Source organism: Pinus tabuliformis, chromosome 1_2 (genome assembly GCF_031772625.1).
Source record: "Pinus tabuliformis cultivar Carrire ecotype Pingquan chromosome 1_2, CPIR1, whole genome shotgun sequence".
NCBI classification, from domain to species: domain Eukaryota; kingdom Viridiplantae; phylum Streptophyta; class Pinopsida; order Pinales; family Pinaceae; genus Pinus; species Pinus tabuliformis.
This window is the reverse complement of record NC_142298.1, coordinates 265,748,216-265,820,304: the sequence shown is the minus strand read 5'-3', so window position 1 is coordinate 265,820,304 and position 72,089 is coordinate 265,748,216.

Sequence of the window (72,089 nt, the reverse complement as noted above, 5' to 3'; positions counted from 1 at the left end):
CCAAGGTATGGGCACAGCCATCCAGAGAGGATCGATAAATAGACTCAGACATGGTCGCAACCATCCAGTGAATGAGTCATGTAATGATCATAATAAACCACAAATCACAACCTGGATCCCAATAAACAAAATCCAGGGTCTTGCACTCCATCCCAACCCGAACAGAGTACAAGTTCAAGCATGTCAATACATGAGTTGAAGTCGAACATGCATGAACATCGTCTGATTACCAGTCAATAGTGAAAACTGTTAACAAACGCAAGAGGCACCACCAATAATGACAATGGCCCTCAAGGTACTATAGGTACAATCTATGGCGTGCGAATCAATGAGCTGGCGTCGAACACCCGTAGAATCATTCGATCGGAGGCCAATGATGAAAACCTCTCGTCGAACACGAAGAACCTGCCATTGAGGCATGCAGGCTCCAAGGCACCGGAAAGGAGTCTCTAGATCAGCTTCCTAGATAATGAGCTGAAGTCGACAGGAAGTGACCTTGATCAAAGGTGGGCCATAATGTTTCCCACATCATTGACACGAGACAGAGGAAGAATGTTGTGGCGAATCAAAATTATGCGAGGTATCAGAGGGAGGTTGTAATTCTGCAGAGGTCAACTTCTCTTGAACATATCGGCGGCACGACAGTGGACGTGGCAGTATTTGACATCAAATGAGCAGAGGTCATGGTGACAAGGCAATGAGCAGATGAGAGGTCAAATAGGATCACCCAAACCCACGGAGGCAAGTGTAAAAACAGATGAGATGTCCCCACTCAGACACGAATGCAGACAAGTGCCATGTTCAAGAGCGACATACTGCCGACGCGACAATAATTATGGGTCCATTTTCCCCATCATTTCTGGCGAGTACCCCGATTATTTTTTGATGACAAGCTTGATGGGGATAGCATATTCTTGGAAGGCGTCATTATGACAGAATCCGATGTCATCAGGTTTTAACGAGTCTGACAAAGGAAGAACTCGGCGTCTTTTCATGTTTAGAGAGTCTGAAAAGACAGCAGAAAAGAAAACTCTAGGGGGGGGTCCTTTTTTCGTAAAGTTGTTTCTCCCGAGCCCCAAAAAGTATAAAAAAATGCTCGAAAGAACCGCCCGACCATTTCGATCGAGGAGTACTTTTCATATGTAGTGACACCGACCTGAAAAAGTAAAAAAGCGATCGATATCACGTCGTTTCGTAACCATCAACGAACCTGAAACGACAAGGGTCCGACGAGCTTTTCATTTTTTACACGGTCGGAAAAGGGTTTAAAGATGACCGCCTCTTATTTATGTTTAACGAGTCAAGAGGGGTAACTCGGCGATCTTTTCATGTTTAGCGAGTCAGAAAAGAGCTGAAAGATGACTCCATAGTGACTTTTTCGTGTATTTACCGAGTCCGAAAATGTATAAAATACAACTCGTCTCGCCATCGAAGTTGCCAAAAGGACCTGTTGTAGCACCAGAAGCAAGTGTAAAATCCATTTTCGACCAAAAGTATATTAAAATATTCAAAAACAACTTTTTAAACCTAATTACAAGTCAAAAAGTCTATAAATATGGTGAAAATGTAAAAAATAGAATTACTTTTACTTTTTACCTCTTGCATAGTAGGAGTGGTCCATTTGGGGAGCAAACTTCGGACGATGATTTCAACCAATCTGTGCAACCATTCGAGATTCCACCAGTTCCAGGTAAAAGGCGCTTCCCTTAGCTCCATTTTCATACTCTTTTTATGCATTTTGTCCCTTGATTGAGCCTCTGCAAGGAGGAATTTAAAATTTATGGTTGCGCCCCATTGGCGCGGGTATCCGGCACGGGTCCGCGCCAATGGGGTGATTTTCCCAAAGGTGCCGCGCCATTGGCGCGATTGTTTTAAAAACAGTCGCGCCAACCGTGCGACCTAACCTTTTGCTTGAATTTTCTCATTATTTTCGAAATGTGTCCGGTTTATAAGTTTACCAGTGTTTTAATAATGATTAATTCATCCTTGTGGGTGCAAGAAACAAGAAAAAATGGTGGTGGAATGGAAAGAACGGGAGCATGATGCCGTGGACGCCTTGGCCATCGAGGATGAGGGATGTATGAATGCTTTGAGAGACTGTGGTCTCAAGAAGTTCTTCCTCACATCTTATCTGCAAGCTCAGCCTGAGTTATTGTAGTTTATAGTCGATGCTTGGGATGCGGATGACCAAGTATTTCTCTTACGGGACCAAACCTTAGAGTTGGACGTGTCTGATGTGTATTTCATTACCGAGCTGTCACGGAGAGGGGCGAACCCTATTTTGACTGGAAGCAGACCTTCCGGAGAGAAGATAGGTGAAGTGAAAGCCCGGGTGTGTCCAGAGGCACAATTTGGGAGAAACAGTGCCAAGGTGGATATCGCCACCATCCAGGACTTGGTTCTTAAGGTGATATTGTTCACCATCACGCGTGCAACTAGGGTACAGGCGCCCCATGAGGCGAGCAAGAATCATCTGTTACTAGTGACAGAATGCCTCAGCCCCACCATCTTTGACTGGGCTACAGCGGTGACTACCAACATCAAAAGACAACTTACAAAGTGTAAGCGTGGAGGAGTGAAACAGTTCGGGTATGGCTCAATTGTGGTGTCGTTCTTCTTGGAACGATTACCCCTCTTTCAGATTCAGGGAGCTGTAGTGGCTGATCCATTGCCACGAGAGCCTAGGATGACCCGCTGGGCAGCATTGATGCCTAGAGGAGGAGGGGGCCAGCAGATGTCTTGGCGGCCTGAGTTCTTCATATGGCTCCGTCGTCAGCTGATCGTAGTAGAGGATTGGCCATACGTGGGGACCAACTTCATGGGGGATCCAGACCTCCCACTGCCAGAGGGAGAGGAATGGGACGAGGAGTTGGGTATGATCTCTTCATTTTTTGATGTTTTATGTATTTTCATTTTTTTTGTTAATACATGCATGTTCTGATGATAGTCGTATGTATATGCAGATGTAGGCCCAGAGCGACCAGCTGGCTTGTCTCCTATAGCGCGGAGGGGCCAACCCGTAGCTGACCCTTAGGTAGGAGGTGCCGTGGGGGAAGAGCTGGTGCAGAATCTCGAGGGACTCACCCAAGGGATTCCAGGCTATGCTAGATTGGCGGACGTGCCTTTTGCATACCAGAGGCACACAGTGGGGGTGCCGACTCGCATCCATCGTCTGTTGAGACGATTGGTGCGCACGGTGACGTGTTATCATGAGCACCACCGTGACTAGACTTCTAGGCTTCTTTCATGCATATTTTTTGAGGGACATGTCGTCCCAAGATGTATCGAGATGAACATGTATTATTTTTTGGACTATGTAACGCACGCGGTGCAAACATTATGACACACACATATATATATATATATATATATATATATATATATATATATATATATATATATATATATATATATATACATCTGCCTATGGTTTACTTATTTTGCTTTTATGTGCTTACTTGTATGATGTTTTGATTATAAATTACGCAAATGTCTATCTAATACATGATTAGCCAATGCATCAGATAATGTGTTTAATCGTCGTGGAATATGCTGATATGTGATAAAGTCAAAATTCCTTTCTAACAATTTAACGCGTAAGTACAACCTTAAAATGTGACGGTCTCTGATGGAGTATCGCCCATTGAGCTGATGGACGACAAGTTGAGAGTCTAGGTTAACAACCAATGTACGAATACCAAGATTAATCGCCTCGGCTAATAATTCAATAACAACACTATATTCAGCAACATTGTTTGTAGTATAGCCCAAACACACACCTTGAAGATCTATCAACTCACCGTGAGGATCGTAGATCACCCACGCTGCAGAGGACAAATTGCGAGTGCTGCGGCAGGCACCATCAGCGAAACCAACATAAGGTGCACTTGACATCTGCACAAGAAGCGAAAACACAATAAGGGGCAATCACGCCTTCACACCAAGCCAAAAACATGAAAACAAACACACACACACACACGCACATGTACAAATCGAAGTGCATGAATCATGCGTAGTACTTTTTCAAGTACAGCCCGTTGCGGGGCTTATCAAGAGGATTACCTTCGTAGTCAACTAGCTCATATGCCCCTTTTTACAATATAAGGGCCTAGCCACATGGGCTCGAGTTTGCCTGCCCCCAGCTTGTCATTTGCTTGGTCGTATAGCAGGACTAGATCTCCCTCAACAAAGGAACGAGGATGGATGGTGTTGTCGAAGTGAGTTTTAACTCTCTTCTTTTGAGCTTCGATGGCTAGAGAGGCTAGGCGACGGGTCTCGTCCAACCGTTCTAGATAAAGAAGCCGTTCCTCTACCGGAGTGGTGTTGGGAAGCAACTCGACGGCTATTTTCAACGAAGGAATTTCACATTCGATAGGAAGGGTAGCCTCCAGTCCGTAAACTAGTTGAAATGGAGTGAAACTGGTGGCATCCTTCATAGAGGTCCGGTAGGCCCACAAGGCGGGAAACAACATCAGATGCCAATTAGACTTATGCATGTCAATAGTACGTTGAAGCATCGTGACCAAAATCTTGTTAACGGATTCAACTTGTCCGTTGGACTGAGGATAGTATGGGGTCAAACTATCATGCCGTAAGCCTAGTTGGGTTGTCAGTTCAGTCATCATGTGATTACGAAAATGCTTTCCGTGATCCGTGACGATTGCTTGTGGAACTCCGAACCGCGTAATAATATGATTGAACAAAAACTGTGCCTTCAGTTAATGTGGGCATCGCCTCGGCCCATTTTGTAAAGTAATCGACGGTAACGATAATAAACCCATGCCCCCCGGCCGAGCGAGGCTTACAGGTTGTATAATCAATGGCCCATTTTGCAAAAGGGCCAACGGTCACTATAGGGTGCAAGCGGAGCAGGTGGCGCACGCATCTTTCGTTGGTATATCTGGCACGCATGACACGATCGGACGGCAAGAATGCAATCCTTAAAAATGGAGGGCCAGAAATAACCAGCGTGAAGGATTTTTTGAGCTGTGGCATAGCCGGACATGTGACCACCACAGGCGCCAGAGTGGCAGTCATTCAGGACTCTCTCAGCTTCCTCGAGAGTGAGACATCGGCGGAGGACGGAGTCAACGCCGAGACGGTACAAGGTGTCCCCAATGATACGATAGGGTTGAGATTGATGACGAATCTGCCGCCGAGCGCCTTTAGACACAGCGGGGTGAAAAGAGGACGTCTGCAAATAGACAATAATATCCCCGTACCAGGGATCGAGGGTGCTGATCAGAAAAATAGTTTCGTCCGGGATATGATCCTCTGAAAGAGGAGGTGCAGAAGGAGATGGAAAAGAACAAAGTAACTCAGCAAAGACCAGGGACTTCTTAGACTTGGCAGCAGTAAATTCCAAGTCAAACTCTTGGAGGATGATGATCCACTTTGAGTATTTTCCCCCCAACAGCTGACGTGACAAAATGTACGTCATCAGATTGCAGTCAGAAATCACGGTCATGGTGCGCAACAAGATATAATGCCGGAAGCGTTGGAAGGCACAAACGGCGGCCAATGCCAACTTCTCGACGTAAGCATAGCGAGTTTCCGTATCCAGGAGGTTGCGGCTGAGGTAATATATAACGTGCTCATTGCCATCATCACCGTCTTGCACGAGAACCATGCCAATAGTGGTATCGGCGGCGGCCAGATACAGAGTATAGTCACGGTGATAGTTCGGAGGTCTCAATAATGGAGCAGAAACAAGGAGACCCTTGAGACGCTCGAAAGACTCTTGAGCGATAGCATCCCAATGAAATGGTGTGTCTCACTTCAATAACCGTGTAAAACCTTTAGCCACTTCGACATAATTCGGAACGGATCGTCTTAGGAAATTTGCTTTGCCCTGCAAGCTCTGCAACTGTTGCAAAGAAGCAGGGGGAGGAAGATTCAAAATAGCCTCGACTTTGAGGGGATCCAGACGAATGCCCTCTCGGGAGACGATAAACCCGAGTAGTCGGCATGATTCAACACAGAAGACACATTTATGAGGATTGAGCCTGATACGGTAGTGTCGACAGCGGAGAAATATTTCACGAAGATGAGAAGGATGGTCCTGACGTTTGACTGAGATCATCCAGATACGGCTGTACAATGTGACAAATGTCATGAAAGGCATAGGACATTGCACGTTGGAAGGTAGCATCGGCATTCTTCAAACCAAAAGGGAGCTTCTTGTAGGCAAAAGTGCCCCAAGGACAGATAAAGGCCGTCTTATGCTGATCAGCGGGTGCGATATTGATTTGGTTATATCCAGAAAAACCGTCCATAAACGAATAAATTTCACTTCTTGCACACTCATCAATGAGCTGATCGATGAAGGGTGTCGGGAAGTTATCCTTAGGACAGGCACGGTTGATATCACGGTAATCACAACAAACTCAAATGGTGGCAGATCCATCGCAACCCTCTTCTTCATTCGGCTCTCAAGTATTTATGGCTGGGACGATTCCCATCCACGTCACTACTCGAGCAAAAGAATATCCGTCTCATGCCGGGAAAGAGCCTGAGGTCCCCTTCGGCGCTCCTCCGTCCAGTTCTGGTCCACTCCACATCGAGAGACCTAGCGCTGAGACGACTATCCGACCCCCTCCAAAAGGTGTACTCCGGAAGTCTTCTTACAACCCCAATTCTCGTGCTGCCCAGCACTACAGCATCATTGAGGACTTAGCTCAGGCCCTGTCTGCTATGTCCACTCTAGAAGTGCTCCAGAGCTTCCCCTCCCATAGGAAGTCCCTGCTATCGGCCATCGGTGGCATAGACCCAACTGACTCAGATCTAATTTCTTTTGACCTCGAGGGCCATACGCCGAGACTGCCTCACCAAGTCGCTTTCCTCATACAAGTCATTATCAATACCAAAACGATTCATCGTACAGTCATTGATGAAGGTGCCTCAACTTGCATCATGCCTGTCGCCTGCTGGAAAGCCATTGGTTCTCCAACACTGAGCCAGTCTCCTACAACATTGGAAGCCTTTGACGGAAGAGAGTCTCGTCCTTATGGTATCCTCCAGCGGTTGCCCATCTCTTTGGAAGGGAAGACTGTAGAAGTGGAGGTCGAAGTTGTCGACACTAATCTTACCTACAACCTCCTCCTCGGACGTAGCTGGACATACGCCATGCAAGCCGTGGTTTCCTCTCTTTTTCGTGTCATTTGTTTCCCCCACCAAGGGAAGATTGTCACTGTTGACCAGCTCTCCTTCTTCGCCTCGTCTTCCGAAGGTAACGTACCTTTCGTGGAGCATACCTCTAAATCATGTGAGAGCGTGGGAGCCAGACTCTTTAAAGATCCCGCCCTAATGGGTGTCTTTCCCCTCCCACCTCCTAATCTCACTCCTATTAACATGATTTCCATGCGCTCTGATCCGTGGGTCCTTCCTCCCGTCGATTAGATAGAATCTTGGGGCGATATGATGCCGTTGAGTCCTGCCGAGCTCAACTACGTCGAAATCGTTGCTGCATCGTCTCATTGCTGCATCGGCTCATTGCCTTGTTTTACACTTGCCTCCGTGGGTTTGGGTGATCCTATTTGACCTCTCATCTGCTCATTGCCTTGTCACCATGACCTCTGCTCATTTGATGTCAAATACTTCCACGTCCACTGTCGTGCCGCCGATATGTTCAAGAGAAGTTGACCTCTACAGAATTACAACCTCCCTCTGATACCTCACATAATTTTGATTCGCCACAACATTCTTCCTCTGTCTCGTGTCAATGATGTGGGAAACATTATGGCCCACCTTTGATCAAGGTCACTTCCTGTCGACTTCAGCTCATTATCCAGGAAGCTGATCTAGAGACTCCTTTCCGGTGCCTTGGAGCCTGCATGCCTCAATGGCAGGTTCTTTGTGCTCGATGAGAGGTTTTCATCATTGGCCCCCAATCGAATGATTCTACGGGTGTTCGACACCAGCTCATTGATTCGCACGCCGTAGATTGTACCTATAGTACCTTGAGGGCCATTTTCATTATTGGTGGTGCCTCTCGCGTCTGTTAACAGTTTTCACTATTGACTGGTAATCAGACGATGTTCATGCATGTTCAACTTCAACTCATGTATTCACATGCTTGAACTTATGCTCTGTTCGGGTCGGGATGGAGCGCATGACCCTGGATTTTGTTTATTGGGATCCAGGTTGCGATTTGTGGTTTATTATGATCATTACATGACTCATTCATTGGATGGCTGCGACCATGCCTGAGTCTATTTATCGATCCTCTCTGGATGGCTGCGCCCATACCTTGGATCTAATTTGTTATGTACTCTGCTACGGATGGCTGTGCCCATACCACATGTATCATGTACTTGAGATATTAGTTGTACTTCTTTACGCAGGTTCTCCGGCGGCCGTGTTTTCAGTCATGCATGTTCTTGTAAAGCATTTCACCCCTCTCTCTCCCTCGGGCCTCATGCTTTAGGGGGCATCTGTTACACAACAATTTGTCACCGTTTGTCACCGTCCCTGTTACCCCTTACCCGCACACTGGAAGACTCATTCCGGGACCTGTGAGAAGTGACATGACCTGAAACCACTTGCATCATATTCCTCTAAGTATGAGCTTCATATGCCCTGAAGACATCTCCTGCAAAATACCCATGAAAACAACTCTTTTTGCATTAGCGCGGGTCCACAGTTCACTGCCCGCGCCAATGGGGGAAATCCTCTAAAGAGGGCGCGCTATTGGCGCTCTGTCTCAGAGTCGCACTCACGTCAACCGAATTGAGTAAAGTTTTCAACGAACAAGCTTCCGAAGGTTCTCCTTAACCCATTCACCAACTGAACCTATGTTGAGCTAGAACGGTTTGGCTTCGAATCTCCATAGAAGGGAAGTGGTTTGCCACCTTTCATGGAAGTTTCCAAGTGATAAAGCCAATCCCATGAATAATGTGGTTGATCCTATCTCTTTCCTCTCTATCTATAAAAGCTTGTCTCTATGCCTTGAGTAAGCTAGTCAGTAGTTCCAGCATAGAGATAGAGAATACCAGGAGTTCAAGAGTTTGAAGTTGCAAGAGCCTTCTTTGCACCCATAAGGCCAAATCTAAGTGAGGAGATTCTTGTCACCCAAAGAGAGAGAGGCTTGTTTCCTATCCCAACAATCTTTGCAAGACTTGTGTAGCTGACTACCCAACCAAAGGAGGATTTGACGTCAGAACAATGGTTGTATTCTTTTTTGTTATTTATTAATAATAGATGACTATCATTATGGTTCCACTCTCATTGTTTTATGATTGATGTTGAGTTATATCTTTTCCGACTGATATATAATTGCATCTACTATATTTTATGCTTGTATTCGTGTTGTTCTTTGCATGTGCAGGTGTCCAATCACGGAGATTGTGGGGATCGTGACCGGCCAAGGCAAAGGAACGAGAGCGACGTCTCTTCTACGAACATTAGCGTTGGAATCCAAGTAGGTTCTCGCCATCCACTTCTTATTTGCAATTAGGAACTTGCGTGATAGCATTGTGTGATTGTTGCTAGACCCGGTCTAGGCTAGTAGGGATCGTCTCTGTCTACAGAGAGGATTTACCTCCACAACACATGGATTTCGCACATGGTTTTGAGCATGATGGTTTTTTACCCATGGTATTTTTTAGATCCGGTCAAGGGAACTATGGTTATTTCCTAATCCAGGGTTAATGGATTGGGGTTTATAGATGCTTCGGTATGTATATATATGTTTTGTAACATTGAAAGTAATATAATAAAAAATCAATATGGTAGTCTCAGTTTTGGGATCCAGGGGAAAATCTATGTGTATATCTGTTTTATGTTTTATGCTCTCACTATTGTTTATTTTCTATTTTTAAGAATTCATTTGCAGGTAATTTCTGTACAGAGTTAAAACCTACACAATCATTTTAGCAACCCGTGCCATAGTTGGCCTATCACTTGGTTTTTGATTTAATCAACTATAGGTGTTGTAGTGTTTTCATCTCAAATATGTATGAAAGGAACCCACTTGAGATTGTGGATGACAAACAATCTCAAAAATGCAAATGGCTGCTAAACATTGTAGATCTAAAGCAACCGATAGAAATAAAACTTGGCAAAGTCCTGATCTATGCCACAATCATAGTTAAACATAAAAAAGAAATAGTAATAACTCCAATCATCCAATGGAAACCGGATATAGAAAGAATAATTCTATTATAACACCCGTGAAGGGAACAAATAAATGTTATCAGTGCCCCTCTATGGGACGGGTTCTTGGCTATCCTCAAATGTCTTCAGTTTGTGTAGAGTCTCTCTCCTCTATAATGTGTAAACCCAACAAAAATATGGTGTTCGACAATGAAAATAATAAGAGTTACAACAATGAGTGAAATAATGAAAATAGTCAAAAGTGAATAATAAATGGAAAACCCTTCTATTTATAACAAGATATTAAGTTATCCTCAAATAATGAACAATATTAAAATATTATTAACCCCATTCTTGAAATAACCACTTGGAATATTTTATTATATTTGGTTAGGAGGGAAAAAATATTTAAACTTGTATTTAGATATAGTAAATAAATGAATGATTTATTTATCATCTCAAGGAATTGGTTAAGGAATAATAAATAAATAAGGATTTATTTAGCTATTCGTAAGGGATTTAATCAAATTTGACAAAGAATAATAATTAATTAGTGATTAATTAATTATTCCTAGAGAAAAATAAGATAATTAATGATTTATCTGTTTATTTTTCATGATTTTTTCAAATATGACAAGGAATAATAATTGAACAATGGTTTAGTTAATTTATTCTTAGAAGAAAATAAAAAAATGGTGATTTATTTAATTATTCTTCATGGGTTTAACTATAAATTACTTAACAAAGGTGGTTTATTAAGTAATTTTTCACACTCAAAGCAATTTTACTATGGTAAAATTGGCTTTACATGATATACTTCGATCAATCTAGTAAATTATGCTAGACGATCAATTTTTTGGTGATCATAGATTACCCCCCAATGTACGAGTGTTAGGAGCAAAACGTATGACCAAAGTACGTTGTAAAGACACAATCACTAGACAACACATGGGAGTCATAGAGATAAAAGAGACCAATAAAGTTGAAGCGAAAGAGGATAGGGATAAAGGGGGCGAGACCAATGCAAGTATCCTTTTATTTTGTGGTACCGGACCTCAATGAGGCAGGGGAGGCATACCCATACTTATTGAGATAACTTAGTACAAAAATAATGGTGCGCCCATAGACATAAAACTGAGCAATGAAGTACATGCTGAATGGTACATGACATGCTGGCATAACAGAGCCAGAAAATAATACAATGTATCCCATATACATAATGCACTTGGAATAGAATGAGCCAAGAGTGAATACAATAATATTTGAGTACATGAGATATAATGGCCCTTCCCTAAAAAAATATGTGGGAGGAAGGGTAGAACAACTAGAGAAGCTCTGCTGAACAGGGAAGGGCTCTACAAAACTGAATGGATCATCTGAAGGAGACGTGCATGCTATGAACACTGTGATCGGTAGGAACCGAACGCATCAACTTTGCGGAACTGCATCTGAGGCTGTAGCATAATAACATGGGGGGGGGTGCTACCTGAAGGGCCACCCCCTCATGAGGTCTGAAACATCTCACACACACCCAGGAATCACTGGTACAATCTGCTGCATCACTGGACCATCAAGTGTATGAATCACGAACATGAAATAACCAAGTCAAAGGGCAATAATGAGTCCCTCTACTTGATCCGAGGCTTCAAGCAAGAATGGAAGCTGGAACCAAGATACACTGCCCTCTAGGCCATTATTTTGGAATAAATGAGTTGATGTCGACAGAATAGGGCTCGCGATAGGTGAGGCAATGAAGATCCTCAACTAAGGCATAAGGGAAAATAGTAATGTGACTGAGCATAAAGTGCATGGTTGACCTAACAGTGACTGACTCAACTCCTGAGGGGATGGGGACAGTATGACTGGAGGCCAAAATGAGCAACACAAGATGAACGATATGCAAATGTGGATGGAATACGGTGAAATGATATAATGGGATGTGAAACAGACTCCATGAATGCAAGGGTGACTCATCACAGATGCTCTGAACAAGGGTGACTCGACGATGCTGCCACACAGACTAGGCCTGGTGGGGACCATCAAAACATGAGTAAATGATGGTTACTCGTGACAAAAATTGACATATGGTATGACAAGTATTAAGGGGAGGTGGAACTCAAAGTACAATTGTCGCTTTATGAAGAAATTCGATTTTGAGAGGCGATGAAGTGACCCTTATTGGAAAAAGACTTGCTAGTGAAGTGTCAAATCATCAAAAACCGAGGAAGACCGATTATAGAGCTCGATGAGAATTTTCCAACGGTGTTGACAGTTCATAAAACTGAAATATGGTTTTGTCGCGAAGGGGGACAAAAAAATTATGGATTTTTCTATGAAAGGACGTTTTCCCTTCAATTTGGATTCATTTTCTAAGTGAGTTGTGGTGAATTTGGAGAGGAGGAGAAGGTCCTAAATATTGTGGAGATCATAGTGGACAAATAGACCATTGGAATTGGGATCTACAAATTTCAAGCAAGTGGCCTTACTTATCTAAAGATGGCCTTAATTCTTCTTGGAATGATGGTTCTTGGTGAAGAATTAAGGGAAGAGGAAAACGAGAATGAACTACTAGAGGAGGTCTAGAATCATTCTCACCCACTAAGTCAATCATGGGGACTATGTGGTATCGAGTAGAATATTTGAAGATATGGTATCAAACGTCTACGATATGCGATGTGCATATGGCTCACCAGAACGACCGGTAGGACAAACTATCCAAGGAATGGGAGGATAATCGACCATACCTAGATTCAATGGGATTTAGGCCGAGACTTAATTGAGAAGATGGCCGGGGGAAAAACATCATGCCCCCAAGCATGGGATATTGATATGGTATTCAAAGGTGGGAATGATGCCCTCTAGCAGGAGGAGTTTGTGGAGTGCCATTGTGTTTCAAGTGCTCCAAAAAGGGATCCAAGCATCTCGACCCAACGTGGCACGAGATCCTCCAAAGGATGATAATGAGATGTAGGAGCCTATGTGCCCCCCAGTATGCTATGGGCATACTAGATGTATTTAGAGTGGTGGACTCCAAACACTTATATGATACATATTATGATTATGTATTTTTATATGACGATTATGGTTCACCATGTGTTATGTTTTATGGTTGTTTTCTTAAATTCCAATCTATAATATTATTTGCAATTGTACCTACATAATTGTTTTCGGCTCTAGGAACATGACTAAATGTAATGGTTTCAAATTCATGTACCAACAACTTAACTCGTAGATATTTTCTAAATAGGACTTTGATATGCACATGATACACACCATTCAATTGCATGACAAGTAGTAAGGAATCTAAATGAACATGAAGATGAAGGATGCGATGAGCAAGGGGATCGACTAACAAACGTATCACTGTATCATATTCGGCCTGATTATTGGTGGCAGATCTAATGCACACTCCATTTGAAAGGACTAACGTATGCAAGGGGGTAAAAATGACCCAGGCTACCGAGGCTAGATTATAGGAGAAGCGACTCATACCGTCGGTATGACCGATATACAGTGTGGATGATGGATCCATCTGAAAGGTGAAAAATACAATAGATGAGATGAGGCAATCTACTTAACTTCATGGAAAAAATAAAGACACGCAAATCAAAGGGATATGAAATGAGCAAAATGTCTTGAGGTAGAGTGCACTAGGATAATTAGAAAGGAAATGGCCTTTAGAATCCTCCAAAAATATGCCCCCTTGCCTAGGTGCAAGGTTAATCAGGGGTAGACATAGCTTCCATGATGTCCTCATCAGGCTGGGAGATGGGTGGATGGGAGGAATACTGACTACATGATGCGACAGTGTTACCTGGTGCATCGACTTGAGAAATAAGGTTCACATACGCATCTTCTTAAATGGTAGATGACGAATTGGTAGACGAAGGATCTACGGACGTTGAGACCTGGGATTCTTTCGAAAGAGGTTCAATAGAAGCGCATGAAGAAACCTCAGAAAGGTTTTCCTACGAGAAAATCAAGGATGACGACACGTAAAGGATATGGCCAACGATGTCTATCATCTTGACATCCGGGGGGGGGCGATCACAATGGTGGGACCAAAGTCCCCCTGTTTTGGTTGATTAGGGGTACTACAATCCACAAGTAGAGGAGTAGGGGTTCTACTACGAGTGGCCTTGTATTCGCGAAGTGCTTTAAGGCAATCACGAAATTCATCGAGATAAGGGCAACAATGGGAATAGTGACCATGATGTTCACACAAGGCACAAGGGTGATTTGTGTGTAACATTTTGAGTTTCTTGGGCAGACCTGACAAGTTAACATGGACTTCAGGGATATTTGACTTAGGGAACGTTTCATGAACCAAAGGTTTGAGTTGAGGAAGCTCGAGACAATTATTGTTGGCGTACCCAACAACTTTACATAAAGGGCACAAAGGTGACGACTTTGGGGCCTTAAGGGCTGGAGGAGCTTGGGGAGCCTTGTCCTTAGGTTCTTTCCTCTTAGCTTTGCCCCCTTGTCTAGATGCTTTCGCAACAGGAGTGGGTTCCTGTTGAGGTTGTGATGGAACTGAAGCAGCGGTAGGGGCCATAGGGACCGATTGAATCGGGGGTCAAAGCATGATAAGGTCTTAGCTGACCATGCATAATGATTGCAGGGGGATCTATGTACCATACTGGGATCCCCAAATTCATGTTAGGAAGGACCAACGAAGCCATGATAGGGACAGAAAATACTCCCAGAGGGGGGAATAAGAAAGATATCTGGCTTGCAGGGTAATGTCCCGGTGGAATAGCTCCTGGATGGTTGAGACCTAGAGGAACAGTTCCTGGTGGAAACATAGGAGAGGCACCCACAAACGGAGGAGGTCCTGGGCAAGTGGATCCAGAGGGCTCAGCTAGGATGGCAACAACAGGTGCTGAGGAGCTGGCTATTGATTGGATGTACCAGACTACTTAAGGGCAGCTTGTGATGCTTGTAACATGCAAACACTCATAGAGTTAGGCTCTGAGATGGGAGGGGGAGGACCAGGGAAAGAACCCAACAATGAGGAATCTTTATAGACTCCGGGTGAAACACCGATGATGGGAGGTGAAGACTTCTTATCTGGCATTGTCGAGTTAATGGACTCAAGGGAGGCTCGTAGTAAGTCAATTGATATATGGTAACGATCTTCCCTTTATGGGGGAAGCACATCTTGTAGAAAACCACATATGTGATGACTGACATGGCATATGTGTAACTACGACCTAAGAGAATGTTGTAATCTAAAGGGGCATAAATGACTTCAATGTCGACATGGACAGTCTTGTCCGCAAGGGTCACTTGACAATTGCGGTACATGCCAAGAGGCTAGGAGGAGAGTCTGTCCCAAGCACGCAAAGTGATGGTGGAGGGGGACAAATCAGGTGGCTTAAGATGTTTTCAAACAGTAGTGGACATCACATAGGTGGATGCACCTTCATCAACAATGCATCGCGAGATGATGGAATTACGGACTCTAAGTGGTATCTGGAAAGCAACAGATGAAGGAAATGGGGGATGTTCTGATGTATCAACAGGGAAGACAATAAAACGATCGTCAAAGGGATCTACTACGCCCATGGCAATTAGTATAGCTTTCTTTTGAGATGGGCATGACTGAAGTACTTCTAGTGTTGACATGGCGGCAGGTGATTGTGCTAAGTCATCTACTATAGTGTATGTATGGGCAGCTCGGTTAGAAGCCACATTACGGCATAATGGTCCCTTAGGGATCTTAGGAATGGCCTTAACTTTAGGTTGAGGGATATGTAGCAGACCATTTGGTGTCATAAGAGGCTCAACAGATGCTTTGGTTTTGGACTCAGTGGTAGATGAAGTCGATGCCTTGTCATATTGAAGCGATGTAGTTTGTAGGTTGATATTGGAGGGGTTAACCTCATCAAAATTCATCATAAGGATTTGGTAATCACTAGGACCAGAAGGTTGGGGGGATGGGCTGCTTGACCTGATTGAGCTTGAGCAGCAACAAATCCTTGTTGAGGGAAAGGACTTGTAAGCACTACCGGTTGAGATGGCGCAAGATACTGAGGTGATTGTTAACCTCTAGAAGCTACTTGAGCTTCACACATTTGGCGCATCGCGGGTAAGAGAGGACACTCATGTGTATAATGTTCATGTACACCACAATATGCACAAGGCTTGTTCGTACGAATAACCTTGTTCTGCTTGGGTTGGCTGGCCTGTTGCTGCTTTTTAGTGTTAGGCTGGTTCCCCTGGGGTTCACTAGGTTGATTACCTTTATTACCCTGGTTACCCTTGTTACCCTTCCCCTTATTCTTTTTCTTCGAATTTTGGGGATTGGTTGCACTCTGTTGTGCAAACACTTGACCCTGAGGGGGCGGTGGCTGCTGGGGCTGAGGATGCATGGGAGGTTGCAGTGCTAATGCTTGAGGGGTTGGAGCCAATGTTGCATTAATCGTTATCGGGATAATATCAGCACGAGGAAAAAATCGGAAAAAATTGTAATTATTGGGAAATAATCAGAAATAATAGGGAAAAAATCATTTGGTACAAAAATATTCTTTTTTTTTTTTCATTTTTTTTAATATCTAAACCATCTACAACGTAAAATAAATACATTGACACATAAATATGATAAAAGAACTAATATATAAGATGTTTAATATCATTTCTAGTGCTAAAATCACACACAACATTGAATCATGTCCTGAATAGTAAGTCTTGACTCCTGAGTCCCAACTCAACCTCAAAATATCAAAAAAGAAAAGAATAATGTATCTCATCATGTCATAATGTCATATACAATAAAATTAAGAAAATAACTAAAGTCTAATCCTACTAATTTCCTCTGCCCCTCTTGCGAGAAAATGCCACAGCGTTCCCTTTCCCTCTAGATGTAGATGCTGGTGCAGGTGGAGTTGGTAGTGGAGTCTGCTATGCTCTAGAAGCTGAATAACTAGAAGTAGGAGCTATAGGAGGTAGACCACATCCTCTACTGGTGGCAAGGGTAGCCTGGGTAGGTGGTGTCACCTGGAAACATTACAATCTCCCAATCCTGAAATCCTGAAAAACTGATAAGTCTGCTGCATTTTGAATGAAATCTAGAATTCTACTTTCTCCATATGAAATCCAATGAGGCTGGAACCACTCTCAAACATCCTAAGTCATTTCATGGTAATGTTAAAAATTTAAGTTAAAGGATGAAAATGAAGATTAAGGAGAATGTCACTTTTACTTTAAGAATTTAAGAATTTAACATTACCATGAATAGCGTATCAATACTAGGGCCTAGACTTGATCATTACGCTGCCCCACTCAAAATTTATTTGTTTCTTTAAAAAAAAATTGCATTTCGAACATTTAGCATCCCTTATAAAACCTCGCTGCCCCGACTGTGCAAATGATTTCATAAAAAAACCAAAAAAAAATTATAAAACCTCGCTGCCGGAGACCCCCATGATAATTTCGATTGTTATCGCAATAAATTTGAATTTAAATTATCGCAATAATTTCAAATTATCACGATAATTGCATAAAAATCGTGCAAAAAAAAAATTACCCGTGATAAATTGGTATAAAAATCGTGATAAAACGATAAAATCGCGATTTTCACAACATTGGTTGGAGCGCTCGATTGTGCATAAGGAGGAGCAACAGTTTGGTAGACAGGTTGGGGCTTGAAAACATATTGCTAGCAGGAGGGGCATGAGTGTTAGAGGAACTAGAGCCCCCCTGCGGATAGCCATAACTTTACTGAGTATATGGCAAAGGGTGTGAAAGGGTTCCAACGATACCGTCGACAATGGTAGATGCCCCCGGTGCATTGGCACTTCTAGGACGAGGGAGGCCTGGAATGATGGTATAGACATAACCAGATTGCGCATAAATCAGGTCATATCTTAGAGTGGTTTGGAAAGCTTCTTCCTCTGTTTGAGGAAAATGGGATGTGACATCTTTTCCAATGGGTGCTAAAAGGCTCCTAAGAAACCAATCTAGATAGACATGGTCTTCGAAGGGCAGGGCACGACATGTGCTCCTCCTTCGATGCCACTCTTGAACATGGTCGGAAAGGCGAGTGGCGAAGGACTAACAACATGAGGTCAATAGCTCTGTACTAGTGAAGATCCGAAGAGGTAACTGGAAATATGAGAGGAACACTTTAGAAAGTGTCATGAAGATGGAATGAGATGTTGCAGGCTAGTATACATACCATTTTGTAGCGTCTCTAGTGAGTGTTCGTTGGAATAGCCGAACAAAAATGGAGTCATCGGTAATGGAGTTGGACGAACATCACATGTGGAAGGATCAAACATGTTTGGTAGGATCCTCTCCAACATTACCCTCAAACTTCGGGATGTCTGAGGGAAGCTTAATCGACATAGAAGGCCAACCAGCATCGTTGTGTATAGTGTCGTTTATTAACTAGCTAAAATCCAGTAGACTTAACCCAACCATAAGAGGGAGGATGGGGGTTGCCAGAATGGTTCCTGAGACTGTTCCACTTGATGTGACCACCGGGGCCAACACCAGGTTGGGTTCCTGCACCAGCTGTGGGTCTAGATATGGTGACGATATGCAGTGAAGGAGGCTCAGAATTAGATGAGGAATCAAAAGAACCAAGAGAAGAGTCGGTATGGGGACTCAGAGGGCTATGAACTCGAACCCGATGGGTAGGGGTTTTATGCCCGGGCGGAAACTGGGGGTGAAGGCCTAATAGTCTTCGTGACAAATGCCTTGGTGGCACAATGGTGGAAAGGCACACATGCCATGAAAATGGTGAAGGGATATCAACAATATGCCTTTGTCTCGATGAGGAGAGATAAATTTATTATGTTAAGTCTTGGATTGGTGGGGTAAACCAAGCGCCCATCGCTTAAGGTGTGCTTGTGTGTGTGACTATATTTATTGATTAAGACCAAATATTTCTTGTAAAAAAAATAAAAAAGATTGCTGAAAATAAACTGAAATTAACAACAGAAAATGAACAACAAAATAATTAACTAAATCCCACCCAAACTAGGTTGCAAACACTGTGCTGGTTGGTGGCTAAATCGACGGAAAATACACTAAAATGGTCAAGAGATCTAAATGTTGGTGTGACTGGGATCAAGTGACACTAAGTTGCTGGAAAGTGGTGCAGCAACAACAAAAAACCAGAGAGGAAGATCGTTGCAAAAAGATAGGGAGATGGGTGAAACACCTAGGGCAACCGATGGGACCCTAAGGCCAATGACCAAACAAGTTGTAATGTGAAACTATGGATGGTGACAACCTATCTTTATAGATATGAAACAAAAGGGTACAAATATGGAAAATATGGTTGAAAGCACTGCAGAAACTCAGACTACTCACTCAGCTAAACTCCTCCTATAAAGGTGGAAGCGTACTAGAAGCCCTAGGGTGGGCTAAATTCCATTTCGACGAGTAAATTAGAGTATATCAAGGCCTAAGTAGGATGAGACAGAGGTTAGACAACCCAATAGACAACTATCTGCACAACTCAGAAACAGATCTGAGAAAAACCCGGAAACCTAAAAATCGCAGGTACTAACCTGTTTTTTAGGTGGGATCACAATTTTTGTGCTGATAAGTGTGCTCTGGTCTCTAGATCGTACTTTTTGGGCCTAAAAGTGCGATTTTTGCTCCATGGATCCCGGTCGGCAAATATTGGAAAAAACTACCGCCTTTGTCGCGGCTGGTTCCTGTGACTTGCAGAAAAGACTAGAATGCTTACGGAAGTCAGAAATCTAACAGATCTAGGGTTAAAAAGCTAGGAAACATTAAGAGACTTGAAAAAATAAGAAGAAACCCTAAGCTGAAAACCAAAGGTCACCTAGGTTTCTGGATCTGAAGTATAAAACTAGTGGAGTCGCTAATTTTGTGACTGGAAACAATCAGAAAATCCCTAGTGGATTCGCCAATTTTGTTGTAGTGTTTTCTTCTCAAAGATGTACGAAAAGAACCAACTTAAGATTGTGGATGACAAACAATCTCAACAATATAAATGGCTGATAAACATTGCAAATATGCAGCAACTGATAGAAACAAAACCTGCCAAAGTCCCGATCTATGTTACAATCATAGTTAAACAACAAAAAGAAATAGTAATAACTCCAACAATCCAATGGAAACCAGATATAAACAAAATAGTTTTATTATAACACCTGTGAAGGGAACAAATAAATGTTACCAATCCCCCTCTATGGGATGGGTTTTTGGTTATCCTCAAACGTCTTCAACTTGTGTAGAGTCTCTCTCCTCTATAATGTGTAAACCCAACAAAAATATGGTGTGCGACAATGAAAATAATCAGAGTTACAACAAAGAGTGCAACAATGAAAATAATCAAAAGCGAATAACGAATGGAAAACCCTTCTATTTATAACAAAATATTGAGTTATCCTCAAATGATGAGCAATAATAAAATATTATTAACCCCATTCTTGGAATAATCTCTTGAAATAGTTTATTATATTTGGTTAGGAGGGAAAAAGTATTTAAACTTTTATTTAGAAATAATAAATACATGAATGATTTATTTATCATCTCAAGGAATTGGTTAAGGAATAATAAATAAATAAGGATTTATTTAGTTATTCCTAAGGGATCTAGTCAAATTTGACAAAGAATAATGATTAATTAAATATTCTTAGAGAAAAATAAGATAATTAATGATTTATCTGTTTATTTTTCATGATTGGGTCAAATATGACAAGGAATAATAATTGAACAATGGTTTAATTAATTATTTCTAGAAGAAAATCAAATGAGTAGTGATTTATTTAATTATTCTATGTGGGTTTAACTATAAATTACTTAACAAAAGTGGTTTATTAAGTATTTTCTCAGAGTGAAAGCAATTTTACTATGGTAAAATTGGCTTTACATGGTGTGCTTGGATCCATCTAGTAAATTAGGCTAGATGACCAATTTTTCGGTGATAACAATAAACAACAATAAAGGCTTATTTCATCTCTTATCTTGTTGATACATCCACCAAATCAAGATCAAATGCATGTTACTCACAACCATCTTCCACAAGTGCTCTGACATTTGTTTGTTTCTTTACACTGGGTGTCTTGTTTCGGTCTGGTCAAAGTCTAATGTTATAATACCCATGTTCTAATGAGACATGAATGATGTCCTTTGGGAAATTTAACTAAACTTCACTTGTGACCAATGAAAGAGAATGCATACATTGTAATAACTTGTGACATTGACCGTTCACCTGCAAGAACATCAACATCAACTTTCATCAGTTCCTTGGAAAGCATGATAATGATAGAAATTGCAAGCATCGATAAACTTTATAAAAATCCAAAAGACCTCTAAGTGAGCTTGTAAATGCTAGACTCTTTCTTAAAAAGGGGCTCATTATAGTCTACGTGTTTTAAAGACATGAGATCAAAAGATAGACAATAATTTTCCTTAGCGCATACAAACCAGCTCAATGATCGAAATGCCATGTATTTAAGAGGTGAACTTCTAACATGAAAATGCAAACATTATGTCTTCAAAACGCCATGAAATACATGCGAGAATTCACACTTAAAAATGTAAATCAGGGAGTGAGTATGGAGGTGAAATATGGTTAGTGATGAGGAGTATGCCTATAATTTTCATAACATAACATTGAGGGTGTGAAGCTCGAGGGTGCATCATTAAAACAATGACATCACAAACCCTAATGCATTCCAAGGACAAGAACCAAGTTGAATAAAGGAAAATATATGTGATGAGTAATCTTAGAATTCAATGGCAGTTGGATCCTTGAACAACTAGAAGGGGGTGACCCAAAATTGGTGGTGGGAAAATTTTTGGGTGTTGTTGTAGTGGGCACAACATAATGGTACATAGATAGTGGATGCTCGACACATATGACTGGAGATCAAAACGAATTTTTTAGCATAAACGAAAAGAGTGAAAATGTTGCATTTGGGGATAACTCTTCTGTCAAGATACTTGGAAAAGGTGTGGAAAGTCTTGGAAAAAACATATGAAGGCACAAAATGTTTTTCTAGTTAATAATTTGAAGCACAATCTTCTTAGTGTTGGTAAGATGTGTAATCAAGGGTACTGTTATCACCCTACAATCTTTGTCTCTAAGCTTTGGTAAGTTGCCTTGTTTCTAATCATAGTCTTATAAGTTTTGAGTCAGCTCATCACAATTAGTGTCATTCTCATTTACAAACCCTTTTTTTAGTCATGGTGTTAAAGGGTCTCTAGGTCATTTCATGCTTTAAGAGTTAGGTCATAAGGTTAGAAGTCTTTTAAGATCATATCTCTTTTCCAAATAATGTTTGACAGCCTCATTCCATGTTTTAGAAGTCTTACCAGGTGTTTATAAGTCATATCTCACATCATTTTGGAGAAATTTTGAAAGTAGCTACGAAATCACTGAACTAGGAGTTTTCGCAGCGCGCTACGAAACCCCTGTAGCAGCCTGTTTTAGCAGAAAAATTGTGTTTACTAGTTAACTTCCAGAAGCTTTCCTGAGCATATGAGAACTTAATTTTTCAAACTGAAAGAGGCTTTTCTTTCTAACATGCTGAAATACAAAAACCTCTTTCAGTTTCTTCAAATTCGTTCTGAGGTGGGAGGAATTTATGGTTAAACTTGCGCTACGAAACTGCTGAAAGTCAAGCTTTGTCTCCTGGTTTTAGCAGTCTTTTTCAAAATCAGTTTTTGGTTACAGGAAGACGTATTTTAGAATTCTGAGGGAGGTTTCTCTTCATAAACTCTCCACATACAATAACCTATCTCACTTTATTCATAAGTGTTTTCAGTTGGGAGATACTAAGCTTTCATTGAGACCCTACTTTCAGAAAACGGATTTTTCCTGTTTGCCACGTGTTTTTCAAGGATAGTTTCTGGACAGCTGGAGAAATGTTTTAAAAAACCAGGAGAGGTTTTTGTTACGGACAACATGGGATACAAAAACCTCCTTCAGTTTCATAAAATGTGTCATGGATGAAGAGATAAAGGCTCTGTCCCACGTGCCAATTTTCAAGGATCTAAACCTAAAAACAGGGAAACATGTTCCCTAATTTCTAGGGTTTGTCATCAGCAGTTGGGTGACCACGTGGGAGGCTTCATCAAATTCGACTTCTTGAGGTTGCAAGTTGTCAGATAATGCTTTAAATGCTTAGATAAGGTTGTTGAATCATGATAAGGAGTTACACTCCTAGTTGTATTAGGTCTCTAGGACTGCTAGTTATGTGTCATTTTCATTTAATAATTAGTTTTATGTATCAATAGGTGTCATAGTAGGATGAATTCGAATTCCCCTCATGCTGGAGGAGGAATCTCAGTTATGTAAAGAGCTCTATATATAGAAGAAGATCTATTGTACAAAGGGTTGGAAATTTTATGAAAAAGCTGGTATTTGGCCTATGTAAGACTCATTTTCAGTAATATACATGCTGAACTTTACTTCTCAGGATTCATGAAGGATTTTTTATGTTCAGAATATGTGATGTTGTCCTTTTCTTAATTCTTACAGTGGTATGGATGTATAATCACTCAGAATTCACTGAATGTGCTCTGACTTCCTGTATACATTTATAAACTGTGTGGTCCCATATGAGTTTATGTTCTGAATGTTTAAATGATGAATGCCTTGACTTCCATGTAAGGTTGAGTTCATTGTTATATTGAGGTGTTGTTGACTCCATAAGCCCAATGGATAGTTTTGTTTAATGCGTTTCCACCATTCATATTTTTCACAGTTGTTCTACAAGAGTTAGCCATCTTATCTTTAATCAAAATCATTAACCCATCAAGAGAGAGCCCTCTCAGGTTGAGGAGGCTAAGCCTCAGCCTAAAGTCGGTTTGAAATAGTTACTTGAAGTCTTCCTGGTCTGCAGCCTTCCAGGGCCTGATTTTGAGATAACAAAAGGAAAGAATGGTCATAATAACAATGCAGTACAATGTGGAGATAACATCACACATTAGAGATGATGAGTCGAACAAGAGAAAAGTTGTTGAAATCTCTCCAGACTTGGTTGAAATAGTGAGGATTCTGAGAGTTGGGCTTGAGAATATCAAGGTTTATAATGAAAGGATAATGAGAGCCCAAGAATGCAGTGATGTTGCAAATCCTATCAGATATCTAGAGGCAATTGCAACATAGACCAATTTCTAGCCATATGCGTAGAAACTAGTCACAAAGGGTAATAAGTCCATCAGAAATTCAGAAACATGGGCCAATTACCAACAATATAGGGAGAAGTGTTGAATTTTCTATAGTAGAAATTGATCTTCTAATATGATAATTACTTCTTGATGATTCATCAATCAATTTATCTTATTCCACATATATCATTGAGCAATTATACATATAAAATCTCAACAATAATGCAATGATAACAATAGGATCATAAAGAGACAACCATTCAAACTAGAGACAACAGATTTACTTTGGGAAAATTACAACAAACTTTTCTTAGGAGAAATCGTTCTTCAGCAATAATTACAATTCCAAAAAAAATATTATAGGAATTTATGCCAAAATCAGGTCAAAGATACCAGTCAAACCTCGTCAAAATATTAGCTAGTTAATGCTATTCAAACCCTCAAAATAATCACTTTTGGTCAATTTTCATCCTAATCAAATAGTCTCCTGTAGTAAACTTCGGGTCTATTTTTGACCCCTGTGGTAAATTCAGACCTGTGGTTGACTTCCTGTAATCAAATTTGTGGTCAACCTTATGGTCAAATATAGTTAGCATTCCTTCTTCTTGTGTTCAAACAATCTAAATTTTTTGGTCAAACCGTAGTTTGATTCTCAGTCAAAATGAGGCAAATCAAATTTGGTTGAATTAGTAGGTCAATGTTGATCAAATGCAGCTTTAATATTCGATCTAACTTCAAAGTTCCTTTCTCTGCACGTGTGGATTAGAACAAAAGATGTTGATTTGATGCCTGAATTGGTCAAAATGGAGGAGGTTAACTTGTATTTATACTAGACAAAGGGGGTGGAGTTTGACCAAGGGTCACACCCATTAACTTGTGGGGCCAACTTGACTTTTGGGGCTTACACAAAGCCCAAAATAATAATTTTAATTTTTCATTTTGTGTAGTTTTCTTTGGCCAACTTATGAGGCCTTTTAGCATGTGGGAATACCTCTCGATGCTACAAAAAATCAACACTCCCTCACTAATTTTTTGCAACATATTTCCCTTGCTAAAATATTTCCTTCCTTAATAAAGGTTCAAGAGCCTGTCATGTTGATGCATGTCTATAAAATAACTCCATCCTAGAGTGGGCAGTGTAACTCCTCATATATCTAGGGTTGGCCAAGATACTTTATGTCTCCTTAGGAAAATGTATCAATCTCCTTTGTTCATGACCTAGATTAAGCATCCAAATTTTTCTATCTTCTTGGAAGAGAAATTACCTTTGTACCATTCACCTTTTTGGTCAAAGTCCTTTATGACCTAGCCAAGTCCTTTTAGCAGCCAAATCCTTTTGGCTTTATAGGTGAATTATGTCTATCTCCTTTGGTCGAAATAGCCAAGTCCTTCTGGATTCTAAGGAGAAGACCTATCCAATCCTATAATCTCCTTGGGACATTCACCTATGGTTGACCTAGCCAACTCCTTCTGGATTTAGAGGTGAATGAAACCTATAATTTCCTCAGTAAATGCCTTGGGCCATTCACCTTTCTTGTTGAAGTTTGTTATGACCTAGTCAAGTCCTTTTGGTAGCCAATTCCTTCTAGCTTCAAAGGTAAATGTATTCATCTCCTCTTGGTCAAATTCCTTTATATCCCATCCAAAGTCCTTTTATGGCTTCAGGAGATGGTCAACCCAATCCTGCAAAGACCTCATCATTCCCTTCCAATGAGGGAGACATTCAACATCATACTAAGCTCATTTTTGTCCACAATCTACTCATATGTGGATATGTAATGGAGTTATACTACTCCTATTTTCATTATGGCTCACGTCCTTATGGCTTATGAAGTGTCATTGCTTCATGAATTGTGATATTCCTATAAAGACTAACTTCATCTCATGAGACATATCTCAAATCATATCCAACTATACAACACAATACCATAGGCGTTTTTTTCATCCATTGTATATGCCTCAGCTCAACAATAAATTGATTCAATGTATCTTCTACAAATTGAATATATGGCATGGTGTTAACTAGGTTTTGTCTAGGTAAATCCTCTATGTGGAAAGAGACAATCCCTCTAGCCCAATGAGTGGGACTAGCAACCTACGTGACAATCTACAAGACACTTTCCTAAATTACAATCGAAATGAGAGAAGAGGAAGGAGACCTACCTCATTCTGATGTTATAACACACTCCTTTGTTGAAGATATTGATTGCTCGCTCCTCAGGCTCAACTCTACTACTCACAGCATTTGAATACCTACACAAGAGGCCAAAAACACAACAAAACATAAAAGTGCAACAAGCATAATTGAAAGTAATACACTTAGCTGATCAAGGAGAATTAAGATAAATGATGCATTAACACAAACATTTATGGAAATTGAACCAACATTTGTATATATTAATGAATAAAAGAGGAAGCATACAACCAAGCCTTGATGTCAATAATCCCTCCTTGAGTGAATGTCCAAGTCCAAGCTCAAGCTCTCCAAGCACTCCTTCTCCAAGCCAAATGAGTAGCATGTAGGCACTATCTCATAATAAGGGTGCAAATAATCAGAGACCAACCATTTGGGAATTGTAGAGGATGAATATATAGGGAGGGATAGGGAGTTATGATCTCTCCAGAGATAGGGGAAGGCCCTCATCTCAAGGAGGTAGCTCACAGGGATAAGATCAAAGGTAAATATTGGGAGAATTTGACCACATCCATAATGAACAACCTCCAACTCATCGTTCTGGAAGCCTCTAGATCACAAAGCTTCTTGTCCTCTTTGGGAAAAATTTCCTTTTAGGGATCAACGTGAGTATCCAAGTAAAAATCATGTTGGCAGCGTGAGGCTAGTATAGTGAAACTCGCCATAAGCATGAGTTGTCTGTGTCATAGTCGTGCTAACCCTGAAATTAGGGTTTTGAGCTTACTTCTTCAGGGAAGGCTCAAGGCATGTTTTCATTAAGTCTTCAGGGAGGATTTGGACTACATATCAGGATGGGTACATTGCATAATTGCGAAGTTTTGGGCACTCCGAGGTATGACACATGTAAGTGCAGGGGGCATGAAAAAATATTGTGTAACAGATGCCCACTAAAGCATGAAGGCAGAACAGGGAGTGATGGCTAAGTTGCATTATGAGATTTTGCAAGGACGAGAACAAACACTATCAGGAGACTAGAAAATCAAGTATGCATATACATATACATATCTGATATCAAAACATGAATCCACGGTATGGGCGTAGCCATCCGGATAGAAAGGACTCTGTGAAAAGATCCACGACATGGGTGTAGCCACCCGATATAGAAGGATCATCATCATCAAAAATATAAAGTTCCACGATATGATCGCAACCATATGTATAGAAGAAACATGTATATAATCATAAATAATGCATAACTCCACACAGCTTGAGTTATAATAGACAAAACTCAGGGTCTTGCATTCCATCCCAACCCAATCAAAGTATGAATTCTAACATGCGAATGAATGTATTAAAGTCAAACATGCTAGAAAACCACCCTATTACCAACCAATGATGTGGACCATTAACAGGCATGAGGGAAACCACCAATAATGATGATGTCCCTTAAGGTATGATAGTAAAATCCGTGAATGTAAAAATGAAGTTGAAGTCGAACACTCGTGGAATCATCTGATCGAAGGCCGATGATGAAAACCTATCATCGAACGTGAAGAACTTGCCATTAAGGGATGTAATCTATAAGGTACTGAAAGGGGGTCTCTAAGTCATCTTCCTGGATAATGAGCTGAACTCGATAAGAAATGACCCATCGAAGGAGGGACATAATGATTCCCTCATCATTGACATGAAACAAGGAATAAAGTGGAATAAATGAGTATGATCCAAGACTGTAGAAAAAGGTCAGAAAATGTATAGGTAATAAACTACAAATAGGATTTCTCTTGAACATCGGCAACACGACTCCAGAGTGTAGTAGCATTTGACTCAACATAAGACCAAGGGTCATGATGATGAAATGGAATAGTCATATGAGATGCAAAATGGATCACCCAAAACCATAAAGACAAGTGACTAGGTGAGGATATCCCAAACCTGACATGAGAAACATATGAGTGTTGTGTTCAAGAGTGACATGTTTCCTATACAAGATATGTTTCAATTTAATTTTCCCCACTATTTCTAGCGAATACCCCAATTATTTTTAATCACAAGCTTGAAGGGGATAACATATTCTTGTCATATAAGTTCATTCTTCGAATGAATCCATCCTAGTAAATTTTACGAGCCCTAGGAAGGAGAAACTCGGTCTCATCATGATGACAAGTCTTTCACCGTTTAATTTTTACGAGTCTGACGAAAGAATAACTTGGTGTATTTTTCATATTTAGAGAGTTTGAAAAAGAGACGAAAAATAAAACTCCATCATGTCCTTTTTCATAATTTGTCTCTTGAACCTGAAAAGGTAGAAAACAATATTCGAGAGAACCTCTTGACCATGTTGACCAAGGTGTACCTTTTTCGTAAATAATCAATCTCAGATCGAAAAAGGGGTTAACATATACTGAGATGACACCAATTCATTCAATTTAACGAGTTTGAAAAGACAAGTACTCAGCGATGTTTTCATATTTTGAGAGTCAGAAAGGAGATTAAAGATGACTCCAGGGGGGTGTTGGACCTCAGAAATACTCTCTCTTTGACAACTTTTCTCACTTCTTTCTCTTGTTTTCCATAAAATACAGATCCCCATCACTAATAAATGATAGATTTTGTCTCAAGGAGGACATTAAATGATTGACATGTTATACTTTTATGTTTTTTCTATTTGAAATAAGTTTTTGCAAATTAGCTACGGAATGCAACCTATTCTACAGCTAACTGTGTGTTCTGTAGCTACTTCCATGGTTGAATAGGTTACAGATGTCAAACGAAGAAACCGGCCACATGGGCATCTCTGGAATCGTCTCGACATGGATCTTATCCTAGTCACCCAGCCCAGATCGATAAAAAAGCCAGCTCAAGACCACGATCAAAGATGGAGTCAAATGTATGAAACCCGGAAGCAATAGGCCTCTTTGTCTACCCTTTCATGTTTAATTAATAAATCCAACATATCTGTTGAAGCATTAACTTGGATCAGCCACCTGCGTCAATAGTTCTATGCAACCACCTTGTTCGAATTCAAGTCACCTGTAGCTGATCAAATATTTATGTAGACTAGTTGTAATACGTGTAGACCAACTATAGCTGATTTTCCTCAAAAGACAGTTATGAATATTTTCTTTTAAATACCGGTTGAACAGAACTGGAAGGAGTTCGAAGTTTTTGATGTATTAAGTTTAAACTTATCAGCTCTGTAATTTTGGACTTTTGTTCCTGTTTTATAATACAAAGTCATGTGTTGAATGATGATCATTTAAAGGAGCATTTTGAATCAAGTTAGCAGCTCAACCTAGTCAATTTCAGAGGGCCCCTATGCTGAAGGAGGTTTTCTTTTCATTTGTTTTCTTCTTTTTGTTCAGTTTAAGTTCCTCATTTGCTTTTAGCAGTGTTTATAACTTAGGTTGATTTCTTGTAGTTTGATTCCTTTTAGTTTTAATCAATAGCATAACATTAGAATTCAATTATGCAGTCTTGTTTCTCAAATCCATTTCATAAAGGAAATAACTTTGTTTCTAAACAGAGTAAGGTTGAAAGTAATGAGGATGCATTGTTGATTAGCTTACTCACTATTTTTGTTATTTACTTCCTAGTTCAAGTTGTCAATGCATTGTACTAATGAATGTTTTTGGTCACCATTTCAAGCTGATATCCATCCTAAACTAAATGGTTAAGCATTCACTTTACATAAGGGTTGAAACCAATCAGTTACCTTCTGCATTTTTTTATTTAGTTTCTTTTCTAGATCATGAAGTATAGAAGTTGCTTGAATTCCATCTTAAGGAGGTTATCCTTCAAAATTAAAGGTTAAGGTAACTAGAAGTACTTCAGTTAAATTCATTCTCTGTATTTATTTCAACATGACTTACAACTTTACCTTATAGTTTTAAGAATTATTCATGAATTAGGATTAGATGAGAAGATAGGATAGATGCTCTGTTTTTCCTTCTTTTAACTTAGATTTTGACTAGTTTTAAGCTCTTGGTTCACCTCTAGGAAATTCAGATTCGGGTTCTCATAGTTCAAATTGTACATCATTAGGAATCGAAGAACAGAAACCCCCAAAACAATATAAAATACAAAACAACGAAGTAACAAGGGTTAACTAGCACATACAATGCACTACACTTCATCGGCTTACAAGCCTCGGTTGATAATTTATGCAAAGAAATTTAGGACACTAAATTGACTAAAAATTTTGGTACCATTGCTGGGGAAGCGTAACTAGGTAACCTTATCTCTTACATTCAAAAAAAAATTATATGCATAGAGAAAGAGACTCTAGGGGTAGATTTATAGCTAGAGGCAGGAGTTCAATTCTTACAACACCACCTACTCCACCAAGAACAAGAAGAGATACACCTCCATCCCAAGCTCATACTCCCAGCCATAGAACTCCTGAAATTCCAGGGGCAGAAATCCAATCAAAAGAATCTCCTACTTCATCTACCAAGTCAGTCCTAGAAGAGAAAAATCTTGGGTCTCCAACAGCAGGAGTAACCTTTTTCACCTCTAAACGAGAGCACATTTTAGTTGAAGAATTAGGAATACTTGGTGAGGAAGAAGAAGTAGAACCTCTCTCCCATATCCCATTAATAGAAGAACCAGAGGAGGAGGAAGTAACCTTGCAGGTTGAACCTTATACTGACTCTGAAGAAACTATAATGGCAGAAGAAGGAGAGGATGGAGAATTCACACTGTTTGGAGGAAGGGGCAGAGGAAGAGGTAGAGGAAATAGTGGAGGAGGTAGAGGAAATAATGGAGGATGCAGAGGAAATATGGAAATAGATCATTCTTTTGGATTCCCTATAGTGGATGAAGAAACAAATGCCACAATGATAAATATCTCACCTTTTGTCCTCCCAAACTTCCATGGGTTAAAAGTGAGGATCCTGAAACATTTTTATTTGAGTTTGAAGTCTTGTGCAAAACCTATGATTATCTAGAAGACTCTAAAAAACTTAAGTTGTTCCCTTCAACACTGAAAGGAGCTGCTTTGAAGTGGTTCATGGGGTTAGTCACTCAGTCCATTAGAACATGGAATGACATGAAAAAAGTGTTTTTGGATAGGTATTTGGATTATTGCATGCCTACCAATCACAAAGATGAAGTGTTCAAAATCATGCAAAGAGAGGATGAAAATTTAGAGGATTTGATTGAGAGATTCAACTATAATTTGAAAAGAGCAAAGATGGAAAATTTAGATGAAGATAACTTAAAAGCTCTTTTATTAAAAGTCATTAGAGATGAGTGGATAGATATCCTTAACATGATGTGGAAGGAAGATATCTCTCAACTCCCATTAAATGACATAGGAGAATTATGTGTTCATCTCTCAAGAGGGAAATCCAAAATTGGGAAAGGTCCAAGAGATCCTTCTCTTGTTAGAGTAAATAAATCTGCAATTGGACCAGTGAGTAGGGCAGAAATTGGTAATATGCTTGATGAATTAAAAACAGATATTCTAGGGAGTCTTAATGAGAAAATTGACACCCTTACGTTGCAAAAAAAGCAGAAAACCGAGGTTTGATGCTTTAGCTATTTTCTGTCCAAAAAAAAAAAAAAAACTCTAAGAGAATGCCCTTTGGATGCAAACATTATAGAGACTTGTATGATTTTCTCAGAGAATCATGAGACCAAGGGTTGTCCTTCGATTCCAGGTCTTAAGGCTATTTTTCAAGAAGAAACAGTTCCAAATTTAGCAGAACCTCTTTGCTTTGTCTCTAGAAAACCTTGGCAAGGGCCACAAAATCAGGGATTTAACAATCAAATGTATCTTCATCCCCCACCAAATTGGAATTCTTGGCAGCAACCTTGGCTTCAACCTCAATCTCAACCTTGGGCACAAGGAGTACAAAATACTTATGGGATATTTTCTCAATATTATCGATATCCTCCATCATATCAAAATTATCCTGCCCCACACATTCCACAACAAAATCAACAACCACAACTTCAAAATCAGAACCCTCAACTTTCATTACCATTTCCACAACAAATTCCACAACAAAACCAAAATCCTCAACTCTTACTGCCATTTCAGCGGAGATCAAATCAGCTACCTGCCCAACCATTACCAAACCCCAATAATAAAAATCCTCAGAATACTTACATGGTGGAAGGACAACAATTTCCAACTTATATGATCACTCCTCTAAATCTCAATGATGTTCAACTAAGATCTGGTAGGATATTAGAAAAGGGAAGGCCTTCTGTAGTTATTCAAGAATAAGACAATTCTGAGGAAGATTCTCTACAGCCCAATAAAAGTTTTGAGGGAACATCTCTCCAAAACCAAAATACTGAAAATAAAAAACAGAAAGAACTAGTGAACTCAACTCCTATCATTGAGCAGCTAGTATCTACTTCTACACCTCCTTTTCCTGAAAGATTACAAGTTGATAGAGGAGTAGAAAAGCAGATCATGTTGCCTAATTATGATTTTCTAGATGAATTAAAAAATGTCTGTATCAAAATTCCTTTGTTACAAGCCATTAAGGAGATTCCAATCCTAGCTAAAACAATAAAGGAGTTGAGCATAAAGAAACCAGGAAGAAAAGCAAAAGAAACAAAAAGAATTCACTTGGTAGGAAAAATAGTAGATATAATGATGGGAAAAATTGCCATACAAAAATATGTAGATCCAGGAAGTCCAATTGTGAAAACACATATAAATGGAGTTAAAATTCCAAATACATTGATTGATTTAGGGGCAGCAATAAACATAATGAGCAAAAAAACTATGGAACAACTCAAGATTCCTAATCTTCTTTACACCCCTACATTACTGCAGTTAGAAAATAGATCTGTAATCAAACCAAATGGAGTGTTAGAAGATATTTTAGTATCCTTAGATTCTTGGGAATATCCTATTGATTTTATGATCTTAACCCCTAAGAAAAATTTAGGAGGACATCCACTCATATTAGGAAGACCTTGGCTAGCCACAGCTGATGCTTTCATTAGCTGTAGATCTGGTGATATGTATATTTCTGATGGGAATTCAACAAGGAAATTCACTCTATATCCTCCAGCAAGAACAATCATAGAAATAAATGACAAAGAATGGATTGATGATGAAAATGACATTCAGCCTCTCTTTACTATTTCAGATATTAGTGAAGATAGTTAAATCTTAAATACAATGGAAAATTTTGAATCATCTCCAGAATATGAACATGATTAATTTCAACAAAAATCCAATATTGAATATTTGTCATCTAGGCAGATGTCTCTTTATTCTATGGAAGAATTTGGTAGCTCTACAATTGAAATCTTTCCAAGGAGAACATTGAACATAAAAAATAACTTGGATAAATTACAACAGGAAAAGCTAATCAAGAAATTACAATAATATTCTGCTGCATATGCATGGGAATATACTGACATGAAAGGAATTAGTCCTAAGACTTGTATACATCACATCTACATTGAGGAAAATTGTAGACCTATCAGACAACCTTAGAGAAGGATGAATCCAAATCTTAGGGAAATTGTGAAAGAAGAGCTGCAAAAACTGCTAAATGTAAACTTCATTTACCCAATTTCAAATAGCCAATGGCTTTTCCCTTTAGTGATTGTGCCTAAAAATAATGGTAAATGGAGGGTGTGCATCGATTACCGAGAATTGAATAAAGCTACCCTTAAAGATAATTTTCATTTTCCCTTTATAGATCAAGTGTTAGATACATTAGCAGGTAAGAAGTATTTCTCATTCTTGGATGGTTTTAGTGGTTATAATCAGATTCAGGTGGCACCTGAAGATCAAGATAAAACCACATTTACTTGTTCATGGGGAACCTATGCCTACCGAGTACTTCCTTTTGGGTTATGTAATGCACCTGCAACATTCCAAAGAGCAGTACCAGGATTTTTTTTCTGATCTAATACATGATTGTGTAGAGGTATATATGGATGAATTTACAGTCTATGGGAATACATTTGAAGAAGCTTTGGAAAATTTGGAAAGAGTTCTTAAAAGATGTAAGGAAGAAAACCTTTCACTAAGCCATGAAAAATGTTTTATGATGTTTACAGAAGGTATTGTTTTAGGGCATCACATTTCAGGAGATGGGATTAAAGTTGATAAATCTAAAGTTGAAGTCATCTCTAAATTATCAATTCCAAATTGCCAACAGGATGTTTGAAGTTTTCTAGGATTTACAGGATACTATAGACGATTTATAGAAAATTTCACTAAAATAGCATCCCCACTCTTCAAATTACTTACCAAGGATTGTGAATTCAATTGGAATCCTGACTTCCAGTTAGCATTTAAGACTTTAAAAACAAAAAAATTTGAAGCACCCATCTTGAGAGGTCCAAAATGGAAACTACCTTTCCACATTTCAACACATGCTTCAGATATAGATCTGAGAGCTGTATTAGGACAAAAAGACTTTATTCCCTATTCCATCTACTATACAAGTAAGAATTTGACTCCTATTGAGTTGAACTATACTGTAACTAAAAAGAAATTCTTAGTTGTTGTTCATGCAATCAATAAGTTCAGAAATTATATAGCAAGCTATGAAACCTTTGTTCATACAAATCACTCTGCAATTAGATACCTAATGAATAAACTTATTACTAATGGCTTTTACTCTTGCAAGAATTCAATATTACTGTGCTAAATAGACCTGGAAAACAAAACACAGTTGCTATTTCTTGTCCAGAACTCAAAATATCAAAGATAAGACTCCGGTTGAAGATAAGTTTCCTGATGAATATCTTTTTGCATGATTACTCAAACTCCTTGGTTTGCAGATATTGGTAATTTAGTCACAGGGAAATTGTCTTCACATTTGTTTCCTAGAGAAAAAATAAAAATCATCCAGATAAGTGCAAGATACCTATGGATCACTAATGAATTGTATAAAACAGGCCCAAATCTTATGATCAGAAGATGTGTTAGGGAAGATGAAATGCCTGAGATTCTTAAGGCATGTCATGATGAGCCATGTGGTGGACACTTTGCTGACAAGAGGACAACCTATAAAATCTTTTCTTTAGGATATTATTGGCCATCCATATTCAAAGATGCCAAAGAATATGTCTAGAGGTGTGACAGTTGCCAGAGGGTAGGGAAACTTGCTCCTTCAAATGAAATGCCACCACAAATTCAGGTGCTCATTGAACCTTTTGAAAAATGGGCCTTAGATTTTGTTGGGCCAATTAATCCTTCATCTAAGCAAAAGAAGTATATATTGGTATGCACTGATTATGTCACTAAATGGGTAGAGGCCAAAGCATTACCTTTTGCCAATAAAAAATCTGTAGTTAATTTTCTTTTTTAGGACATCTTCACTCATTTTGGTGTTCCAAGAGAAATTGTGACAGATCAGGGATCTCAATTTACATCTAAAATGGTGAAGGGTTTTGTGGAAGATTACAATATCAAACATAGGAAATCTACTCCCTATCATCCACAAGCAAATGGTCAAGTTGAATCTACAAATACGGTGATTGAAGGAATTCTCACTAAGACTGTGCATCTACATAGAAGAGATTGGGTAGAAAGGCTTTCGGAAGCCTTATGGGCCTATAGAACTACATGGAGGAACACAACGGGACATATGCCCTATGAACTTATTTATGGGAAACAAGCCCTGTTCCCTATAGAGTTTCAAATCAAAACCTTCAAGATGGCAGTCTAATTGGGATTGGATTTATTAGAGGCATAAAAACATAGATTGGAGTAACTCAATGAACTTGATGAAATTAGGCAAGATGCAGTCCAAAGAACCAGTATATTCCAACAGCAGAGGGCTAAATGGCATGATAAATATATTAAGGAGAAGTTTCAAGCAGGAGATTGGGCACTGTTGTTTGATTCAAAGTTCAAAGATTTTCAAGGGAAGTTTCAAACTCATTGGCTTGGGCCATATGAGATTGAAGAAGTCTTTAATAACGGAGCCGTAAAGATAAGGACGATAGATGGAAGAAAAATACCTCTTCTTTTGAATGGTCATCGGATGAATATATATCAAAAACTAGTTTCAACAGAGGAGTTCATTAAGATTTTCTAGAATAACTCTGAAATGAAGATAGTGAATAAGAATTCTTCTTCTCCACTAACTTAGTCTTTATTTTTCCTTAAAAAATTGATGAAAAATATATACATATATATATATATATATATCTATATATATATATATATATATATATATATATATATATATATATATATATATATATATATATATATATATATATATATATATATATATATATATTGTATGAGGTTGAAAACCAATCATTGATTGGCATACTTATACTAAAAATACAGGGCGAAAATTAGAGATTTCTGACATCTTATATTTTCCATTTCCTTTCTATAATAAGTAGTGAAAAAAAGCTACATTCATTTATAGTTTAGAGTCTGCAAATTCATCATCTCACTCCATCTCATTTTGTCTTCATTCTTTACAGTTCTACTTCATCTCACTATCATATTTCATTTACATTTTATCTTTTTACGGTTTTACCCCATTTTCACCCTATTTTTCATTTTATCTTACATCTCCTTCCATCTCACTGTCATAACTCATTTCCATAAGCCATATTTCAATTTTCCTTCTTTGCCCATTCTGCAGTTGATTCCATTCTGCAGCTAATCTGATTCTGCAGCTACAACTTACTTATCAGCTTTGGCACAATTGTATAGCTCACTAATAAATCATGAACATAGGGAAATTGAAGAATCAATTTTTGGAGATCAACCATGCTCAAAGTACCTACGTATCAACACCAAAAGAATTATCAAGCAAAAGGTTAAGTTCTAAAGGTAAAATACAAAATTTATTTCAAACAACAAGGTATAAACATAAGTCATGTGTAATGAATGATCATATGTCTCCTTAACAAGCCATCATTTGATTTGACTGCCACTTCATGATACCACATCTCCGCCACATCTTCCACATTCGATACCAAACGGTCTATAATGATTTCATCATACCACACCTCTGCTACGTTCTCCATACTCTGTACTTAACGGTCTCTAATAACTCTATCTGTTAACATTCAAAACTATGATGTGACTAGCGTATTCACATCTCTCCAAACCCTCACCGTCTACTTATTCCGCACAAACCCATAGTTATTTTTCACCATACCCGTAGTCAGCCCATTTTATAGACCAAGAGAGTAATTCTGAAGGTTAGAAAATTCTGCGGAATAGAGACCATGAGACTCATTGTCAGGGTAGAGCCCGTAGGGGCAAAGTTTATGGAAGGGTACCCACAATTCAAGGAGATGCTGCAGAAGGCTGGATGGCTCAATTTCATTGAAAAATTTAATGGATATCACAAGGAGATCAAAAAATATTTTGCTAGATAATTCGATGGTACAGAAGTAGAGATTGGAGACATTAAGTTTGCAGTAATAGAATCTTACATAGCAGAGGCTACAGAACTGCCAAGACTTGGTGAGAGATGGTTCAAAAACAAATAATTTCACAGTGAATCATGGAAGGTAATCCTCAGGAACCCAGGTATGGATGTCACTGTGTTTAGAAAAGGAATTCCTATTTCAACACTTAAAAATAAATGGAGAAGCATGGTTTTGATATTACAAAAATTTATTACCTGTGAGGGAAGATTCATATGCATGTATGTTTATCATATATGTTTATTGATGAACTTTCTAGAAAATGGAAACATCAACCTCCCTTTCTTCCTCCTAAAAAGTCTAAGGAGGATGGCTTCAAATGTACATAAGAGAACAAAATTCATAGACACAACTATGTACCGTCATGGGTTGGTAAAAATACTGGTTAAGTTTCATCTAAAAAGAATAGGAGATACTTGGGAAAACTTCTTGATAAGAAAATATTTCCAAGAGGCACAAGAATCACCTAAAGAGGGTAATGTCAGAAGGAATAAGAGGAAAAAGACTAGTATGACCATTCAAAGCAAACCTGAGTCCTCCACACAGAAAAATGATGAAGAGCCAGTCTCTGAGACAGAGATCAGGGAGCAGATAAAGCAAAAAGGAAAGATAAAAAGTAAAGCTGGTGGAATTACTGAGAAAAAACCTAAATCTTCATTACAACAAGATGATGAACAACTAATCTCTGAAAAATTGACAAAGATTAGAAAAAAATCAAGAGGAAGGAAAAGATAGGAAAGGAGAAAAAGGGTACAAAGGAGGAGAACATAAAAACCCTACAACTTAGAAGGAGATCTAAACTCCGAGGTATGGTAAAGAAGGTATCATCAAAGGGAACAGAGTTCATAAATCTAGAAGAAGAAACCCCAGTACCATCTCCTGATATTGTTTCATTTAGATACAGTACTAAAAACTCTCCTAAAGAGTATTTTAAAGGCAACCCCAGCAGAGGATCCTCAGGCACAGACCTAGTGCAGCAACAGATTTATGATTATATAGAATCATTGGAAAAGAGAAGTGCCTCAATGGATCCAGGATCCTCAGCTAATCCAAAACAACTTGTCAATCCATAAGAACCTTTGACTGACTCTCTCAAATAGGAAATCTATGAGTTATAGATATTGAACAGGCATATCAAGAAAGAAAATGAAACCTTGAAGGAACAAAGAAAATTGGATAAAGCCATTCATGATAATACAATACTGCACCTAAGGCTATGGTACAAGAAGAATAGGAAGTTGAAGAGGAAGAATAGAAACTTGAAAAAAATAGTCATCAACCTTAAATACAGACTTCTCATGAAGAAACCTGGGATGGAAGTCACCTCAAAAAGGAGCAAGAGAAGAAAGTTAGATGTACTAGCAGAGGTATCTGAGCAAATGTAATAGGAAAGAAGAGTTCACATTTTTGGCAAAATTGCATGGGGACATGCAATGATTTTGCAGTGGGGGTATGCTGGACCTCAGAATTACTCTCTCTTTGACAACTTTTCTCACTTCTTTCTCTTATTCTCCATAAAAGACAGATCCCCATCATTGATAAATGATAGATTTTGTCTCAAGGAGGACATTAAATGATTGACATGTTATACTTTTATGTTTTTTCTATTTGGAATAAGTTTTTTCAAATTAGCTACGGAACGCAACCTATTCTGCAGCTAACCATGTGTTCTATAGCTACTTCCATGGTTGAATAGGTTACAGGTGTCAAACGAAGAAACCGGCCACATGGGCATCTCTAGAATCGTCTCGACATGGATCCTATCCTAGTCACCCGGCCCAGATCGACAAAAAAGCCAGCTCAAGACCACAGTCAAAGACGGAGTCAAACGTATGAAACTTGGAAGCAATAGGAATCTTTTTCTACCCTTTCGTGGTTAATTAATAAATCTGACATATTTATTTAAGCATCAACTCGGATCAACCACCTGTGTCAACTGTTTTGTGCAACCACCTTGTTCGAATTCAAGTCACCTGTAGCTAATAAAATATTTATGCAGACTGGTTGTAATATGTGTAGATCACCTGTAGTTGATTTTCCTCAAAAGACAGTTATGAATATTTTCTTTTAAATACCAGTTGAACATAATCGGAAGGAGTTCGAAGTTTTTGATGTATTAAGTTCAAACTTATTAGCTCTGTAATTTTGGACTTTTGTTCCTATTTTATAATACAAAACCGTGTGTTGATTGATGATCATTTGAAGGAGCATTTTGAATTAAGTTAGCAGCTCAACCTAGTCAGTTGCAGAGGGCCCCTGCGCTGAAGGAGGTTTTCTTTTCATTTGTTTTCTTCTTTCTGTTCAGTTTTAAATTCCCCATTTGCTTTTAGCAGTGTTTATAACTTAGGTTGATTTCTTGTAGTTTGATTCCTTTTAGTTTTAATTATTAGCATAATGTTAGAATTCAATTATGCAGTCTTGTTTCTCCAATCCACTTCATAAAGGAAATAACTTTGTTTCTAAATAGAGTAAGGTTGAAAGTAATGAGGATGCATTATTGATTAGCTTACTCACTTTTTTTGTTATTTACTTCCTAGTTTAGGTTATCAATGCTCTGTACTAACGAATGTTTTTGGTCACCATTTCAAGTTGATATCCATCCTAAACTAAATGGTTAAGAATTCACTTTGCACAAGGGTTGAAACCAATTAGTTACCTTCTACATTTTTTTTATTTAGTTTCTTTTCTAGATCATGAAGTACAGAAGTTGCTTGAATTCCATCTTAAGGAGGTTATCCTTCAAAATTAAAGGTTAAGGTAACTAGAAGTACTTCAGTTAAATTCATTCCCTGTATTTATTTCAACATGACTTACAACTTTACCTTCTAGTTTTAATAATTATTCATGAATTAGGATTAGATGAGAAGATAGGATAGATGCTCTGTTTTTCCTTCTTTTAACTTAGATTTTGACTAGTTTTAAGCTCTTGGTTCATCTTTAAGAAATTTAGATTCGGGTTCTCATAGTTCAAATTGTAAATCATTAGGAATCAAAGAACAGAAACCCCCAAAATAATATAAATACAAAACAATGAAGTAAGAAGGGTTAACTAGCATATACAGTGCACTACACTTCATCAGCTTACGAGCCTCAGTTGATAATTTATGCGAAGTGATTTAGGACACTAAATTAACTAAACAGGGGGTTCCTTTTTTGTTTATTTTTAACGAGTCCGAAAAAGAGATAAAACAAAAACTCGTTAAATCGGTAAAAAATGATCATTGTAACCACCAAAAAGAGTCTGTAACTGCACAAAGACAACCACACATCACTAATATCGAGAAAAATAATAAAATATTGGAAAAAATGTGTTTAAAAACTTATAAAAAGACTAAAAGTAAAAGCATTTTTACCATTTCACTTGGAGTAAATTGGAGAGTGCATTTTACCCCATTTTCCTTGATTCTTCAAGCGAGCAGTATGGAAGATCCAGGGAACCATTTCACAAATCGTCAACTGTAGGTAAGAGCTCTTCATTTTCTCTTTCTTTTCATTCTAATTTCATTCCATTTCATAGGATTTTTATTTGGTTATGGGGATGATTTCAATTTTTAAAATTGGGGGCGACCAGCGCAAGTCTGCTCATTGGATCTGTGTCGATCGCCCCTGGACCCAAAAGGATCTTGCACTTCCAGTGCAAAAACAAGTAAGACATTCACGCTAGATGCATAGAGGAAAATTGGAAGATAAATCCTCTCCCATGATCAGTTTTTTCAAGATTTTGATCCATGGAAAGGCATCTAAATGATGTTTATGGGTTGTTTGCAGGAGATTTCGATAAACATGGTCATCGAATGGAAGGAAAGAAGCCATGAGGTAGAAGATCACCAAGATGCCCAAAGTGTTGAATGTGGTAATGCTTTGAGGGATTGCAGGTTGCTAAAGTTCTTCTGAACCCCAGGACTCAGAGCTCAAAATAAGTTGTTACACTATCTGATCAGTCTATGGGATATTGACCGACAAATTTTCATCATTGGAGATCAAAAAATAGAGCTGGAAGTAGTTGATATCTACTTCATCATTGGATTGTCTAGAAGAGGGGAGAGATTCCAACTCTTTGGAGCCCGTGCTGGAGGTGAGAGCACCAATACCTTAATCAGAAGGCATTTCCTGGGTGCAGAGACAACTGTGAGTGGGAAGGTGAAGATATCGACCATCGACAATCTTCCATTAAGGACAATTCTACACACCATAGCTTGTATAGCTGGGGCGTAGGTATTGAATGAGATTTTGATATCACAATTCCAATACACAGTGGATTGCCTTGCTCTAACAATGTTCAACTAGTGCGAGGGACTACTGGTCAACATGAAGAGACAACTGACCAAAGGCAAGTTGGGAAACTTGAAGCAGTTCGGCTTTGGATCTATTTTGGTCACTTTCGTTTTGGAGCATGTGCCCCTATTTTGATACCAATGGGTAGAGGTGGATGACCCAGCTCCACAAGATCTTCGGCTGCTCAAATGGAGTGAGATCATACCTCAAGGGGGAGGAGGCCAGAAGATTCATTTCCCTCTACATTCTTTAGTTGGTTGCGCTGAAAAATAATCATTGTGGATGACTATGCCCATGAAGGAATGAACTTCAGTGGAGATCCAGATCTGCCTCTACCACCGGGTGCACAGTGGACCATTGCAAGTAAAACTTTTTTTTGAAAAATTTCAAGTTTTGTGATTTTTTTTTGTTTGAAGTGTGTCTTAGAGTTTACTTGTGATAATTGTGCAGATGTAGGACTGGAAAGGCCTCCTCACATGTCGCCAATAGCATGACGAGTATCACATCAAATAGAAGATGCTCCATATGAGGAAGGAGCAAAACCTATGGTAGAAATGGAACGAAATATAGAAGTGATTACCCGAGGGGTTCCAGAATATTCAACTATAGATCATGTGCGACTGCGATACCAGAGGCATACAGTAGGAGTGTCTGTGAGACTAAGTTGGTTATTAGGCCGAGTGATCAGAGTGGTCTCATGTTATCGCAAGCATCATGTGGGCGAATAGCCTTTTCTTAGTCATGTTTATTTGCGCTATTGTAAGCTTTGAAAGCCATGTGTCCCAGAACACTTATTTTTTGATATTTTGATGAACAAAACTTGACAGAATCGATATATATATATATATATATATATAGATATATATATATATATATATATATAGATATATATATATATATATAGATATAAATATATATATATATATATATATATATATATATATACATATATATACATATATATACATATATATATAGATGTTTCTATTTTCTACTTATGTGTTCATGATATCATGATGATGTGATCGGTTTTTTCATAAGTGACACAAATGTCTATCTAAAACATAATTTTCTAATGCATCAGTTAATGTATTCAAATTTTGTGGAATGTGTTGATATGTGATATAATCAAAATTTCTTTCCAGTAATCGAACACGTAGATACATATACAAAATTTGTGGATTTCTTACTGAGTAATGACTATTTAATTGTAGCACAACGAGTTTTGAATCTAACTTAACAACTAAATTTCTAATTCCGAGAGAAACTACTTCTAATAACAGTTCAATAATTGCACTATACTCGGAAATATTATTAGTTGTTCATCCCAGGAAAATACCTTGCAAATTGATCAACTCGCCATCAAGGGCAAAGAGCGCCCAAGATGCGAAGGATAAGTTCTGTGTGCTACGAAAAGCACCATCAGCGAAACCAACATAATGGTTTGACGACATCTGCAAATTGAGTGAAACACAAGGTAAGCAGAGGAAACATGTCTGCAAAGCAAACAATCACACCAAAAAATAAAAAATGCACACCAATGAATTCACACACTAATGTACAAAAGTAATTACATGAAACTCACGCATAATACTTTTTAAGATAAATCCCATCATGGGGCTGTGATAGCGCATTACCTTCGTAGTCAACCATCTCATAGGCACCTTTTTGCAAGACACATTTAACTATGTATGCCCATGCAACATAGGTTCGAACTTCACAGCTCTCAACTTACCCTTGGCTTGGTCATACAGCAAAACCAAGTCACCTTCAGGGAAAACTCGTGGAGAAACAGTTTGACCATAATAAGCTTTAACTTGTTTTTTTTGTGCTTTGATCACCATCGCAGAAATACAACGGGTCTCATGAAGCCTCTTGAGATAAATTAATCACTCCTCTTCAGGTGAGGTATCAGGGAGTAGCTCGATAGCTAGTTTTAACAAAGGAATCTCACACTTGATCAGGAGTGTCGCCTCTAAACCATATACCAACTAGAATGAAGTGAAACTAGTGGTTGTCTTAGATGAGGTTCGGTAAACCCAAAGAGCCGAGAACAACATGAGATGCCAATCATTTTTATGCTTCCCAATGGTACATTGAAGCATAGTAATCAAGACTTTATTAATCTCTTCAACTTGGCCATTGGCCTATGGGTAGTAAGGAGTTGAGCTATCATGGCAAAGGCCCAATTGAGCACTAAGCTCTACCATCATGTAATGACAAAAATGTGATCCGTGGTCAGTGACAATGGCTTGACAGTTGCCAAAACGGGCTATGACATGGTTAAATAGGAACTAAGCAGCAGTGATACCGCTAACATTATATGTGGGCATTGCTTTAGCCCATTTGGTAAAATAGTCGACGTCAACAATGATATAGCCATGCCCCCTGGACGAGCGAGGGTTACATGTCATGAAATATATTTCCTATGTAGAAAATGAGCTAATGGTAACATCTGGGTATAAAGGTGTTGGCGGGGTGCGTTGTTTGCAATTATAAATCTGACATTCATGGCACTTTTGAACTGCCATAATACAATATTTGAAGATAGAAGGCCAGAAATAATCGGCACGAAGAATCTTTTGAGTAGTAGCATAGCCTGACATGTGACCACCACATGCCCCGAAGTAGCAGTAATTCAAGACTCGTTCATCCTGTTCAAGTTTTAGACATCTTCGAAGAACAAAATCAACACCGACTCGGTACAACGTATCACCAATAATCTGATAAGGTTGAGACTAATGCCAGACACAGTGTCAGTCAGATCGAGACAACTCGAATTGGAAAGTTTGGGTCCCAAGATAAACGATGATATCTCTGTACCACAGGTCGAGAGTGTTGATGAGAAACAAATTTTCATCAGGAATCTTCATAGTAAAACTAGTGGAGGTGTTTGTAGAAGGAAGGGCGCAGATCAATTCGGTAAAAAACGAGTGACTTCTTTGATTTGGAAGCAGTGTACTCCAAATCAAACTCTTGGATGATAACAATCCATTTAGAGTATTTTCCCCCAAACAACTGATGAGTCAGAATATAAGTCATTGGGTTATAGTGAGAAATCATTGTGGTCTTCCATAGAAGAATATAATGGCGAAATTGTTGAACATCATGGACTGCTACTAAGGCAAGTTTCTCGACATGAGCATACTGAGTTTCTGTGTCAATAATATTTCAACTCAAATAATAAACCACATGTTCATTTCCATCGTCATTTTCCTAGACCAGTACCATAGCAATGGTACTATTAGCCGCGGCCATGTATAGGAAATAATCACAATGGTAGTAAGGGGGATGCAATAAAGGAGCACTGATGAGTGTTTTCTTTAGAGCATCAAAATATTTTTGGGAAATTTCATCCCAAATGAATGGGATCCCCTTCTTAAGAAAGTGAGTAAATCCCTTAGCAAGCTTAGCATAATTAGGGACAAAGCAACAAAGAAAAATGGCCTTCCCTTGCAAACTCTACAATTGGTGCAGTGATGAAGGAGGGGGTAGATTTACAATAGCCTCAAATTTTAGAGGATCTATTTGGATGCCTTCTTTGGACACAAAAAAACCCAAGAGCTGACTAGATTCGACGCAGAAGACACATTTATGCATATTGAGACAAATATTATAGTGTCGACAACGTAGAAAAATTGCTCGAAGGTGGTCTAGATGGTCACGACGCTTAGCAGAATGAGCTGGTAAGTCATCTAGATAAGGTTGAACAATGTGTTTAATATCATGAAAGGCATATGGCATTGCTCTCTAGAAGGCAACACCAACGTTTTTGAGACCGAAAAGGAGCTTCTTATAAGAAAAATTCCCCCATGGACAAATGAAAGCATTCTTGTGTTGATCAGCCAGTAAAATGTTGATATGATTATAACTAGAAAAACCATCCATAAAAGAAAATATCTCTCTCCCGGCACACTCATCAATGATTTTATCAATAAAGGGATTGGGATAGTTATCTTTAGGGCACACGCGATTTATGTCATGGTAATCAACATAAACTCGGATTGTTCCCTACTTTTTGGTAACATGTACGATATTAGAGACCCAATCTGTCAATGGGATAGGGTAAATAAAACCATCTTTCGGAAGTTTTTTAGATTCTCCCTTTATAGTAGCGGCCTTTCTAGGATGCACGAGACGGAGTCATTGACGAAAGGGCTTTGCATTAGGATATGTGGGTATTTTGTGCACAACAATAGCTAGATCAATATCAGGCATTTCCTCATATGACCAAGCAAAGACATCACAAAATTATTTAAAAAGGTTAGTGTAAACTCTGATCTCATCAATAGAACAGGAAACCCCAATGTGAATATTCTTGACAATCCAAGTTTAATGGAAATCTCGATGGGCATGGTTGCAGTAATATTTCCCATATTACCTTCAGACAAAATTTCATGCACCAAAACATGTGTTTGAAGTGGATGCGTCGAGTTATGAGAAAAAAAAGCTTCAAGACACGAAGGAATCTCACTAAGACTAGGAAGAAACGAGGAACGATGATGGACATCATTCCAAGGAGTTTTGTCAAGAGAAATAACCTCAACAATACTCTCGTCTGTGGGGAATATCTCTGGAGAATCCCAAGAATCAAGCCAAGGAGATTTTGAATACGTATCCAGGTGCATACTGAGAATGGTATGACTTTTTGAAGCGGTTGCTGAAGCCAAGACAACTTCTTGATAGGCTTGTTCGAAAGGACTTAGTGAATAGCATCACCAAAAGAATCAACTTGATCTGGAGTAGGAATGATCCATGGATCATTGGAGATAGAGATCATGTTGATTGAGATGACATTCAGAGGTGGGAGAGAAAAAGTTCCCATTAAAGAAGAATCTTTGAAAATACCTGCCCCCACAGTCTCATACAAAATATTGGTATTTCCCACATATGGGACATTTCCATTTGAAGCACTGGAAGAGAAAAAGGACAATTGATCGACGGTGACAATTTTTCCTTCATGAGGAAAACGGAGCACCCAAAACAAAGAGGAAACCACACAAAACATGGCATGGGTCCAACTTCGCCCAAGTAGGAGGTTGTAATTCAGATTTGCATCTACAACCACTACTTCTAACTCGACTATCTTCCCTTCCAAGGTGATAGGAAAGTTTGTGAGAATACCATAAGGACAAGAGCCTTTGCCATAAAAGGATTCTAAGGTGTTCGACAACTGGTTGAGACGTGGAGAGTCGATGGTTTTCCAACATGAAACAAACATGATGCAGGTGGAAGCACCTTCATCAATGACAATCTAATGAATAGTATTTCCTTTTATAATGACTTGAATCAAAAATGCAATTTGATGAGGAAGACGAGGAACATGGTTTTCTAGATTGAAAGTAATCAAGTTCGCATCGACAGGATCAATGCCTCCTATAACAGACAATAATGATTTCCCCTTTGTTGGGCAAGTTTGGAGAACTTCCAAGGAAGACATCACAGAAGGCGCTTGAGCTAAATCTTTGATAATGTTGTAATGTTGAGAAGCTCTAGCGTTCAAATTATAGGATGACTTTTGAAGCACACCTTTGGGAGGTGGTCGAATGACGAATTCATTATTAGGTCTCTCGATATGGAGAGGACTATAAATGGGTGGAGTGGAAGTAGAAGGTGTATCAATGGCTTCCTTTTCCATTGTCTGCTTTTAAGGAGTTTGATAATCTTTCGAATGGGTGGCAACAGAGATAGGCATTGTGCCACTCATCATGTAAACTTGATAACCAAATGAGGCAGAGGATTGTGGTTGGTCTACCAACTGAGTCTAATGAGATGGAAATGGCTCTTTTAGTACAGTTGGGGTCCCTTTCAATAAACGACTAACTTCTGCATGTCGGGGACAATCCTTGGTGTAATGGTCTTCCTCACAAATGAGGCAAGGATATTTCAGCTTTTGTTTGGAGGCATCATTAGCAAATGGATTAGGAGGATTCTGTTTCAAGGTATCATATTTTTCTTTACCTTTACCCTTTTTCTTACCTTTCGAGGCTTTGTTTGTCACAGTAGACTTGACAGCATTGACCTTGGAGGTTTTACTAGGATTCAATGGGGTTTTTAAAGGAGGATTAGAACCAATGTTTGAAATAGATTTTTGCTTTGAAGAAGCTTTAGTGGAAGTTTGAGATATTGATCCAATGATACCATCAACAAGTGGAACATCGAAAGACTTCGAAGATGTTGAATCTGAAGATGGCATTGGAGCATCAAGAAAAATTTCATACAGCGTGCCACATTGGGAATAAAATGAGTCCAAATATTGGGCATGGGCAATATCTTGATCCTCGATAATACAATCTCCCATTGCTATATTTGCAATGATTTTGTTCACGAATGACTTGGTGAACTATTCGGTCAACAAGTCATCAAGGATTTCAAATTTGATGAGGTGACGCCAACATCTCCATTCATGGATGTGATAAGAGATATGGGTCACGATATCCTGTTTCAGAGATGTAAGCAAGTGGGTACTAGTCTCATAATGAACTAGTAGCCGGAAATGGGTGAGGAAGGCCATGGCCAAAGGTTTGAAGTCCACATAGGTACTTTGAGAAAACTCAATATACCACTTTGCGACAGCACCTGTCTAGGTTTGCTGAAAGAGGCAGAGACGAAAAAAATCTTCAACGTAGGAATTGGAAGAACACCATAAGTGATATGTCATCACATGGGCCTGAGGGTCCTCTTTAGCTTTTCCTTCGAATTTGGGAAAATCGCTCGGAATTTTAGTGGGAAGTAGAGGCTAACAAGGCAAATGAAGTATCGAATCATTAGTAAATTTCCAGACATCGGGCAATTCCAATGTCACTAAAAATGGAAATTATGGGTTAAAAGGCATATAAGGCCTTTGGTAAGGCCTAATCTGCTGGTTCCAACCTTTTTGGTAAGGGTTCTGCCCTAAAGTGGTGGATTTTGACCATAAGGGGCTTTATTTTTTACCCACTGAGGGACACCTTAACCATAAGGTATAATTTTCCCAGGGTAGGGTTGATATTGACCTGCCATAGACTGTTGATAATGATAAGATGGATAAACATTGTGTGTGACATATGGATTGTAAGGTTGTTGCAACTGTTGACCCTGGTAATAAAGCTATTGGCCCTGCTACTGCAGGGGTTGGAATTGTGTCTACAAGGTTTTACCTTGTTGATATAAAGTTGAGTTTGTTGCTGCAAGGGTTTACCTTGCTGCTGCAAGGGTTTACCTTGTTGCTGCAATGTTGGACCTTGCAGATACAAGGGTTGATTGGGTTTTTGGACAAACTGTGTTTGTTGTTGCAAAGGTTGTTGAAACTGTTGCAAAGGTTTCCCCTGTTGCTACAAAGGTTTCCCTTGCTACTATAAAGGTTTCTACTGTTGCAAACATTGCCATTGTTGCACTAAAGGTTGTTGAATAGTTCCTTGAGGGATTCTCTGTTGATACTGATAATTTCCAATTGGGAATTGATAATTTCCATCGAGAATAGGATTTTGACCAAGTTACACATGAGGACCTACTAGTGGAATATAAGGTGGATTTTGCAGTGCTTGTGAACCATATGGAACATAAGACTATTGTAGAGGTATCTCGGTCGTATAAGGCTATTGATACTAGATATTACCTTACCTGGATGAATCATCGGGATTAGGAATACCACTAACAAGTTGACTCACTCCAACTATGTGAGGTTGCGATCCACTCATATGGGTTCCACTTGAAACAAGAGGGATATTTGGATTCCCCCCCCAGGTTGTGAATGAGGCAGTGGCACATTCTGTCCACTTAATGGGGGAATCGAGGAACTTACAAACGTATAAACCGAAACTATCAATTGCACCAAAATGGAAGGTTGAAACGAAGGTAACGGTTGTGATGGAATCGTCAATTGAATCGGAACTGAAGTAACAACAATTTGTATAGGTATCTGAGAGGTCATGTTAGGAATAAACGGACCAGAAGTAGGCATAGAATTTGATGACCAAATTGGATTTTGGTATAATTAAGAAGCATTGGGAGTTCCCGAAACTAGTTGAGCCAAGGTTGTATAACCATGTGAAAGCATAAGCCCACTGTTTTCAGGAGGCAGTTGAGATGGAACTCTTCCTACATAAGGAAAGCCTTCTAGAGGAAAGTCATATTCAGATTCATTATCAACACTAGGAGTGTGGGTAGCGGAGACCTCTGGAGGACCTTGAGGAGAGGTTGAAATGTCACCTTTTGAAGCCATAGGTGGAACCAGTTGGCGAGGAGGAATATGAGATGGATGAGGGGATAACTCCAAAGGAACACCAAGTTGATCTTATGGACTATAAGTATGTTGAGGAGATATCACAAACGGGCCAAATAGCGGAATTGGAGGGTATAAAAAAAACCACTGTGGACTCTCAGGGGTTTCTGGATCATACTCTTGAGATGAAAATGAGTCTTAAGGTGGAGGACGAGAATCAAGGGGTTGGATACTTGGGACAATTCCAAGTTCAAAGCCTTGAGCTTCAAATGACTATGAAAGTTTAGAATGAACTCCTTGTGACGACCCTTCAGTATCAGATGATGAAGGGGAAATGTGAGGTGAACTCATTGGTCCAACCACTATGACTTTCTCTCAACAGTAGAAGGAGAAGAGATGATCCATTGAGGGCTGATTAAAATTAAAATTTACAAGGAATTACTCAATGTGAGGCTAAGAAGCAACTTTATGGTTTCGACATGTTATAATTGGCAGTGAATTTTATGACACGAAACAACAAATAAATAAAAACAAGTAATGATGGGCAAGAGGGTTTACCAAGTATCCGTGAACCATTAAATACACCTTAACCAACACCAAGGACTTGACAGACGATGATTGATCTCCCTGAATGTTGTGTTCATTGTATCATGTTTACAAGGTGGCTGACTCGATTACCTGTGGCTAAAGGATAGCAACCTAGTGGGGTCTCCCAATATATACTCGACAGTACGAGGATCACAAGTCTGTGTTAGTGTTGTCTAATGCATAACTGTTTAATGAGAGCGTCCCTATATACTTGCCATATTGAATTGCCTCATATATACATGTAAGTATTAGAGAACCTTCAATATACTCCGATACTGGGATGAGATTTCACCCCCACGTTAAAATGTAGGCAATTAATGACAGTTGCTATGTTTAAAGATGTCAGAACATGTCTAGCCTAGACCTCTAGATATTTGTGTTAGGTTACAAATGCTCCTTAGGTTGATTGAGGTAAATTTTAAATTTATCTTGAGTTAGGTTTCAGTTTTATGGCTCAACAATGTCACCTGAATTCCTATGATGCAACTAAATGAGAAAAATGAAATCTTTTCATTTGATGAAGGCTAAACTAATGACGGAAGAGAGACAACCAAGTAAGTGCATCAACATATAATTCTTTAACTTTCCAAAGCAAATGTAAAAATTGAAATCTAATATTTCAATTTCACTAACAAACGTAATGCCAAAATGCAATCCTATGAGAAATGGAAATCACTTTTCTTTCACTAAGATGCACTAATATTTTTGTTATTTTCCTTTCACTTTGATTCAAAAATGAAAACTAATGCAATGAGCAAAGGGAAAAATGAAATCTAAAACAACTAAAATGAAAATTTCATTCACTTTTGGTTTCGAATGCATATTGTTTCAAAAATACTTAAATGAAGAAGTCATTTCACTTTTCTGTTCGAAACAATGAAAATAAAAAAAGGCATTCACTTTCAGTTCCACCAAAGAAAACAATTGTAATCTATGTTTGAAAATGGAGGAAAAGAAATTTTCAAAGCACCAATATGACTCAATACTAATGAAAATAACTTCACAAAACTCGAACCAAAAGAAACTTGAAAATGGTGTCCCGACTACAGCAAAACCCCCAAATGGAAGCAATCAATCTCACAGAGACAAACCAAGCGATGGGTGAAGGGTGACCTAGAAACCCTAGAAGGCAACCAAGCTTCAAGAACACAATGAAAAATCCAAGAGACAATTGCAATCACACAAGGATAACAATCAAGACAAACACACTGTAATTACACTGGAAATCACTGACAGAGGTTGAAGACCACTGAAAACATGAAGAAATGCTAACTTTTCTTCTATCCTCTAAGATCAACGTGTCTGTTAAAGGAAAAATGGTGATGAAAGGTAGAGCAACGTCACTGTAAATTCAAAATCAGCATTGGCAACGCTTTTGTCCAAGCAGAAAACACACTGGGCGAGAAAAATAGGGAAAAAATAAAAAAATATTTAAGATCAGAGCAGGCTTAACACTCTCAAGCAAAAACCAGTGACTACATATATCTACCATGATACACACAAGCCAAGAAATCAACGATTGGTTAAACTCATCAGAGAATCTGATTGAAGGAATGAATGGAAAGGTTATAGCTTCCCAGTGGAGTCATTATTTTTTTATCTAGGTAAATCCTCTCTGCAGACAGAGACGATCTCTCTATCCCAATGAGTGGGACTAGCAACCTAGGTGACAATCTACAAGACACTTTCTTGAATTACAATCGAAATGAGAGAAGAGGAAGGAGATCTACCTCGTTCTAATTCTATAATGCACTCCTTTGTTGAAGATCTTGATCGTTCACTCCTCAACTCAATTCTACTACTCACAGTGTTTGAATACCCGCGCAAGAGGCCAAAAACACAACAAAGCATACAAGTGCAACAAGCATAATCGAAAGTAATCCACTTAACAGATCAAGGAGCATTAAGATAAATGATGCATTATCACAAGCATTTATGGAAAGTGAACCAACAGTTGTATATATTAGTGAATAAAAGAGGAAGCATACAACCAAGCCTTGATTTCAATAAGCCCTCCTTGAGTGAATGTCCAAGTCCAATATTAAGCTCTCCAAGCACTCCTTCTCCAAGCCAAATGAGTAGCATGTAGGCACTATCTCAACATAAGGGTGCAAATAAACAGAGACAAACCATTTGGGAATGGGAGAGGATGAATATATAGGCATGGAAAGGGAAATAGGATCTCTCCAAAGATAGGGGAAGGCCCTCATATCAAGGAGGTAGCTCATAGGGATAATATCAAAGGGAAATATTGGGAGAATTCGACCACATCCACAATGAACAACCTCTATCTCGTCATTCTAGAAGCCTCTAGATCACGAAGCTTCTTGTCCTCTTTGGGAAAACTTTCCTTTTAGGGATCAACGTGAGTATCCAAGTAAAAAGAACATTGGCAGCATGAGGCTAGTATAGTGCAACTCGCCATCAACACAAGTTTCTAGTGTCACAGTCGCGTTGACCCTGAAATTAGGGTTTTGAGATTACTTCTTCAGGGAAGGCTCAAGGCATGTTTTCATTAAGTCTTCAAGGAGGATCTGGACTGCATATCAAGATGGGTACACTGCATAATTGCCAAGTTTTGGGCACTCGGGTATGACACAGGGAAGTGCAGGAGGCATGACAAAATACTATGTAACACTAGGTACATTACAAATCAAATCAAATTCGTGTACGTCGTGGGATTCACCAAATATGAATCTTCAATCCCAGGAAATAGTGTGTTTGCTAGAATCCTTCATTTCAATCTCCATACCAAACTCCATCTATCATGGAAGCAAACCCTCCTACCATCATTTCTCCCTCTATCACAAAAGAAAGTCCCTATGTTGAAGCTATAAGAAAGTCCTTATGCTATAGCTGCTCCCTCTTACTGGGAGAACCCTCTTGTCACAAAATTTTCTTCATTCTTCCCAATCCTACTAGAGTCATTTCCTTGGAAACCTTCATGATTTACCTGCAAACCTCATTTAGGAGGCCATGGAAGAAATAATTATAACGAAGAAAAATAAATACAAAGACAAGAGGGTGAAAAAGGAAAAATAAAAAAATCAAGGGAGAAATATATGAAGTACTCGTATCTTTAAAAAGAAACTCTGTAGGTAATTATCAATTCCCTCTTCATCCTTGCCTTCTTGCAGAAATCAATTGAGTCCATCTGCAATCTCCTTGTGCTCAACATCATTTGCTAATGTTTCTTTCCTTCCTTGCATGATTTATAAGGGCAATGGTTACTTCATTCTGCGGATTAGGCTAACCAATCCATCCATTGAGCTATCTAACCACACCAAAGGTTCATAAACAAGCTAGTATCAACACCAAGTCATTCCATATGTAACCAACTCTACTTGCCTTTAGTACTCCAAGTCTTGCTCTAGGGTTTATAAACCCTAAGTCTTCCATCTTTTATATCACAAAATCACAAGGACACCTATTCAATAGAGAAAATTTGGGGTAGAAAATGCGCCTCAAAACAAAAATGTACAACCAAAATAGAATTTATAAGAACCAGCAGAATTGAAGATGATGGTGTCATCCATGGGGGATGATTCACCATTTTTGGAGTAAAAAGGAAAGATGATAAAAAAATAAAAATGAAAAATGAAAAAAACTGCTTTTTCAACTTATCTCTCTACCGTTTTACTCAAATTTCAAGTGGGAGCACTCGTTAGATGTGCAATATAGTTTTGCACCTGAGTACCCATGATGAATAATTTCGATGGATCCCACTACATGAAAAATGAGAAATACATGAATTGTGTGATTGAAATCACATGTTTTCATGTATTTCTCATGTTTTGTGTAGTGGGATCCATCAGAAATATTCAACATGGGTACTCCTTGGATGTGAAATTAAATTTTGCATCTAACTCATGCTCCCACTAGAAATTTGAGTAAAATCGTAGGAAGATAGTTGAAAAATATTTTTTTCTTTTTTCACTCCAAAATTTGATGAGGTAATCTAATATTATTTTAGATCTCAAAATTTCTCTAAGGGATAGCCTTTGCAACTTCATCAAACTTGTCATGTGCAAATTATACCCACTATAATCACAAAATCAATGTTTCTTGAAATAAATTTGTCATTGGTTCATCACAAGGTGTTGTGACAACATCCTGAATCTTTGAAGAACATTGACCACCTATGAATTTGAAGGAACATAATTGTGGGTCACAAGAAACTTTCCAAACTCCAATATCCTTCAAGCCAATATCATGGATCAAAATCCTTGTTTATATCTTTGTAGGAGGTGTACTAAAAAATATGGGTTCTTCCTTATGATTTTGAATCCTTAGAAAACTTATCTCACCTCATCACTAGAATTTATTGCGTTAAAAAAATAAGTGAGGGAAGCTTTCTCCTCAACCCCCTCTAGCTTACAAAATCCTTAAATTCATTATTTTCATGTTTTTTCAAGATCTCAAGGATAAATACTCCATGAATAATAAAAAAAAACTCATCTCCCTTAGAAGGTTATCGATTATCTATCGTTAATGCCCGAGGATTTTGTCTTTCTCTTGATCCAATTGTAGTCTTGTTTCTATGGAAAAAAACAACCCTAAAACAAAGAAAACACATATGTTTGTGCCATGCTTTGCCTTTAAAGTGACATACTATTGTAGTTCTGGGACAATGGACTAAAAACAATGATCAATAACAACAACCTTCTCATTCCCAAGCACATTACAATCTTCAGTTATATTTGACACATGATTTTCAAAACCTTCCTCAAATGGATTTCAATGGTAGCAAGTTCTTTACTCCAAATTTCTATTCAAGTACCTCTGTAAATTCTTTCAATGGTTGTTTAATGCTTGTCCATAGATCATTGATTTAGCACAACCATATGTAATCTAGTCTCCTTTCAGTTGTATCTAGTGTGATTCTGATTTGGATTCTACTTAGGAATTGGTGACATGATGAGAACTTGTGTTGTACCAATGTCTCTTTTCTTCCTGCTAGTATTGTTCTGGACTTACTCAAATTGTATGGGCATTCCCATTGAAAGTTCTCTCAATACGTTGTATGAAAGATATGTCCAAGCCTAATTGCTAGAATAATGATGATATGCAAAATCCCACATCAAATGCCTTGACTGTCTATTGTTTCTAGCCTCTTTATTTGATCAACTTGTTGCTCATTGTCAGCTTTCTATGATTATCCTTCCTTGTAGCCTTTTCCAACTAGGTTGTCCTTCAAAAACTAGTCATAGACTTTCGTTAGTCCCTCTTTTAGTTGTTATGATTCTTCTAGGGCTTGTTTTCTAACTCAATGGTTGATCTTTTACCAAGCTCTGATATCGTGTTGAATTTTCTATAATAGAAATTGATCTTCTATTTCGATAATTACTTCCTAATGATTCATCAATCAATTTATCTTATGCCACATATATCATTGAGAAATTATACATAGAAAATCAACAATAATGCATTAAGAACAATAGGATCATAAAGAGATAACCATTCACGATAGAGACAAAAAATTTACCCCAGGAAAACCGAAGCTTGTGAAAAACCCAACAAATTTTTCTTCTTAGGAGAAATTGTTCTTCGGAAATAATTACAATTCCAAAATAAATATTCTAGGAATCGATGCCAAAATTAAGTCAAATATACCAGTCAAACATGGTCAAAATATCAACCATCCAACGCTAGTCAAACCCTACAAATAATCATGTATGTGTTCGATTTTCAACCTAGCCAAATAGTCTCTTGCGATCAACTTTAGGTTTGTTTTTTACCCGTGCGGTCAAGTCAGACCTGTGATTGACTTCCTGTAGTCAAATTTGTGTTCAACCCTATGATCAAATACAATCAAACAATCCTTCTTGTGGTTAAATAGTCCAGAATTTTTGGTCAAACAATAGTCTGATTCTTGGTCAAAATGAGGCATATCAGATTTGATCAAATGCAACTTCAATATTCAGTCAAACTTCAGATTTCTTTTCTCTCCTTCATACATGTGGATCAAAATAGATGTTGATGTTATGTTTGAATTGGTCAAAATGGAGGAGGTCAACTTGCATTTATACTAGATAAATGGGGTGTACATTAACCAAGGGCCACACCAATTCACTTGTGGGGAAGACATGAAGCCTAAAATAATCATTTTCATTTTTAATTTTGTACATGTTACACTAAAATTTGTCACCATGACTATTTTTAGTCAGTATGGCTCCATCAATAACCATACTGTCCTCCTTGGCAAGTCTTATACCTCTGCTCCTCATGTCAAACTCCAAAAAAGAGAGAAAGCCTTTAAAAATCAATATAACTCTGGTTCCGCACTTTCTCTTACTCTTACCTGCGTGCACGCACCTCAAGTACATAATACCTGCGTACTTGTACGCTCTTTCTGTAAAGGGGTGGGTGCGTACCCCTGTAAAAGTCAAAAGGCGCAAGTTTTACTTCAAAAAACTTACTTGTGGTCGATTCTAGAGCATTCTAGAAGATGGTTTGACGTGGATTGAGCGCCTCCAGATGGTTCATGCATCCCAAAGAAAGAGGAACTTATCCCATGAAGAAGGGAACTATCCCTTTGAAAGAGGGGCTTATCCCATTGATGGTGGACCTGTTTAACTTCCTCCAAAGCATTATAAATACAGGCATTGGGCCAGAGGGAGAGGAGGTTGAAAGCTGAACATTCCTAAGGGTAGATGCTGCTGAAATTAGGACTCCCTTATAGAGCTTGAGAGGATAGATCACATTCCTTTCTTAGCTTCATTTGGAAGTGGGTGAGTTGATCAAAGTAGAGGAGAACTCTTGCTGGACCCTGGGAGGGACCTGCAAAACACCAAGGCACTGGTTGTAAGGTTTCTCTTGTTTCCAATTAATACAATTAAGTTCATTTTTCTCAACAAGTTGTTATATATAATTTGTTTCATAAACTCCTTGGTCTTTATGATGAATATGTTTTATTATATGAGTTATTCAGGTGCTATGTAATTGTTTTCTTGTTAGTGAATGCAGGCTTCAAGGAGAAGGAGCTCATCTGGATCGGAGAGGCTTGGCTGCTACAAACAGCGTTGGACTAAAGGTAAGCCTTAAACACCTGGTTGCTTTTATTGTAAATGCATATTTAGGGAAAGATAGTGCTTGATTGTTTTGTTTGTCACTAGAAAAACCTTGTTTTCTAGGGAGGTCGGTTTTGTCCGCAAAATTGACTCTTTCCGCATGACAAAATGGCGACTCCGCTGGGGACTCCATGGATTTGATTGATTTCTCTTTTGATTGATACTTTGATTTGAGAAACGTTGATTGCTTTCTAGTTTTTGACTGATTGACTGTGAATTTGGGTGGAATAGCTTAGGATTGAGTTAGTTTTTATTTTTCTTGTTTTTGAGAGAAGTACGCACCCTCTGAGTTAAGCATAGTGCGTACCTGTACGCACTTCTGCTTTGCACACAGAGCGTGGCCGCACCTGTGCAAACGGGCTGCCTGCGTACCCTGTCAAAAGTTTAGAAATTTTCAATTTTTTCCTTTTTTACCTATTAGATCTTGTTTATATATTATTTGTTGCTGCCCAGATCCACTGGTTACCTGTCAGAAGTTTTCATCTAAGCTTGTTTCATTAGCATCAAGGGTTTTAGTGAAGTTCATAGAAATTCTAGCCCTAGGTTTGATTTTTGTATTGGTCTTGTAGTGACTCTGGCTTTAGAAGTTGTAAAAACCTTGGATATCCCTGGTCTTTTCAGTCTTCTTAGGAGTCAGACCATTCGTAAAATCCACCTTTGTGAGAAACCTACCGTTGTGTTGTCTCTTTGCGGAATTTCGAGAAGGCTTGTTTGTTAAGCTGTGAATTTCATTCTTAAGAAAAAGAACAAGAGTTTTTTATTTTTGTTTTTGACTGATTTATGATTCTGCATGAATTAGTCCTTGGTTGAATTGTAACTGAGTAAAACAACCTGGAATTATATTTTGTAGGCTTTTACCTCATTAGATTTGCTTTTAGGTAAATTTCTCTTAGATATTCATAGATCTTAAAATTGTTTTTTGTTAAGTAGTTTTACATGCTTTGTTAAAGTAGAAAAAATACAAAATCTCTTTTGAAAAAAGTTTGTTTTAGTAGCGTTTGAAGTCTTTGAAAAGAGAAAGGAAGTTTTCGTGAAATAATTAGTGGTCTTGTGTTGTGTGCTTTGGAAAAGATAAAGAGATTTTTTCTTTGATTTTCATTGCTCAGAAAGTTGTCTTTATAAATTTTGCATTCTCCAACTCTCTTAGCTAGGGAATTCATTGAAAAGGAAAGATTGTTTTTTCATCCTAGGTGCATCTTTTTAGTGGATTTGAGTCGAGTCTACACATCATAAGTTTAATCTCCGCTACCTTTTGTCCTAAAGAAAAGCCATAAAAAATAACGCTTAAAGTAAAATTAACTTAGTAACTTTTTATTTACTAGGGCTCTGATACACCAACATAGATCAGGCTAGTGTCTTGGAGTAGGAGAGTAATTAACTCTCCAAGACAGTAAAAACAAACAAGTAGCTTATCTTGCGGTAGGATAAATCCAATTGTTACATTTATGCTCTGGGAAAGCTCCTCTTAAAGGAGAAGCACGAGATCGTGTCCGAACCAGTGAGGGGATCAATCCTCCTTCATTGGGAACGATGCCAGATATGCACGTACTACAAACGGTAAACCTCGGATTAACCATTGTCGAGGAGCCTAGGGTCACTTGTCGGTAATCCTTGGATTATTGTCAAGGAGCCGGCAAGGGGATTGAGCTTGTTACTCTGCCCTTGCATGCGTATCGGATCGTAGATTGTTCCCCCAGGTATATTTGTTGTTGTTGGTGACCTTAGTGACTATTATCTTTATGATTCTTCCTAGGGTGACGGTGGAGGGAAGATCCCACTGTACCTGGAGCAGACGTCAACTAGACTCACTTGGATTTTCTGGGGGGTTCACTTCACTCGAGACGGTTAAAGTGGAGGAACTTGTGCCAGTCTATTCATTAAGCAGGTTGCCGGGGTAACTGTTCCACCCGCCATTTCTGTACTGAATTCTGCGATGTTGGATTTTATCACCAACTAGTGTTTTCGGTCCAGAAAGTTACTGTTTGTGTGTGGTTTGACGCCCTAGATTCTTTAGGCGTGTGATTCGAATTTGTTTGGTTCTTTAGAGAGTTTAGGCGGTTTGCTTTGAGATTTTACTTTGTTTGCGTGTGCAGTAGTTAAAAGTTTTTAGCTGTGGCTGAATTACCTAGACAGTCCCGTAGACTTCGGGGCCAGTCTCCTGAGGTTATAACCGTGGCTGATTTGTTGAGGAAGTCCCGTAGACTTCGGGGCCAACCTCCTGAAGAAGTCTCGGGTCATTACGAAGGTTTGAAAGTCCTCGTAACTCCTAGTGGCAGTAAAGTAGGGTCACCTGAAGAAGGAGAGTCTTCGTTGGTTGTTCATCCTGATTACCAAACTCTAGAAACAAGTTATAATCCTGAAGCTATTTCGGTTTCCGAACTTGCTGGTAGCTTTTCATCTACTAGTGATATAGGCGAAGAACCTGAGATATCTGAACCTGTTACTCTAACGTCGGGGTTTGTCTCTCCAACTTCTAGTGCTCCTAATTCACCTAGGGTAGAAAGAGTAATCACCGAGAATCTTCCTTCTGGTTTGATAGCTATTGAAGAACTTGCTCCAGAAGAAGAAATAGGCATCCCTATCCCTGAAAATCAACCTGTTATTGATCTAAGGGAGCGTGAATCAATTTTTTACAGTCCACCTAGAAGTACTACTTGGTATCTTTCTTTAACTAATTATTTGGAAAACCCAGGGTTAAGTTTTTCTCCACCTCGTGCTCCTTATCCACCTAGAGGTCTTTATACTCCTGTAAATATGTCTGGTCAGTCGTCCATGTTTACTCAATCGCCTGAATCCTTTTTGTACGGCGGTCCTTCTATTCCCTCTGGGTATCAGTCACTTTCTGGTACTTTTGCGGGAGCATCTCCTCAACCCATTGAACATGGGTTATTAACTGGAAACAATGGTAATAAACCATTGAGCGTAGAAGACATTCTTATGATGTCAGGTTCTATTCCCAATTCTCAACCTCAAGGTGGCCAGTTACCGCCTGGGGGGCAGCCTCAATTAACGCCTGGGGGCAACCTCAAGGTACACAAATTGTGTCTGGGGGGCAACCTCAAGGACAGTATGTACCCATGGTGCAGTACATTCCTCAAGGTCAACCCTAGCCTCAATATGTACCCCAAGGTCAACCTCAGTATCAATTTATACCTCAAGGTCAACCCCAGTATCAGTACATGCCTCAAGGGTATCAACCCCAAGGTCAGTACTTGAACCAAGGTTTCCAACCACCCCAAGGTCAATCTTATGTTCAAGGAACGGGAAATGTACCTTTCAATTATCAATCCTACCCTCAACCTGGTTATGGTCCCCCATATCCTCAACCTATTATGGGTCAGTATCCTGGAATGAACATAGTGTGGGATCCATCGCAAATTCAACAGGTGTTGCAGCCAAATGTACAGTTGTCATCTCAAACTGGACAACCCTTAGTTTCTGGTTCACCCTAGCAACCAGTCCAGTCTAATATTCAAACTTCTGTACCTTAGGTAGTTTCTCAGTCTGGGCTTGTTTCGCCTCATACTCCATCTCAAACGACTGCTGCAACTACCGCAACATCTGTTCAATCTACCCCACCTACTTCTGGAGTATCGACAACTCCGATTTCTATTGTTCCTGTATCTACTCCTCAGACATCTTTACCATCGTCTGGATCCACGATTCAAACTACGGTTCAGATACCTGTAGGACAACCTGGTTTAAGTACGGTTGTCACAAGTCAACCACAATTCACTTATCAACCATACCAGGGACAGTACCAATTCAGTCCTGCTGTCTAGCAGCCAGTTTATCAGTATCAACCGTATCCTGGGTACACTTATCAACAACCACAACAACCCCAGTACGGTCCGATTAATCCTGGTTTTTCGGGAGGATACAATATCCCAAACGCAATTCCTATTCCAAGTTATCCTGGATATCCTCCTCCTGGGGCTGGTCTCGTGACCCAGAGTCTTAGGGATCCTAATCGGCAGTTACCGTTTATCACAACTTTGGATTTACCAGACTTGTCGCGCCTAACGAACGATCCAATTAATTATCTTCCGTTTTGGCCGCCAATGCCGAACAAGTTGCCCAATGACATTCCCAAGTTCGAAGGTAAATCTGGAGAGGACCCGTCGAATCATGTGATGACTTACCACCTCTGGTGTGCCTCTAATTCCATCTCGGATGATTCGATCCACTTACGTCTTTTCCAGCGCACTCTCATTGGTCTTGCGGCCAAGTGGTATATTGAGTTACCACGGGCCTCTTTTTATAATTTTAGCCAGTTAGCTACCTTGTTTTTAACTCATTTTCAGTTGCCGGTCAGATATGATAATGGCACGGAGTTACTAACTTCATTAAAGCAATCGACGTCCACTTATATTTCCGATCATATTCATGAATGGAGACGTCGAAGGCGGTTAGTGAAAGTTTTTATCCCGGACCAGATCTTAGCTGAATGGTTTGTTAAATCATTGTTACTAAAGATTACTGAAGACGTAGCTAAGGCCGGAGTAGTTACTGAGGAGCAAGTGATTGCTCAAGCGCAGTACCTTGACTTAGTTTATACTCAGTCTGGTATGTTACATGAAAAAATCCCAGATCTTCCCAAGGGAAATCAAATAGCTGCTGCTCCGTCAGGGTCTCATGCTGCTGATGGCATGATTGGTACGGTGAACACTAAAAGCAAGAAGAAATCCTCCAAGAATTCTTCTCCTATCATAACCTTGCCTGATTCCCCGACAAGAGATTCTTCTGCAGAGGTTTCCACCGATGTTCACATTGTAGAGTCATCTACAGCTAAATCAAAATCCGGTGGAAAGAAGAAAGGAAAGAAGAAGAATAAAGCAGACAAAACTCCAAAGGAGAAAACTGAAAAGTCGGAAACCAATGACGAAAAACGCAAACCTCGATATCCTTGTCTTATTTGTGAAGAGGAACACTTTACAAGAGACTGCCCTCATCGAGCAGAGGTTGCGAAGATTGTCAAAGGTTCCCAAACTCCTGCTGTTTTGAGGGATCCATTTCCAAATCAAGATAGCAAGATGATAGGTTCTTCCTCGAGTGCCAATGAAGAACCCATATTGATGATGTCCCATGTAAGGATTGCGACTCGATCGCAAGATTATGGTAGTAAAAGTCCTGTTGATAGAAAAGAAGCAGAATCTTCTCATTCTAATCCATCAACCTCAGCTCCCGGTTCCGATCCACTACAGATCGAGAAGCCTAATCCAGACTTAGTAATCAAACCGCCCGCCAAGGGTATACTTCGAAAGTCTGCTTTCAATCCACATGCGAGAGCGGCCCAGAATTATAACATTGTTGAGGACTTAGCTGTTTCACCCTCAGCAATGTCGGCTTTGGAAGTGCTGCAATCATGCCCAGCACAGCATAAATTACTTTTGTCGGCTATAGGAGTTGTTGATGTTCAGGACCCGAACCTAATAATATTTGATCTACAAAATAGTACACCGCGTTTGCCTCATCAAATGGCTTTCCAGATCCCAGTGATAGTAAAAAACAGGCCTATTCATCGGACTGTAATTGATGAGGGAGCTTCAACGTTTATTATGTCGATACATTGTTGGAGATCGCTTGGTTCTCCTTCACTAAATTAATCCCCAACAATTCTTAAGGCCTTTGATGGCCGTGGGTTTCATCCTTTTGGCATTCTACAGGATTTTCCTATAGGGGTTGAAGGAAAAACCGTTAGTCTAGATGTGGAGGTGGTTGATGCCCCTCTAGACTACAACCTTCTCTTGGGTCGAAGTTGGTCTTACGCTATGACAGCGGTCGTTTCATCGGTCTTCCGAGTAATAAAGTTCCCACATAATGGAAAGATCATAACAATAGACCAGTTGGCTTACTTTTCATCCCACCCAGCCTCTTCGGAGAGTATTTAGCATGTCAGTAAAACGAATATCCCATATAAGGATGTTGGAGTAGGATTAGTTAAAGATGCCGGTTTACTGGGAACTTTTCCTTTTCCTCCTATCAACGCATTGTCTTCGTTTGCATCCATTCATATGATTACATCAGACACCATTGTTTATGACGATCCTTGGATCGTTCCTTCTGAATCTGAGATAGACTCATTTGGTGATGCTATGCCTTTGAGTCCATATGAAATTGCCTATGAAGCCGTGCAGTCTTTTACCGACCCGCGTTCAACCGAAAAAGACTTAATGAATGTGGTCTGTGAGGAATCACTTTTCACATCAACCTCGGAGTTAATAGCGTTTCCCGAAGTTGTTTCATCTGACGAGCAACTTCGTGAAGTCCTGTGTATAGATGATTTACCATGGGAAGATCTCCATCACAGATCTTCGTTTTTACCTGAGGATGATCGTTTTGAAAATGATTTCTCATCAATCTTTACAGCTGATTATGTCAAGGAAGCTCAGAATCCCATGAAACATCGTGATTCAAAGCTGAATTTGGGAAATATTTCTCGAACTATTCCCATTGACATTTCGGTTAAGCCTAGAATTGTTGAGAACATTCATATAGGTGCCTCGTGTACAGATGACGAAATTCAGACATACAAGGCCCTATTTCAAGAATTCCGCGATGTGTTTGCCTGGTCCTATGAGGAAATGCCAGGAATTGATCCCGCGATTGTTGTTCATGAGATCAAGACTTACCCGGACGGTAAACCCGTTCGGCAACGTTTGCGTCAGATTCACCCAAGAAAAGTTGCTGCAATTAAAGCAGAAGTTGAAAAACTGTTGAAAGCAGGTTTCATTTATCCGATCCCGTTAATGGATTGGGTATTGAATATTGTTCCGGTTAACAAAAAACAAGGAACAATAAGAATATGCATCGATTATAGGGACATTAATTGAGCTTGTCCAAAGGACAACTACCCAACACCCTATATCGATCAAATCATTGATGATTGTGCCGGCAGTGAAATATTTTCCTTTATGGACGGTTTTTCCGGTTACAATCAAATCAATATTCTACCTGCCGATCAACCAAAAACGGCTTTCATTTGTCCATGGGGGACATTTTCTTATTGCAAATTACCTTTTGGGCTTAAGAATGCCGGAGCAACTTTTCAAAGGGCGATGTCTTATGCGTTTCATGACATCAAACACATTGTGCAACCCTATCTCGATGACTTGCCTGCTCATTCATTACATCGAGCTGATCACCTTGTCCATTTACGAGCAATCTTTATGAGGTGTAGGCATTATCGAATTCGGTTGAACCCACACAAATGTGTCTTCTGTATAGAAACGGGTCGATTGTTGGGGTTTGTAGTTTCAAAAGCCGGCATTCGCGTTGATCCCTCGAAGGTCGAAGCTATCATCAAATTGCCTCCTCCTTCGAGTCTTCGCCAACTCCAAAGTTTGCAGGGGAAAGCAAACTTTTTACGACGATTCATTCCTAACTACGTCGAGGTTACAAAGGGTTTTACACGGTTGTTGAAACATAACGCTCAATTCTCTTGGGATGAGATAGCTCAGAAATCTTTTGATGCACTCAAGCACGCGTTGACCCATGCACCGTTGCTGCATCCTCCCAACTACAACCAGGATTACTTTTTGTATCTCGCCGCCTCCCATTCCACCATTGGAATGGTCTTAGTTCAGGAAGATGAATTCGGAACGGAACATGTGATATATTACCTTAGTCGGACGTTAAATCCAACTGAGCTAAAATACTCACATGTGGAGAAATTGGCATTGGCAGCTGTTCAAGCTGTCCAACGTTTTCGTCACTACATTTTACTACGTAAAACTACAGTCATTTCGGATTGCAACCCTATTATTTACATTTTGACCAAACAATTGCTAGGGGGAAAATACTCTAAATGGATTATTATCCTGCAGGAGTTCGACTTGGAGTTTGAGAAATCTAAGTCTAAGAAATCTTTAGTTTTTGCAGAGTTAATGTGTGACTTCCCGCGTGCTGACACGGAAACTGTGGCAGAGGAGCCCATTGCGGACGAATCTTTGTTTCTAATCAGCACTTTAGATCCGTGGTATGGGGATATCATCGTCTATCTCCAGACCCAATCCTTTCGGCCCGAAGTTTCAAAGTCGGAACGTCGGAAAATTCGATTTCAGTCCCAACAATACAAAATTATTGGAGATACTCTTTATCACCGTGGGGCGGACTTGGTTTTTCGACGTTGCTTAACTCACGAAGAGGTTGAAAGGGTTCTAAATGACTGTCATTCTGGAGTGTGTGGCGGTCATATGTCTGGGTATGCCACAACCCAAAAGATATTGCGCGCTGGCTACTTCTGGCCGTCCTTGTTTAAAGATTGTATTACTGCGGTCCGAAAATGCCACAACTGTCAAGTGTTTGATCGAAAGATGTGCGCTCCACCTGCTCCTCTCCACCCTATAATTGCTGTTGGTCCTTTTGCCAAATGGGGTATCGATTTTATTACATGTAACCCTCACTCGGCCGGGGGGCATGCGTATATCATCCTTGCGGTAGATTATTTTACTAAGTGGGCCGAGGCGATGCCTACATTCGAGGCAGACGGCAAGACAGCTGCAATTTTCGTGTTCAATCATATAATTGCTAGGTTTGGTGTCCCACAAGCGATAATCACTGACCATGGGTGCCATTTTTGAAACGTTATGATGACAGAACTTACAGGCCAGCTTGGTTTGCGTCACGATAGTTCAACTCCTTATTATCCACAAGCGAATGGTCTGGTTTAGTCCATCAACAAAGTTTTAGTTATCATGATCCAACGAATCATTGGTATTCATCGGTCGAATTGGCACAACATGTTATTTTCAGCGCTTTGGGCGTATCGAACCTCAGTGAAAACATCAACAGGGTTCACCCATTGAATGCGAAATCCCGTCACTACAAATGGCCATCGAGTTAGTTCCAGCTACTTCCGAAGAGGAAAAGAGTTTATTATACTTAGCTCAATTAGATGAGAATCGACGTGATGCTACATTGGCGATCGAGACTCATGCAAAATGTATGAAAGCTCAGTATGATCGAAATGTGACCCCTCGAAATTTTTCGGAAGGAGACCTAGTGTTATTGTATGATCAAGCTAATGATAAATTAGATGCTGGAAAATTCGTTCCTATGTGGCATGGGCCCTATATTGTCAAGCGAAAGCTAGCAAAAGGGGCCTATGAGTTGGTAGACTTTGATGGGGACTCTTTAGGTAAACCCATAAATGGTCTTTACTTGAAGAGGTATTATGCTTAAAAGAATGGGTATGGAGATTTTTAGTTAGGTTAGTTTTTTCTTTCTAGCTGGTGTGTTTGTTAGTTTAGACAGTGTGCTTAGCTTAGAGAGTGTGTTTTTCGTCGTTATTCTGGCTTATCTTGGTTTTACTCTTGATGTTACAGATGTCGATGCCTCTCCAAACATACATTGGTTTCGCTGATGGTGCTTGTCGTAGTACACAGAATATCTTTTCCGCAGCTTGGGTTATCTATTCGCCCTCTGACGAGTTAGTATCTATGCATGGGGTGAGCCGCGGTCAAACAACAAACAACATTGCCGAATACAGTGCAGTGATTGAGTTATTGTCTGAATCTATTTCATTTGGGATTCGGAGTTTGATAGTGAGGTTAGATTCTGAACTCGTTGTATTACAGCTTAATAGAGTGTATGCCATTAGAAATCCAGTGTTATTAAGGTTATTTTTTAGAGTGCGTCTCTTGGAATGTGAGTTTGATTACATTGAATATCAGCATATTCCAAGGTCTTTAAATACATTAGCAGATGCAATTGCTTCTCGAATGTTAAATAGACATTTGCAATAATCATACACGTGTAAATTTAAAACCATTCCATAACATGATTTACAAGATAAGCCGGTAGTAATGATATATATATATATAGGAGTGTGTCAAAAAATACATCGTCTTCGATCATAGGTTGAAAAACACCTTATGATCGGCAAAAATGATAAGTACAAAAAACCAAAATGTCACATGTGTCTACAAAACGACCATCCAATCACTGGTGATGATCTCTATATGACACCACTGCACGGGCCACCCTACACAAGAACCTCCTAAAAGGTCCTGGGACCTCGACTACATAGCGCTGAAGCCTGATTGGAATATCATCTATGGCAGTCTCTGGTATATCTGTTGTAAGACGCTCTAGGTCACTTTCCAACTCAGCCAAAGTCTCTATGGCTTCGTCCTGTGGGGCCAATGCCGCTGCAACTGGTAGTCTCCTCTCGTAAGGCCGGAGATTGGCTGGATGTCGTGGGCCTACATCTGCATTTTGAAAATCATTACTATCAGTTTTGAGACGATATAAAACAAACAAAAATAATAGATAGTTTAAAAAACTTGTGAAAAATGAATTACCTGTATCATCCCATTGTTCTCCCGGTGGAAGAACCATGTCCGGATCTCCACGAAAATCAACTCTGGCATAAGGAAAATCCTGTATAGAAAAGACCTGGTCTTCTAACCAGTGAAAGTACTCCGGAGTAAATCGGACACCCTCCGTCCCCTCATCAGGATGACAGGCCACAACCGCAACCCATCGCATCAATTTGGGCTCTCGAGGAAGCCCAACCTCAACAGTGAGCTGCTGTGGGATCAGCATCGGAACCCTCTCTAAGCCAAAACTCACAACTAAAACCCCATAACCAAAGGTCTTTAGCTGTCTGTTTTTGGCTCTAGTCAGTTGGCCTTTTACATTGGCCAACACAGCATCACACCAGTTGAAAATGGTACCTCGATAGCAATCAATCACCATCCGCATCTGGGATCCAGTGGCAATGTGTAAAGCGGCAGCCCCGAAAAGTCTGGTAACTGTAAAGGCAATCACCATGAGTTCAGGATGGGATATAGTTTTGATCTCTATCCCCTTCTCCTGAGACTAAGTGTTACACCACTCTAGTCGGAGACTAGCGACAGACTGGCCACCTGGCCTAGTCCCGAACAGAGTCAAGTGTTCGGCTCTCTTGGGCAAACCAGTGAGAAAGTAGATATCTTCCGGCTCCATCTCAAGCTGGTGCCCTCCAATATAAAAACACTAGTCCTGAACGTTCCATCTTTCTACCAGCCACTCTAGAAAGCTCACTTGGGCCCTCATGCCAGGTATGGCCCAGTATTTATAAAGACCGCATGCCTTCAAAGCATCAATTGACGGTTGATGATTAATGGCAGCCAAATCAACATCTTCGTGCTCTCTCTCGCGCCAATCAAGCATGGTGAACAATCTACATGCCAAAAAACATCCATTAGATTCCATGAAATCAAAAAAAATTGGTCCATTTTGGAGAATTTAGGGTTTAAAAACTTGTTGCGCGGAGTACGCACCCCGCCTTTAGGAACAGAGCGTAGGTACGCAGGGTCCCTGAAGGCAAGGTGCGTACCCCTGACATTTTTCCAACTGAGAAAATGTCGGGGTACGCGGGTCCCTAGTGTGGTGCCTGCGTACGCCGAGAGGCAGTTTTTGAAACCCCAAAACCTCCCAAAAATGAAATCTGGGGCCTAAAAAAGAATTCTAAACGGATGAAATTAAAGAGGAGGATGTTGAAAATTACCTGGAAGAGACGGCGTTCGGTTTCGACGGTCGGATTCTCCGCAATGTCCACGGGAAGTTTCTTGCCAAAAGCCCTTTTTCTCTCCTCAACAGTAAAATGGTAAAAATGAATTGGTAAAAGCCCTTTTTATAGGTTTTTTGGGTAAATAAATGGTGAATTTGTTTATTTTTCACCATGAAAAGGTATTTTTCAAAGTATTTTTATCTATCTTCAACAGGTATGAGTAATGTGTTGGTTTTTGTGCAGGATAAAGGATTTTCAGGGAAAATTGTCATTTTTTACAAACAAAAACATCAGAGTCATCTTTAAGCCCTTTTCTGACTCCTAAAACATGAAAAGATTGTCGAGCGTTTCTTTTACACTCGTTAAAACGGAATTAAAAGATGGTCCTCTTACAGCCCTTTTCTGACCGTAAAAACATGAAAAGATTGCCGGATTTTTGTCGTTTCAAATTCGATATTGGAAATAAAATGACATGTCCTTGATCGCTTTTTACTTTTCAGGTCAGAGACACTAATCGTGAAAGTACTCCTTGGTCGTAAAGATCAAGCGGTTCTCTCAAGTATTATTTTATACTTTTTCGGGCTTGGGAGACACAAATTTATGAAAAAGGTCAACCCTGGAGTCTTCTTAAGTTTTTCAGACTCTCTAAAATTGAAAAACGCCGAGTTTCTCCTATACTGGACTCGTTAAAATTTCACAGTAAAGGACCTGTTCGATTACAAACAGGAACGGACCATTCCTTCTTAGGGTTCGAATCTAAACTAAGTTGGACTCATCCGAAGGATGAGCTTATAATCAAGCAAATGTTATCCTCCTCAAGCTTGTAAAAAATAAAGAGGTACTTTCCAGAAATGGTGGGGGAAAAGAGAGGAAAATGAGCCTATTTGTTACACTTTGTCTCGGAAAAACCTTATCACCACTCTTGAACACGACACTTTTCATTCACCTGGGTTGGGAAATCCTTTGCCTAACAGTTGATCAAACCACATTGAAAGTCTTCAACCGGTTTCTGGGTATTAACTTTGGGTCAATTGTCACCAAGCCATCTGTTGTGTCGTTATGTGTTCAAGAGGTCACTGCAAATAAACCATTCATCTGCAAAATATCTGTCATCCATCTTGACCATCCCTGAGTCAGTCCTTACAGCTACATTTCTTCAACTTGATTTATGATTTCGTGTTGTGGGCTTGCCTGCAACGGGTCACTTTCTATCGACATCAGCACATTATCTAGAAAGATGATCTAGGAATCATTAGTACCTTGAAATCTGCATGCCTCAATGGCAGGTTTCTCGCCTTTGACGACAGTTTACATCATTGACTTTCGATTGAAGGATTCCGTGATATGTTCGACATCAACACATTCATTCACATCTCATGGATTGTACTGGGTACTTTGAGAACCATTGACATCACTGGTGGTCTCTCTCACACTTGTTAACAGTTTACATCATTGACTGGTAATCAAGTGGTTTCTACCATGTTCGACATCAACTCATTTATTCGCATGGATAGAATCGTACTATTTCGGGAAGCAGAAATGAAGACCCTGGATCTAGTTTCCGCCATCCAGGCTGCGAGGAGTTTTGTATTCATTATACAGTAGACTAATTATAAACAGATGGCTGCATCCATACTGTGTCTACATGTGTCTATGATTATGATGTATTGCGAAATCATTCCTATGTCAGAGCAGTAGTTAGTTTGTTAGTTAAGTTTTTGATCTGAGTATGGGAATGCCTACCTCAGCGATGATATGATCTCATATATGTATTTTGTGTTGAATATTTGCAGGTTCCGACTAGGCTCTCCACAAGATAATCCTCGAAATGATAAAGTGCTTCACCCTTCCTAGATGATATAAAACCCTAATCTACTACAGACCTCGCACTTTAGGGGGCAATCTGTTACACTAAAATTTGTCACCATGACTATTTGCAGTCAGTATGGCTCCATCAATAACCATACTGTCCTCCTTGGCAAGTCTTATACCTCTGCTCCTCATGTCAAACTCCAAAAAAGAGAGAAAGCCTTTAAAAACCAATATAACTCTGGTTCCGCACTTTCTCTTACTCTTACATGCTTGCACGCACCTCAAGTACATAATACCTGCGTACTTGTACGCTCTGTCTGTAAAGGGGTGGGTGCGTACCCCTGTAAAAGTCAAAAGGCGCAAGTTTTACTTCAAAAAACTTACTTGTGGTCGATTCTAGAGCATTCTAGAAGATGGTTTGATGTGGATTGAGCGCCTCCAGATGGTTCATGCATCCCAATGAAAGAGGAACTTATCCCATGAAGAAGGGAACTATCCCTTTGAAAGAGGGGCTTATCCCATTGATGGTGGACCTGTTTAACTTCCTCCAAAGCATTATAAATACAGGCATTGGGCTAGAGGGAGAGGAGGTTGAAAGCTGAACATTCCTAAGGGTAGATGCTGCTGAAATTAGGACTCCCTTATAGAGCTTGAGAGGATAGATCACATTCCTTTCTTAGCTTCATTTGAAAGTGGGTGAGCTGATCAAAGTAGAGGAGAACTCTTGCTAGACCCTGGGAGGGACCTACACAACACCAAGGCACTGGTTGTAAGGTTTCTCTTGTTTCCAATTAATCCAATTAAGTTCATTTTTCTCAACAAGTTTTTATATATAATTTGTTTCATAAACTCCTTGGTCTTTATGATGAATATGTTTTCTTATATGAGTTATTCAGGTGCTATGTAATCGTTTGCTTGTTA